Source organism: Perissodus microlepis, chromosome 20 (genome assembly GCF_051167445.1).
Source record: "Perissodus microlepis isolate ML-2025 ecotype Zambia chromosome 20, ASM5116744v1, whole genome shotgun sequence".
NCBI lineage: Eukaryota > Metazoa > Chordata > Actinopteri > Cichliformes > Cichlidae > Perissodus > Perissodus microlepis.
Window position 1 is genome coordinate 27946181 of NC_140480.1, and position 64326 is coordinate 28010506.

The 64326-nt window shown below is 41.0% G+C and overlaps 4 protein-coding genes across 4 annotated transcripts; all 4 read left to right on the plus strand.

The window, feature by feature from the left end:
- Positions 1-1872: 1872 nt before the first annotated feature.
- LOC146364766 (PAN2-PAN3 deadenylation complex catalytic subunit PAN2-like) lies at positions 1873-8407 on the plus strand. Its single transcript, XM_084918285.1, has 22 exons — positions 1873-2310; positions 2404-2573; positions 2662-2779; positions 2901-2978; positions 3056-3311; positions 3453-3741; positions 3951-4047; positions 4174-4284; positions 4416-4535; positions 4629-4757; positions 4876-5075; positions 5201-5343; positions 5520-5626; positions 5723-5821; positions 5927-6055; positions 6312-6449; positions 6538-6597; positions 6688-6936; positions 7072-7215; positions 7314-7493; positions 7601-7694; positions 8025-8407. The coding sequence occupies exons 1-22, from the start codon at positions 2044-2046 to the stop codon at positions 8216-8218; spliced, it is 3372 nt and encodes a 1123-aa protein (XP_084774411.1). The 5' UTR covers positions 1873-2043; the 3' UTR covers positions 8219-8407.
- Positions 8408-16629: 8222 nt separating this feature from the next.
- On the plus strand, positions 16630-25899 carry LOC146364767 (PAN2-PAN3 deadenylation complex catalytic subunit PAN2-like). Its single transcript, XM_084917730.1, has 23 exons — positions 16630-16755; positions 19783-20010; positions 20104-20273; positions 20362-20479; positions 20601-20678; positions 20756-21011; positions 21153-21441; positions 21651-21747; positions 21874-21984; positions 22116-22235; positions 22329-22457; positions 22572-22771; positions 22897-23039; positions 23202-23308; positions 23405-23503; positions 23609-23737; positions 23994-24131; positions 24220-24279; positions 24370-24618; positions 24754-24897; positions 24996-25175; positions 25282-25375; positions 25706-25899. The coding sequence occupies exons 1-23, from the start codon at positions 16630-16632 to the stop codon at positions 25897-25899; spliced, it is 3459 nt and encodes a 1152-aa protein (XP_084773856.1).
- Positions 25900-29643: 3744 nt separating this feature from the next.
- LOC146364768 (PAN2-PAN3 deadenylation complex catalytic subunit PAN2-like) lies at positions 29644-44791 on the plus strand. The gene is made up of 24 exons (XM_084917731.1): positions 29644-29665; positions 35380-35495; positions 38675-38902; positions 38996-39165; positions 39254-39371; positions 39493-39570; positions 39648-39903; positions 40045-40333; positions 40543-40639; positions 40766-40876; positions 41008-41127; positions 41221-41349; positions 41464-41663; positions 41789-41931; positions 42094-42200; positions 42297-42395; positions 42501-42629; positions 42886-43023; positions 43112-43171; positions 43262-43510; positions 43646-43789; positions 43888-44067; positions 44174-44267; positions 44598-44791. Exons 1-24 carry the CDS (start codon positions 29644-29646, stop codon positions 44789-44791), a joined length of 3471 nt encoding a protein of 1156 aa, XP_084773857.1.
- An 8964-nt stretch (positions 44792-53755) lies between these two features.
- Positions 53756-64138, plus strand: LOC146364769 (PAN2-PAN3 deadenylation complex catalytic subunit PAN2-like). Its single transcript, XM_084917732.1, has 23 exons — positions 53756-53881; positions 56843-57283; positions 57377-57546; positions 57635-57752; positions 57874-57951; positions 58029-58284; positions 58426-58714; positions 58924-59020; positions 59147-59257; positions 59389-59508; positions 59602-59730; positions 59845-60044; positions 60170-60312; positions 60489-60595; positions 60692-60790; positions 60896-61024; positions 61281-61418; positions 61507-61566; positions 61658-61906; positions 62042-62185; positions 62284-62463; positions 62570-62663; positions 62994-64138. The coding sequence occupies exons 1-23, from the start codon at positions 53756-53758 to the stop codon at positions 63185-63187; spliced, it is 3672 nt and encodes a 1223-aa protein (XP_084773858.1). The 3' UTR covers positions 63188-64138.
- The last annotated feature ends 188 nt before the right edge of the window (positions 64139-64326 follow it).

The window sequence follows — 64326 nt, forward strand, 5'->3', positions numbered from 1 at the left end:
GTAATTGATAAATATAAGTTATTAGCCAGTAAATGACTTGGCAATGTTCGTGTAATACAAATATATGTATTTTATTTTTCCTGGAGGGCAGTCATTTTTAAAAACAAGATGGCAGCTGCAGTGTAAGTCAGACTGTGAAATAAAAGATCAAAGAAGACTTAAACAGTATTTAAATATTCAGGCTTTTTCAACATTTAGACAAATTGTGTTTGAAATTCAAACTAATCTGCTGCACACTTTCTCTAACTCTGCTGCCACAAGGACAGATACAGGAAGTCGCTCAAACCACATGAAACTAATCTTTATAGTATTTGTTTTATTTTACTCCAGGAGCAAAAGATGTTTTCCAAAAATGGGACAAACTGTTGTTTAATTTTATGGTTGGTGTGGTCCTGAGAGTCGTTGAGCTTGTCTTTGTTTTTAGGGTCACAGGTTTCAAGCTGGTAATCAAGGTGTGAATCAGAAGGGTTAAATGAGCCCCGCCTGATCTCCAACAAGCCTGCCCCATAAAGGACTTTTTCTTTTGTTTCGGCCCAATTCATGTCTGTGGATCTTTTCTTTGTTAGTAACACTAAACATGTTAAAAGCTGAATTAAGGCTACACAGGGTTTATTTTCCTGAGTTAAATTCTTTGCTAAAAAAGTTAAAAAGCTTAAATTTTCATGTTCTATTGCTGTGACACGGGTGAGTGGGTCAAACGTGAAACAGGAAGTTGACCCAGAAAAGCACAGGCTGAGGAAAATGACTTAAGTGTCTTTATTGTAAGATCATAAACTTGTTATAGCTAGTTTGTTGAATAAACCACTGATGGAAACAGGAACATGATGAAATCAATAAAAGTGCTCATTTTTGTGTTTTTGAATGTTGGTTGTCATTTATTTTATTCACACAAATGCAGTTTGGACAAGTGCTGATGGTCCTTTGTTAATTAAAACCAAACAATCACCATTCCAAGGTTAATCAATACCACTGAAACAGATAACAGACAATAGCTGAAAATATCTTTAATCAACAGTCAACTATCAGCTTCAATTGAACTGACTCAACCAATGAGGGCATCAAATTTGGATTATATGGTTTCAGCTAGGGCTGAACCAAAAGTTGTATTTTTCATTAATTGGATGAGAAAATAAAACCTGTAAAGTTTAAAACTTTAATTTTATTTAATCAATGTTGAACTCTGAGATTAATCCAGTCAATTTTTATTTTAATTGTTACTGAAATGTTGAATTCACCGCTGATGATAATGTTTTTCATCTATATGGATCCATTTCCACAACTTTTTGATCACCACTTCAGAACAACAACTACCTGGATACAGAGGATGAAGACTGAACTCTGACATTAATCCAGTGAATTTTAACAACAGTCACGCTAAAGGACCATTTGATTGATTAAATCATGGTTAGTTTGTTACAATATGTGTAACATAACTGTCGTCCAACATGCAGCAAATTTGTTGGAGAAGCTCAGAAGAATCAAACTCAACATCTGGTGCATCTCGGACACCAAGGAATTTGGTGCTTTTGACGACCTGTTGACGACGGCTGTTAATCAAGGTGTGGATTAAGCGTGCTAAACGAGGTCCTCCCAGTCTGATCAAACTCATTATCTTGGTGCAATTCAGAAACAACACGCTCAGGCAAAAACTGGGTCAACCCCCCTCTGACACCTTAATGCGGGCTTAATGATGACACGATGCCCACGTCTCCCAAAGAATTCACACCTGTATTCATGTAAACTCAGCCACACCCACCTTGATTCAGACCCTGAAACCTGTGAGCCTAACGTTTAATGCAGGGACAGTCAACGACTCTTAGGACCGCCTTGAATCGCAGTGGAGGTTAAATACGTGGCTCTCTCCATCAGACTTTAGATCTGGACTCCAGTTTTCTTCATTTCAAGAGATCAGGATTAAACCTGCAAGTACTACTATTTACAGAAGTTCCAGTTCCTCTGCAGGCTGATTTAGCTGAACTCAAGAAGATTTTTGAAGCTCTCAACAAAAGATTAGGTGAATACTGGGCCAACCATCACAGGACTATGAACTCTCTTCACTGGACTCCTCACTGGTCTCCTCAGTGGACTCCTGGGGGACTGGAGCCCACCATGAACTCATATCTGAATCCAAACCTCCACCAAGACGTGAGAATGTACACACAGGAGCTGGCTGTGACCGTTCCTAAACCTGTGCACGTAAGGAAGGGGATTTTTTCTGAGCTGCACAGTAAAGTTTCAGAAGCTGGCATCCCCGTCACTGCAACACATTTTGACCTGCAGCGGGAAATGCTCTGGATGGGAAACTACACGGTAAGAGCCAAAATGATGCTTCAGCAGAGTTTGTTTCTTCTACATTCACCTTAAACTTTGCACTGTTTAATAATATTTGTGCTCTTCTCTTAGGGTCATGTAAAATCCTTCCTTGGACCTACGATGGCACGCTACTCTTCTTTCCAAGTGCATGCAACTGATGCCATCAGACACATGCAGAGTTTGGACACAGGCGTGCTGTTCCTTTCTGAGTGCAACCTCAGATGTTACACTCGTGGAGGCCTCGTCATGTTTGATTATCGGTAAGTGTTACATTGACTGTTGATGACCTGAAGCTGTGAAATTATTCCTTATGTTATTGAATTAATGGCAATTTTTGGTGCTTTGCAGGATGGAAGAAGGAGCTGATATGCACAGTCTCCTCATGACTGATAACATGCTGCTCATGGGGGGATTACAAAACTATGTGGTTGAAGTTGACATGAACACACTTCAAGAAACTCAAAAAGTAAGACACCAGGCTTATGTTTATCAAAATCCACAACTATCTATGCTTACACCACTGGCACATCATACAACTGACTTCACAGCGAGTGTCTGACTGTCTGCTGTCTCGATTGTCCTTCCAGTTCACAGTGGAGGCACCTGGAGTGACAATAATGCGTCAGACCAATCGTTTCTTCGTCTTTGGGCACCCTTCTGGCAAAGTAAGTATCCCCTGATTGCATCAGTTTGACGAGGTTTGGTTTATATCTCTCTAACACTGACCCTCTGCTGATAACAGGTGACCCTTCGAGACTTGCGCACATTTAGGACACAAAAGTTTGACGCATTTCCTGGCGGCCTGTCAGACTTTGATGTTCACGGAAACCTTTTGGCTGTGAATGGGTTCTCCAGCCGAGGGCTGAATGAACGTTTCCTCATGGTGTATGACCTCCGCATGATGCGAGCTGCAACCCCCCTTTGGGTGCATGTGGATCCCTTCTTCGTGCGCTTCATTCCTACCTACACGTCACGGCTCGCAATCATCTCACAGACAGGTATGAAGCTGGCTACAGGATTCTTTAGTCCAGTTTTCTGTAGCATAGTCTTACTATGTTTGGCCAAAAAATGTGACACACAATTTCTTTGTGTGATTTGTGGCTTTGCTATAACTGCCTGCATTCTGTGTCTTTTTCCAGGTGAGTGTCAGTTCTGTGAGCCCACTGGCCTCGCCAACGTGGCGGATATTTTCCACGTCAACACAAACGGCCACTTTCTCACAAGTTTTGAGGTCTCATCCAGCAAACAAGCCTTAGCCTTTGGAGATTCGGGGGGATGTGTGCGTCTCTGGTCCGATACTCGGGACGTTATGTTTAACGTCTACTCCAGAGAGCCCTGCGTTGTGGATGCACAGCCTCAGCTGACCTGGAATCATAACCTGCAGCCCTGCTCTCCCATCCCCACTGCCCAGGCTACACCCAGCTCAAGGTAACACAATCACTAACGAGACTGAAGAGTTTGCATTAGAGCGTTCATAAATATTGTTGTCAGATTCAATAAAAGTTTGTAAGATAATGTCGAGTCTTCCCCAGTTGATATAAATGGTTTGCTCAATATTTTAAAAGCAGTTCTCAAAATTAGAGTCTCATGTAGTTCCCATTAAAGGTTTCCATCTAAAACATGTTTCTTTTCAACAGATGGGCTCCTGGGATGGACCCAGAAATCCCACAAACTATTGAAACTGTTGGCTTCAACAGTTATGTGGAAAATCCTTACGCCTGCCCCTGTAACCAGGTATGTAAAAAACTTGTTGCTCTTTTAAACTGTCATTTTTACAATATTGTAATAAATTTACAAAAAAAGTTAAACCCATCTCCACATGGTGTATTTTAAGTTTTTTCCCCTGTTTGTTGTTTGCAGGTCCCTGCAAATAAAGAAGGGACACCTGGTTATTACAACCACGTCCCTGAATCTCCAGCAGAGAGTGATGAAGAGCCGCTCCTTCACACTGTTCCCGAAAAGTACAGAAAGGTTGGACTTGCTATGTTTCACCCTGGTGTTCATAGAGATACAGTTAATTATGATATGTAACAATTTCTAGAGTGTTGCTACAAGCTTTGATTTCCCAAACATGTGACAAAGATGTGTTTGTTGTGCTTCAGGTGACAATTAAATACTCTAAACGTGGACGGGAAGATTTTGACTTCAAACATTACAACAGGACGTTGTTTGCTGGCCTGGAGCCGCAGATTCCCAACGCCTACTGTAACTGCATGATCCAGGTAAGAAGCTGAAGATTCACAATGTGTACATTTAATTTTTAATATGAGACAATTTGTCAAATGTTCCATGGGTCTTTTATGTTTGCATCTTAGGTGTTATACTTCCTGGAGCCAGTTCGCTGCCTTGTTCAGAATCATTTGTGCCACAAGGAGTTTTGTTTGGCTTGTGAACTCGGCTTCCTCTTCCACATGTTGGATTTGTCACAAGGAGATCCATGTCAGGTAAGTTTCTTTCTTTCTTTCTTTTTTTTTCAATCTGTTGGGGATTGCAAGGCTCTTACTTTGAAATCTCATTTTGTTGTGACTGCCCAAAGTAACCTCTAATGTCTTCTTCCTTAAGGCCAGCAACTTCCTCAGAGCACTTCGAAACGTCCCTGAAGCCAAAGAGATGGGCCTGATCCTCTCAAACTGTGAGGAGACGACAGGAACAGTCGAGCTAGGTCGCTTAATACAGAGATGGAATCACTTCATCCTCTACCAGCTCTTCCAGGAGACACAGGAGCAGGAGGATCCACGGGCCTACAGGACGACCAGGAGCAGGTAAAACACATCGTTGTTGACCTGCATTCTTACTGGACACTGTCCCAGTCTTATCATTATGTTTGTTTATAAATGCAGAGTTTTCCTTCTGGTTTCTGAAACTGTGATTTGTGTTTGTGTTGCAGTTCTCTGGGCTCCTCTGGCGACTCTGTCATTAGAGAGCTGTTTTGTTCTGACGTTGAGAACCGCAGCCTGTGTCTCTGTGGCATAGAAACAGTCCACTCCTCCCTCATGTCGCTGTTCAACATGCATTACCCCGACTCTCAAGGTGAGTCTGAGAGCACTGAGAGCATGGATATCTGTGACTGTGAATTACTCTGTCTTTGAAGCTTGAACTATTAATGATTACATAATGGTTTGAATTAATTTAGTTTTTGAATGAGCAGAGGGAAATATCTGCTTGATTTGATGTACACTGATATTCATTGTACTTTGACACTTCAGGAAAAAGAATAAAGGAGCACGACTTTGCTGAGATCCTGAAGAAAAGCATCTGCCTGCAGCAGAGATCTCACACATGGTGTGGAAACTGTGACAAGTATCAGCCCACAGTGAGTTACAGCTTTCATTCACTCATAATGACAAATCATTTATGGTTGATTGTTACCTTTTGTGCAGGGTAATCATTTCTTTGTGTTACACTGTAGGTGCAGACACGCAACATTCGACATCTCCCAGATGTTTTGGTGATAAACTGTGAGGTGAACAGCAGCAAAGAGGCCGAATTCTGGAAGGTTCAGGCCAAGGTAAGCGACTGATTCACCGTGTTTAGATACAGTTAAAAGAAACAGAGAAACTAATGATTTATGTGTTCATTATTTACATGATTGTCCATGTTTTTGTTTTTATAGTACGCCTTCAACAAATCCATGCAGAAGACAGATCAGGATCAGCGTCACGTGTGGATCCCCGCCACTCTCAAGATGTCCCTCAGCAAAAGTCAGAGACTGGAGATCAGCAGCTGGCCTGAGGGCGAGGAGGTGAGGACTTTAGATTTTCAGCTGATCTTTGCACTTGAAGAAATAATTGAGTAACTTTTCATCACCAAGTTAAAATTTGACTTCAAAATTAAAACCATATTTCCAGGAGCAATATTTTTAAAACATTATTACACTAATCTGTAGATATTGAACTATAGGTTGGTTTTAGTGTTTTTGTTTCTGTAACACATGAATTTCTCAACTTTTGTGAAATGAAAAAGTTTATCTTACAATTATTTGCACTTTCTGTTACTAGTTAAGTGCTGCTGAACAGGCGGAGGGAGCTTCTCTGTATGACTTGGTGGTCACGGTGCCGCACATCCTGGACGCTGGCACGGGTGGTAATCTGGTCGCACACATCAAAGTGGGTGAGACCTACCATCAAAGAAAAGAGGTGAGTGACGCTTAGATAAGAAAAGTTTGACATCTGCTGACTACAAAAAGTTTAATTTTTAACATTCAAAATGATTTTATTATTTCAGGGAGTCTCTCGCCAGCAGTGGTACCTCTTCAATGACTTCCTCATTGAGCCGATTGAGAAGGTAAGGATCCTAGATAAGATTCCTGCTTGTTTATTCATGCTAACTTTAATGTGTGCAGTCATTTAAAAATGTTTCTCCTTTTGTTTTCAGACTGAGGCTGCACAGTTTGATGTGAGCTGGAAAGTGCCAGCCATCCTGTGTTACGCCAAGAGAAACTACCACACCAAATACGACCTCCGCAGTGAGTGTCAGCACAATCAGTCTGAAGTCAAATCCGACTTATATCGGACTGAGAAGCAGAGCAAGACAGACGCCACTTTCATCCCACTCACAGTCAGTGAGATGCCGCAGGCTGGTGACCTGGTGGGGCTGGACGCTGAGTTTGTAAAGCTCAGTGAGGTAAGTCTGGCATCGTTAATTATAATATAGGATTAAAAACAATTTTAAATATTCCTAGTACATATTTTCAGTAGTTCAGCTAATCTGACTCAAGTATTTAAAACAAAATTGAGCCCTGAATATGTGCGTTTGCAGGAGGAAGCAGTGCTGCATAGCGGCGGCACCAAATCGACCATCATACCCAGTCAGATGTCTGTGGCCAGGATCACCTGTGTGAGGGGTCAGGGGCCCAACGAGGGGGTCCCCTTTATCGATGACTACATCTCCACTCAGGAGCAGGTGAGAAGCTGCAGAGAGAAAAGACCACGATGACCTAAAAGAATGAATATATAATGTTTCAAGGATCCACCCGCTAACTTGTCAATTTGTTCTTCCAGGTGGTCGACTATTTGACAAAATACTCTGGAATCGAACCTGGAGACCTGGATGCCACAGTATCATCTAAGCACGTGACCACGCTGAAGTCGACCTACCTGAAGCTACGCTTCCTCATCGATGCAGGAGTTCGCTTCGTCGGCCACGGCCTGCAGAATGACTTTCGTGTCATTAATTTAGTGGTACGTTATTTCATCAGTTTTAAATTTCAAATTAGTTCATATAGTTTAGAGATGTGTTTTTTATAGATGTGCTTTGATTTTAATGTTTTTTATTTTTTTTTCTTAAGGTTCCCAAAGATCAAGTTATTGACACCGTCCACCTCTTCCGATTGCCCTACAAGAGGATGATTTCTCTGAAATTCCTTGCTTGGTATTTTCTTGGTAAGTTAGTAGAAACAAAAAAACAAAATCAAATCCAAATAATCCAAATATGAGTCTGTAATCGAATTAAATCACATTATTACTGTGAGAGGGATTAGGATCCAAATATGTAAACTGGATAATCCGCTCATGTTACCGAAGTCAGTATAGTTCATGATGTTTTAGTTGTCATCAAACCCATCTTGGAATTAAATCTGAACAACAAAGTATTTAGAGGCTTTTTTGAGTTCACGCACTAAAGCGTACGTGTTAATTCCTCATATCCACACTGTAATCTGAAGCTGAACACTTTCATTTGAATCATTCCTGACCTTTTTTTCATGTCCACAGGCCTCAACATCCAGGGAGAAACCCACGACAGCACGGAGGACTCATGCACGGCCCTGAAGCTTTACAGGAAGTACCTGGAGCTGTATCAGGAAGGAGGGAATCATTACGTGACGAAGGTGCTCTACGAAGTCTACGACAAAGGCTTCCAGCTGAACTGGAAAGTCCCGGATTCGGATGCAAGATGGTCCGTCTGAGTGGACTGAAAGCACTCTCCTTCCACAGGTGCTGCTGTGCTTCCCTCTGTGATGGGACTGTGAGCAACACCATGACCTGAAGATGCTCGGGCTGCTTATTTTGTATCATATTTTATAGTTATTTGCTTTGAGTCAGTGACTCAGTTATTTTTATCATATCTAAATGTAAGCTTTTTATATCAGAGAGGTTTACAGGGGGGAAAGTGATCATTCAAAATATGAATTTGAAGCATTTTGTTTTTGTTTTTAAAAAAGGAAAAATTGTTGCATATAAATGAAGTCATCCTGAGCACTGTAAAATGTTTGTTGTTTGATACCAGGAAGTGGAGAATGTGCATGAATCCATGAAAATCTTGATTAAAACAGAATCCAACCACAATGAATTTAGTTTGTTTTTTTTCCGCCAGCTTCTGTGAAATCTGTTGCACTGTTCATTTTCCAGCTAACTTTTTGCAGCTTTCTCAGAATTCAGATCAACGTTCAATTTTTCAAAAGCTGTTATTTCTCTTCTATAAATGACACATTTAGCAAGTTTGAAAAAATTCCACAATATTTCACCTCGAGATCTTTAAAATGCCCTAACTGGTAAGGACTGTGCTTCAAGTGCAGCATTTACAGCCACCACCTTTGAAAAGTAGTAACTATACTTTAATAGACATGCTTCATTTAATAAAGCTTTAAGTCACATTTGAACGATTTTTTGATATAATGGTGCCCTCTGCTGGATGATCTGCACACTCTTACCGTTTCCACGCAGTTGTTTTTAAAAGTTTTTGACATTATTTTCATTGTTTTTCGGCTTGTTTTGTTTTGGGAACCATAAAATGAAATTGTTTGAGCTCCTTGTCTGGTCTTACCAACAACTCTACAAGTAAAACTAAACATACAGTTAGTAATGATCCAGGAGATATGTTAAAAATCTACACAACACAGTTATTTCAATGTTCCATGAAAGAATGTGTAAATCTACACAGAGTATAGTAATCCTGTTCAGCTGGATATGTGGAGGTCAGGAATGAATGTGTTGTGTAGTCTCAATAATATTAAAGCAATAGTGTGATCACAATACTGAAAACTGGGAGGCTTAAAAACGAGCTATTACAGTCAGAGAAATATTGTAATATCGATAATAATAATAAAATAAATCAAAACGAATATTTTTGTCAATATGTGGCGAGTAAGACAGTCAAGGCCTTTGAACCAATTCAAGGCTCCGAAATCAACAGATTCTGTGAGAGAGAGGAAGCATTTTTTCAGGGATATAAAAGTCCAAAGAAAGCCGTAACCTTTTCCGTGCCAGAGTATTGTTTAAACTTAAAAGTCACTCAGAAGTCACCAAACACTCAGGACTCTTCAGAAGATCGTGAAGTAGACTTATAACACTACGAATGGCTGGTGTGAAGCTGATATCCAGGTCCAGATTTAGTAAGTAGAAATTTCTTTGGGTGATGTACAGTGCGCTAATTCATGTGATTCATATACAAAGATGTAAACATTTAATTTCAACAATTCCCAGCCAAACGCAGCGCAAAGCAGCGGCGTACACATGAGCACATCCGCATCCACAGCAACAACCAACATAACCACAAGTAACAGTAAATAATAAATATTGAATGTTACTGAGCAGTAGTGATGGGATTTCCGGCTCTTTTTAGAGATCCGGCTCTTTCGGCTCGGCTCACAAAAAAGAGCCGGCTCTTTCGGCTCCGAACCGGCTCTTCGGGTTGTTTTGTTGCTTTAATTAATTTATCATTCTGAGTTTGTACGTGCTTCTGAGGTTTTACGTGTTTTGGAGTTTGTACGTGCTTCTGAGTTTTTACGCGTTTTGGAGTTTGTACATGCTTAGGAGTTTGTACGTGTTTTGGAGTTTGTACGTGCTTTGTCTCTAAGGGCCACCATAAATATACTTTATTTATTCACTCCACATAAAATGTAATAAATAAATCATATAATACAAAAAACAACTATTTACATTTTAAACTTTTAACTATTTAAATTTTCAGCTTTTTCCTTTTAAACAAATTTAACGTGAAACAACACAAAACACTGCAAACCACAACACAATTAAATATAAATTAAAATATTAAAACAAAAAGAAGATGCACATTCTCTGTCATATGGGCCTGCATGATTTCTGAATCCTTTATCATCTGCAACTGAAAATAGTGGATGATTACTATACCTTTCTAATGTGACGTTGTTGTCCCTCGCTCTTTTTCTCTCTGTAGCAAAGTAACTGCGCGAATTGCTCATTATTTTCTGCAGGCTGTGTGAGGCTGTGTCTTACTGAAGTCTGACACCGACAAGGTCACACTAACAGCTCCATTTTGATATTTCAATATCGTGGTTATGTTTTGACTGAGAGAAGAAAAAAAAACAAAGTAGACGAAAATCGCTCCAATTTCAATTATGGGTCAATCTGTGTGAGGATATTAAAAAAGAAAAGTTCATCTCAGTTTTGCTGTTCCATAAAATATCAGTATTATTTCTGAAGAGCAGAAACGGAGAGAAAGAGAGGGAGAACAACATTTTGATCCCAACCCTCATATTTACCTATTAACAAATTTGCTTTTTGGTTGTGCAAACAAACTAAATACAGGTATGTTACTTTTCCTGGAGGGCAGCCATTTTTAAAAACAAGATGGCAGCTGCAGTGTAAGTCAGACTGTGTCAGACCTTCGTCCCGTAATGATTCCCTCCTTCCTGATACAGCTCCAGGAACTTCCTGTAAAGCTTCAGGGCCGTGCATGAGTCCTCCGTGCTGTCATGGGTTTCTCCCTGGATGTTGAGTCCTGTGGACATGAAAAAGAATGATCAGAAATTATTCTCCTTTCTTTCTCTCTCACTCTATCTTTCACAAGCTCTTCTGGAAGCTTTGCTGATTTCAAATAACCCTTATCTTCACCTTACACTCTCTTGTTCGTGAGCATGGAAGAGCCTTTGCCTGCCCTGGATCAATTGTTTGGTCTTTTTCACTTATCTTCCTAACTTAGTAGAGTTGAAATGCCTGCTCAACGAGAGAAAGGCAAGATGACATTTTTCTTGCAGACATACTTGTGGCTCAAGAAAAAATGAGTATCTGTGTTACATCATTTAGACATATAATGCTTATGAAACTACACATTGTGAATTCAAGAGGGAAATTTGTGTCACACGCTGAAGAGTATTTCATGGTTCTCATGGAGTGGTCACTTTTATCATGAAAGGCAAATGAAACTATGTGGAGAGCAGCATCTGATGAAGGCAGTAGATTCCATGTTGGTTGGTGGAGAGAGATCCTGAAAGACGTCCACTGTTAAAAATAAGCATCAGTGGAGAGACCTGAGTATGGTTTTCATCTAAAGCTAGTCCACCTTCCAGAGGTCGTCTAACTTCCAGGATTATTAATGGTAAACCAAATCAACAGTCAAGTATCTGTTGTCATTAAGTGTATTTTAAATGAAATTCAGCTTTCTGTTGGCTAAACAGCATATAGTACAATTCAGCACCTGGAAACACAACACTTACCAAAGAATCAGTACAGTGGTAGCTTAAGTCAAAGTGAGCCTGCTCAGCACATCTGTGAAACATCCAGCAAAAATCAGCAGCACAATCACATTCAGCCAAAGAAATATGTCTAGTATCTAGTGAACATGGTGGCAGAGTCTTTTTGGTGGCTGCCACTAATCTTTAGGATAACCTCCCCGATTAACATAAGAGCTGTCTGATCATTTTAAGACTCTGTTAGAAATCAGTTTACTCTGACTGGCTTTCAGCTTTAGCTGTTTCAGCTGTTTTATTGACTGTTATGTTTTTATTGTGTATTTCTGTGCATGTTTGTTGATATAGTGATCATAAATGTACATTTTTTTATAGCCTGTACAGCAGGTATTTTAAATGAGCTTAAAAAATAACCCTAGTCTTGACTTCTCACTGAGTAACAAAGGCTTCCCCTTAGAGTTATTTTTCCTGAGCAGTAAAACCTGGGCTGTAAAGAAAACATGGCAGGGAAAAAGAAAAGTGTCTGACTGCTGTCAAGTGCTTTGTTTGTTTGATGTTGTTAGAAGTTTCCAGATCCAGATGCTCCTTCAGTCCCCACAGTCAAACCAACTGAGGCACCTCTGAGAGTTAAAAATGGTCTTTCAATGTGCAGCTGTTCTCAGAGGTGTTACAATAAGGACTTCACCAAGTTCAGTGCAGTTAGAAGTTCACATGAATTTAGCAAGTTAGTTTCAACCTAAATATGATAAACCATGTTCTAACTAAAATGTACAGCTCTACCCTCATCATACGACAGGGAGAAGACACCAAAAACCAATATCACTCACTCATGAAAGGGAACAGTCATGGAATTTATCTATCAGGGTCAACTCTATTTAGCATCAGTAGGAATTTGAATAATGGAGGAACCTTCATTTGGTTTTAATGTTATTGAAACACAAAAACTCCCAGGGCTTATGTGGCTGGTAAATTAGCCAACTAAATTAGCTAACTATAAAATTCTGGCTTGCAAAAATGATTGCTAGCTAAACCATGTCCTTATATTCTCTGATGCTAACTTGTGTTTTATGCAGTCACCAACACATTGAAATCTTTATGCTGATAGTGACCTATGCAGTATTTAATCAGGTCTCTGATACATGCAAAAAATATAACAAAACAGTGTTATGTATATTTTCTCACTGTTCACTGTCATATCTGTCAATAAAGTACTTGGTTGTGGTTAATATATACTGTGGTTTCCAATAAACCAGGAACTTCAGTTTCCTAGTGAACCTTAAACCAAAGGTTGTGACTTTAACAAACAAATCTATTTTCTGCCCGTGTGCACCGTGTTCACCTTTGGTTTGCTGCAGTTAAACTGCTCCAACAGGAGGACGTTTTTGAACCAGAGCAGAAAAGTTCTAAAGCTGAACGTCCATCTTTTCTCTCTCATATTTTCTTTTTATGTTTCCTGTGTTAAAAACACTACTTCTCAAAAACAGCAGTTAATATTTCCCAGCCGAATTGAACTCTAATCATTGACTAATTAAGGAATCACTGCAGCTACAATGTATTTTTTGGATTTGAAAACTGATGGAAAAAAAAATGTTATGCAATGTTCTAATTGTGTGAGCTGTATGATAGTCAAGAATACACTTAGTGCCTGGAAATACGCCCAGATTTCAAAAATATTTATCTGCTCATTATGGTAAATGGTCTGTATTTGTATAGTGCTTTTCTAGTCCGTAAGGACCCCAAAGCGCTTTACACAACCAGTCATCCACACACACATTCACACACTGGTGATGGCAGCTACATTGGGGCCACCCTGGGGCGCACTGACAGAGGCGAGGCTGCCGGACACTGGCGCCACCGGGCCCTCTGACCACCACCAGTAGGTAACGGGTGAAGTGTCTTGCCCAAGGACACAACGACCGAGACTGTCCAAGCCGGGGCTCGAACCAGCAACCTTCTGATTACAAGGCGAACTCCCAACTCTTGAGCCACGATCATTTAGGCCAAATCTTTAAAACGGTGTCATTGCACACACATTTCAATCACACAAATGCAGGATTAATTATTTGCAGTATTTTATCTGATTTATTATGAGAATGTCATGCCTGATCATTTGTACCCACAACATCAAAAATGGGGGCAAAAGGGAGGAGATCGCGTTTAATCGATTATAACACGAGGTCAGAAATATAAGTGCTGACATGAGTAGTGTCCAGTGTTGGGTAAGTTACTTTAAATTAGTAACTTAGTTACATTGCTAGTTACTTCTATCAAAAGTAACTCAGTTACTTCAAGTTACTCGTTACTTTCAGAGTAACTTGTTACTAGGGAAAGTAACTTTGATTTTACTCAGAATTCTCTTGTTAATGTGTTGCTTCTGTAACTGGATACCCAGCAAGATTGCCAGTCTTCTAGCTTGCTTACTTGCCACAAGTGCACTGTGCCACCTACCAATAGAAAGGAAAAAATAATGTGCACATTTCCACGAGAGAAATCCCACGCCTGATTCTATCCTAGCCTGCTTTTTACATCCAACACAAAAACTGCAGTCGTGGTGCTTTCGATTGTACTCAGAACTCGGAAATTCTGCCTTCTGAATAGGAAGATGTAGGTAACACCAGACTGAAGATGAGCTGCATACAGAGCTGGACTGGGACAAAAAAATCGTCCCAGGCATTTTGACTAGAGACCGGCCCACCATTATAGCAAAAATCATAAAGCCTTTGAATGAAAATAAACACTGTTGTGACAGTGATGTACACTGTTCTGATGGTATATATGTATCAATCTATCAATTGTTTGTTGCAAGACTCAGATAATTATTTTTTTAAAAGTGAGACATTTTAAATGAGAATAAGAAAGTATTTCCTTGTGCCCCCCTCTCCCTGTTAATGCCCTACCTGCCCCCCTGGCAACACTTTGCTAGACCCGCCCCTGCACAGTTACCAGCTGTCAGCTACTTAGAAAAGGATCCTGGTGTTATTTGTCTCTCAGAAACAGTTCATCACTTCCCTTCAACTCATTCATGTTAACTAAAAGGTAAACCTGTTTCTCCATCACAGCTCTGATGATTCAGTAAGGACATCTCCTGGTTTCGTCTTCATGTTTCCCTCTCATCACATAACCAAACCGATATCATGACCAGCAGGTTTACAGCTGTGGCTCCAGCAAACATCAGCTGATACTAGAAATGAATATTAAATAAATTCTAACAACAGCTGATCAAGCTTAAAAGTGCTGCTGTTGTTTAGCGCGACATCCGCTGGTCTCCTCTTTCTGGCGCAAAGTGGGCGATAAATAAACAAGAGAGAAAAGCCGATCAGCTGATCATTGATCAGTTTCATGACTGAAGTAGAAACAGGAGAGGGAGGGTGAGAGGATGAGAGAAGAAGAGGCAGCTGTGCAGCAAAGACACAGAATAACTCCAGCTTTGTGTCTTTTTCATTGTAGCTGAAGTCCGGGACAAACTGTTCCTTTTCACCTAAATACGAAACGCGTAATATTTTCTCTGAATACGAGACGATTCCGTTTTTTACGGGATGGTTGGCAACTCTAATAATTAACCTTATGAACAAAATAAAGTTCAACATCAGTAACCAAAGCAGACGTGACGCCAGACCACCAACCTCTGACTCTCTCCCCCACCGATGTAGGAGCGGTGCTGAGCAGGATCAATGTCCACAAGGCTGCAGGTCCCGATGGCATCCCCGGGCGTGTTCTCAGAGCGTGTCCTGGGGAGCTTGCAGGAGTGCTCACAGACATATTCAATCTGTCCTTGGCCCACGCTGTGGTACCGGCCTGCTTCAAATCCACCTCCATCGTCCCGATACCCAAAAACTCCAACCCATCTTGCCTCAATGACTACCGCCCAGTAGCACTCACCCCCATCATCACTAAGTGTTTAGAGCAGCTGGTCCTAGCACACTTCAAATCCTGTCTCCCCCCCACCCTGGACCCCCACCAATTCGCATACCGCCAGAACAGGAGCACAGAGGATGCAGTCTCCATCGCACTGCACTCTGTCCTCTCACACCTGGACAACAACACCACCTACGCCAGAATGCTGTTTATAGACTTCAGTTCAGCATTCAATACAACCCTCCCCTCACAACTCATCAGGAAACTGACAGACCTGGGCATCAGTTCCCTCAAATGGTTACTGGACTTCCTGACCAACCGCCCCCAACATGTCCGGCTGGATAACCGCTGCTCATCTACAATCACGATGAACACCGGTGTACCACAAGGCTGTGTGATGAGCCCTTTCCTCTACTCCCTCTTCACCCACGACTGCAGACCTGCTGATGGTTCCAACACCATCATTAAGTTTGCAGATGACACCACGGTGATTGGCCTCATCAGTGACAACGATGGTGAACTTCTATCGTTGCACCATCGAGAGCATCCTGACCAACTGTATAACAGTCTGGTACGGGAACTGCTCTGCCTCGGACCGGAAGGCGTTGCAGAGGGTCGTGAAAACTGCCCAGCGCATCGCCGGAGCACCACTCCCTGCCATAAAGGACATCTACAGGAAGCGGTGTCTGAAAAGGGCTGGGAAAATCATCAAAGACCCCAGTCACCCATCACATGGACTCTTCACCCTCCTGCCCTCTGGGAGGCGCTACAGGAGCCGCCGGACTAAGACCACCAGGTACCGGAACAGCTTCTTCCCCACAGCTGTCAGACTCTTGAACTCTGCCTCCTGACATCTGACCCACGTTAACACATGGACTGGACATACACACACCACAACCACCTACACACACACACAATGGACAACTGTACCCTCAAACACACAATAATAACATGGACTGAACCACCACTCACAACCACTAGCACTTTATATAGCCTCTGTAAGAATTATATCTTGAGCTTGTGAAAGATAGACTGAGAGAGAAAGAAAGCAGAATAATTTCTGATCATTCTTTTTCATGTCCACAGCCCTCAACATCCAGGGAGAAACCCATGACAGCACGGAGGACTCATGCACGGCCCTGAAGCTTTACAGGAAGTTCCTGGAGCTGTTTCAGGAAGGAGGGAATCATTACGGGACGAAGGTCTGACACAGTCTGACTTACACTGCAGCTGCCATCTTGTTTTTAAAAATGGCTGCCCTCCAGGAAAAGTAACATACCTGTATTTAGTTTGTTTGCACAACCAAAAAGCAAAAACTCAGAAGACCTTTAAGACCTTTAAATAATGCATATTTAGGACCTCTGAAATTCAACATCCTCTAGTTTCTCAAAAAATGTTTTCCTTGCTGCTTTAACACAGCCTCACCTGTGATCTGATAAATGTTAAGATTCAGTTCAACCTTTGTCCCATTTATCCACATTATATTTCATAGATATGAACAATAAAACAAATTGTTTTTATTAAACAGACAAATTTTATACATAGTACATACAATTTGCAAATTGACAGAAATCCATGAGAATTAATTGTCAAAGTTGCCATTAAAGTCAAGCATCAATCCTTGCTCATATTTTTGTTATTGTACTTTTATGTTTAGCTGTGACTAACTGCTCTTCAGGAATAATACTGATATTTTATGGAACAGCAAAACTGAGATGAACTTTTCTTTTTTAATATCCTCACACAGATCGACCCATAATTGAAATTGGAGCGATTTTCGTCTACTTCGGTTTTTTTTTTTCTTCTCTCAGTCAAAACATAACCACGATATTCAAATATCAAAATGCAGCTGTTAGTGTGACCTTGTCGGTGTCAGACTTCAGTAAGACACAGCCTCACACAGCCTGCAGAAAATAACGAGCAATTTGCGCAGTTACTTTGCTACACTACTCTCGTGCTCTGGGGGGCCTGTAGATGTCTGGGGCCTTGATCTCCTGCATTCCTGCTTCATGTCCTGGGGGGCAGGGCTCCCCACACCTACTATTAGACAGTTACACGGCTCAGGTTGTGTCAAACCAGCAAGTAAAAACATTTTTGAGACACTAGAGGATGCTACCCTTCAGAGGTCCTAAATGTACTAAATGTAATTGATAAATATAAGTTATTAGCCAGTAAATGACTTGGCAATGTTCGTGTAATACAAATATATGTATTTTATTTTTCCTGGAGGGCAGTCATTTTTAAAAACAAGATGGCAGCTGCAGTGTAAGTCAGACTGTGAAATAAAAGATCAAAGAGTATTAAATATTAAAGTATTTAAATATTCAGGCTTTTTCAACATTTAGACAAATTGTGTTTGAAATTCAAACTAATCTGCTGCACACTTTCTCTAACTCTGCTGCCACAAGGACAGATACAGGAAGTCGCTCAAACCACATGAAACTAATCTTTATAGTATTTGTTTTATTTTACTCCAGGAGCAAAAGATGTTTTCCAAAAATGGGACAAACTGTTGTTTAATTTTATGGTTGGTGTGGTCCTGAGAGTCGTTGAGCTTGTCTTTGTTTTTAGGGTCACGGGTTTCAAGCTGGTAATCAAGGTGTGAATCAGAAGGGTTAAATGAGCCCCGCCTGGTCTCCAACAAGCCTGCCCCATAAAGGACTTTTTCTTTTGTTTCGGCCCAATTCATGTCTGTGGATCTTTTCTTTGTTAGTAACACTAAACATGTTAAAAGCTGAATTAAGGCTACACAGGGTTTATTTTCCTGAGTTAAATTCTTTGCTAAAAAAGTTAAAAAGCTTAAATTTTCATGTTCTATTGCTGTGACACGGGTGAGTGGGTCAAACGTGAAACAGGAAGTTGACCCAGAAAAGCACAGGCTGAGGAAAATGACTTAAGTGTCTTTATTGTAAGATCATAAACTTGTTATAGCTAGTTTGTTGAATAAACCACTGATGGAAACAGGAACATGATGAAATCAATAAAAGTGCTCATTTTTGTGTTTTTGAATGTTGGTTGTCATTTATTTTATTCACACAAATGCAGTTTGGACAAGTGCTGATGGTCCTTTGTTAATTAAAACCAAACAATCACCATTCCAAGGTTAATCAATACCACTGAAACAGATAACAGACAATAGCTGAAAATATCTTTAATCAACAGTCAACTATCAGCTTCAATTGAACTGACTCAACCAATGAGGGCATCAAATTTGGATTATATGGTTTCAGCTAGGGCTGAACCAAAAGTTGTATTTTTCATTAATTGGATGAGAAAATAAAACCTGTAAAGTTTAAAACTTTAATTTTATTTAATCAATGTTGAACTCTGAGATTAATCCAGTCAATTTTTATTTTAATTGTTACTGAAATGTTGAATTCACCGCTGATGATAATGTTTTTCATCTATATGGATCCATTTCCACAACTTTTTGATCACCACTTCAGAACAACAACTACCTGGATACACAGGATGAAGACTGAACTCTGACATTAATCCAGTGAATTTTAACAACAGTCACGCTAAAGGACCATTTGATTGATTAAATCATGGTTAGTTTGTTACAATATGTGTAACATAACTGTCGTCCAACATGCAGCAAATTTGTTGGAGAAGCTCAGAAGAATCAAACTCAACATCTGGTGCATCTCGGACACCAAGGAATTTGGTGCTTTTGACGACCTGTTGACGACGGCTGTTAATCAAGGTGTGGATTAAGCGTGCTAAACGAGGTCCTCCCAGTCTGATCAAACTCATTATCTTGGTGCAATTCAGAAACAACACGCTCAGGCAAAAACTGGGTCAACCCCCCTCTGACACCTTAATGCGGGCTTAATGATGACACGATGCCCACGTCTCCCAAAGAATTCACACCTGTATTCATGTAAACTCAGCCACACCCACCTTGATTCAGACCCTGAAACCTGTGAGCCTAACGTTTAATGCAGGGACAGTCAACGACTCTTAGGACCGCCTTGAATCCCAGTGGAGGTTAAATACGTGGCTCTCTCCATCAGACTTTAGATCTGGACTCCAGTTTTCTTCATTTCAAGAGATCAAGATTAAACCTGCAAGTACTACTATTTACAGAAGTTCCAGTTCCTCTGCAGGCTGATTTAGCTGAACTCAAGAAGATTTTTGAAGCTCTCAACAAAAGATTAGGTGAATACTGGGCCAACCATCACAGGACTATGAACTCTCTTCACTGGACTCCTCACTGGTCTCCTCAGTGGACTCCTGGGGGACTGGAGCCCACCATGAACTCATATCTGAATCCAAACCTCCACCAAGACGTGAGAATGTACACACAGGAGCTGGCTGTGACCGTTCCTAAACCTGTGCACGTAAGGAAGGGGATTTTTTCTGAGCTGCACAGTAAAGTTTCAGAAGCTGGCATCCCCGTCACTGCAACACATTTTGACCTGCAGCGGGAAATGCTCTGGATGGGAAACTACACGGTAAGAGCCAAAATGATGCTTCAGCAGAGTTTGTTTCTTCTACATTCACCTTAAACTTTGCACTGTTTAATAATATTTGTGCTCTTCTCTTAGGGTCATGTAAAATCCTTCCTTGGACCTACGATGGCACGCTACTCTTCTTTCCAAGTGCATGCAACTGATGCCATCAGACACATGCAGAGTTTGGACACAGGCGTGCTGTTCCTTTCTGAGTGCAACCTCAGATGTTACACTCGTGGAGGCCTCGTCATGTTTGATTATCGGTAAGTGTTACATTGACTGTTGATGACCTGAAGCTGTGAAATTATTCCTTATGTTATTGAATTAATGGCAATTTTTGGTGCTTTGCAGGATGGAAGAAGGAGCTGATATGCACAGTCTCCTCATGACTGATAACATGCTGCTCATGGGGGGATTACAAAACTATGTGGTTGAAGTTGACATGAACACACTTCAAGAAACTCAAAAAGTAAGACACCAGGCTTATGTTTATCAAAATCCACAACTATCTATGCTTACACCACTGGCACATCATACAACTGACTTCACAGCGAGTGTCTGACTGTCTGCTGTCTCGATTGTCCTTCCAGTTCACAGTGGAGGCACCTGGAGTGACAATAATGCGTCAGACCAATCGTTTCTTCGTCTTTGGGCACCCTTCTGGCAAAGTAAGTATCCCCTGATTGCATCAGTTTGACGAGGTTTGGTTTATATCTCTCTAAAACTGACCCTCTGCTGATAACAGGTGACCCTTCGAGACTTGCGCACATTCAGGACACAAAAGTTTGACGCATTTCCTGGCGGCCTGTCAGACTTTGATGTTCACGGAAACCTTTTGGCTGTGAATGGGTTCTCCAGCCGAGGGCTGAATGAACGTTTCCTCATGGTGTATGACCTCCGCATGATGCGAGCTGCAACCCCCCTTTGGGTGCATGTGGATCCCTTCTTCGTGCGCTTCATTCCTACCTACACGTCACGGCTCGCAATCATCTCACAGACAGGTATGAAGCTGGCTACAGGATTCTTTAGTCCAGTTTTCTGTAGCATAGTCTTACTATGTTTGGCCAAAAAATGTGACACACAATTTCTTTGTGTGATTTGTGGCTTTGCTATAACTGCCTGCATTCTGTGTCTTTTTCCAGGTGAGTGTCAGTTCTGTGAGCCCACTGGCCTCGCCAACGTGGCGGATATTTTCCACGTCAACACAAACGGCCACTTTCTCACAAGTTTTGAGGTCTCATCCAGCAAACAAGCCTTAGCCTTTGGAGATTCGGGGGGATGTGTGCGTCTCTGGTCCGATACTCGGGACGTTATGTTTAACGTCTACTCCAGAGAGCCCTGCGTTGTGGATGCACAGCCTCAGCTGACCTGGAATCATAACCTGCAGCCCTGCTCTCCCATCCCCACTGCCCAGGCTACACCCAGCTCAAGGTAACACAATCACTAACGAGACTGAAGAGTTTGCATTAGAGCGTTCATAAATATTGTTGTCAGATTCAATAAAAGTTTGTAAGATAATGTCGAGTCTTCCCCAGTTGATATAAATGGTTTGCTCAACATTTTAAAAGCAGTTCTCAAAATTAGAGTCTCATGTAGTTCCCATTAAAGGTTTCCATCTAAAACATGTTTCTTTTCAACAGATGGGCTCCTGGGATGGACCCAGAAATCCCACAAACTATTGAAACTGTTGGCTTCAACAGTTATGTGGAAAATCCTTACGCCTGCCCCTGTAACCAGGTATGTAAAAAACTTGTTGCTCTTTTAAACTGTCATTTTTACAATATTGTAATAAATTTACAAAAAAAGTTAAACCCATCTCCACATGGTGTATTTTAAGTTTTTTCCCCTGTTTGTTGTTTGCAGGTCCCTGCAAATAAAGAAGGGACACCTGGTTATTACAACCACGTCCCTGAATCTCCAGCAGAGAGTGATGAAGAGCCGCTCCTTCACACTGTTCCCGAAAAGTACAGAAAGGTTGGACTTGCTATGTTTCACCCTGGTGTTCATAGAGATACAGTTAATTATGATATGTAACAATTTCTAGAGTGTTGCTACAAGCTTTGATTTCCAAAACATGTGACAAAGATGTGTTTGTTGTGCTTCAGGTGACAATTAAATACTCTAAACGTGGACGGGAAGATTTTGACTTCAAACATTACAACAGGACCTTGTTTGCTGGCCTGGAGCCGCAGATTCCCAACGCCTACTGTAACTGCATGATCCAGGTAAGAAGCTGAAGATTCACAATGTGTACATTTAATTTTTAATATGAGACAATTTGTCAAATGTTCCATGGGTCTTTTATGTTTGCATCTTAGGTGTTATACTTCCTGGAGCCAGTTCGCTGCCTTGTTCAGAATCATTTGTGCCACAAGGAGTTTTGTTTGGCTTGTGAACTCGGCTTCCTCTTCCACATGTTGGATTTGTCACAAGGAGATCCATGTCAGGTAAGTTTCTTTCTTTCTTTTTTTTTCAATCTGTTGGGGATTGCAAGGCTCTTATTTTGAAATCTCATTTTGTTGTGACTGCCCAAAGTAACCTCTAATGTCTTCTTCCTTAAGGCCAGCAACTTCCTCAGAGCACTTCGAAACGTCCCTGAAGCCAAAGAGATGGGCCTGATCCTCTCAAACTGTGAGGAGACGACAGGAACAGTCGAGCTAGGTCGCTTAATCCAGAGATGGAATCACTTCATCCTCTACCAGCTCTTCCAGGAGACACAGGAGCAGGAGGATCCACGGGCCTACAGGACGACCAGGAGCAGGTAAAACACATCGTTGTTGACCTGCATTCTTACTGGACACTGTCCCAGTCTTATCATTATGTTTGTTTATAAATGCAGAGTTTTCCTTCTGGTTTCTGAAACTGTGATTTGTGTTTGTGTTGCAGTTCTCTGGGCTCCTCTGGCGACTCTGTCATTAGAGAGCTGTTTTGTTCTGACGTTGAGAACCGCAGCCTGTGTCTCTGTGGCATAGAAACAGTCCACTCCTCCCTCATGTCGCTGTTCAACATGCATTACCCCGACTCTCAAGGTGAGTCTGAGAGCACTCTGTGACTGTGAATTACTCTGTCTTTGAAGCTTGAACTATTAATGATTACATAATGGTTTGAATTAATTTAGTTTTTGAATGAGCAGAGGGAAATATCTGCTTGATTTGATGTACACTGATATTCATTGTACTTTGACACTTCAGGAAAAAGAATAAAGGAGCACGACTTTGCTGAGATCCTGAAGAAAAGCATCTGCCTGCAGCAGAGATCTCACACATGGTGTGGAAACTGTGACAAGTATCAGCCCACAGTGAGTTACAGCTTTCATTCACTCATAATGACAAATCATTTATGGTTGATTGTTACCTTTTGTGCAGGGTAATCATTTCTTTGTGTTACACTGTAGGTGCAGACACGCAACATTCGACATCTCCCAGATGTTTTGGTGATAAACTGTGAGGTGAACAGCAGCAAAGAGGCCGAATTCTGGAAGGTTCAGGCCGAGGTAAGTGACTGATTCACTGTGTTTAAATACAGTTAAAAGAAACAAAGAAACTAATGATTTATGTGTTCATTATTTACATGATTGCCCATGTTTCTGTTTTTATAGTACGCCTTCAACAAATCCATGCAGAAGACAGATCAGGATCAGCGTCACGTGTGGATCCCCGCCACTCTCAAGATGTCCCTCAGCAAAAGTCAGAGACTGGAGATCAGCAGCTGGCCTGAGGGCGAGGAGGTGAGGACTTTAGATTTTCAGCTGATCTTTGCACTTGAAGAAATAATTGAGTAACTTTTCATCACCAAGTTAAAATTTGACTTCAAAATTAAAACCATATTTCCAGGAGCAATATTTTTAAAACATTATTACACTAATCTGTAGATATTGAACTATAGGTTGGTTTTAGTGTTTTTGTTTCTGTAACACATGAATTTCTCAACTTTTGTGAAATGAAAAAGTTTATCTTACAATTATTTGCACTTTCTGTTACTAGTTAAGTGCTGCTGAACAGGCGGAGGGAGCTTCTCTGTATGACTTGGTGGTCACGGTGCCACACATCCTGGACGCTGGCACGGGTGGTAATCTGGTCGCACACATCAAAGTGGGTGAGACCTACCATCAAAGAAAAGAGGTGAGTGACGCTTAGATAAGAAAAGTTTGACATCTGCTGACTACAAAAAGTTTAATTTTTAACATTCAAAATGATTTTATTATTTCAGGGAGTCTCTCGCCAGCAGTGGTACCTCTTCAATGACTTCCTCATTGAGCCGATTGAGAAGGTAAGGATCCTAGATAAGATTCCTGCTTGTTTATTCATGCTAACTTTAATGTGTGCAGTCATTTAAAAATGTTTCTCCTTTTGTTTTCAGACTGAGGCTGCACAGTTTGATGTGAGCTGGAAAGTGCCAGCCATCCTGTGTTACGCCAAGAGAAACTACCACACCAAATACGACCTCCGCAGTGAGTGTCAGCACAATCAGTCTGAAGTCAAATCCGACTTATATCGGACTGAGAAGCAGAGCAAGACAGACGCCACTTTCATCCCACTCACAGTCAGTGAGATGCCGCAGGCTGGTGACCTGGTGGGGCTGGACGCTGAGTTTGTAAAGCTCAGTGAGGTAAGTCTGGCATCATTAATTATAATATAGGATTAAAAACTATTTTAAATATTCCTAGTACATATTTTCAGTAGTTCAGCTAATCTGACTCAAGTATTTAAAACAAAATTGACCCCTGAATATGTGCGTTTGCAGGAGGAAGCAGTGCTGCATAGCGGCGGCACCAAATCGACCATCATGCCCAGTCAGATGTCTGTGGCCAGGATCACCTGTGTGAGGGGTCAGGGGCCCAACGAGGGGGTCCCCTTTATCGATGACTACATCTCCACTCAGGAGCAGGTGAGAAGCTGCAGAGAGAAAAGACCACGATGACCTAAAAGAATGAATATATAATGTTTCAAGGATCCACCCGCTAACTTGTCAATTTGTTCTTCCAGGTGGTCGACTATTTGACAAAATACTCTGGAATCGAACCTGGAGACCTGGATGCCACAGTATCATCTAAGCACGTGACCACGCTGAAGTCGACCTACCTGAAGCTACGCTTCCTCATCGATGCAGGAGTTCGCTTCGTCGGCCACGGCCTGCAGAATGACTTTCGTGTCATTAATTTAGTGGTACGTTATTTCATCAGTTTTAAATTTCAAATTAGTTCATGTAGTTTAGAGATGTGTTTTTTATAGATGTGCTTTGATTTTAATGTTTTTTATTTTTTTTCTTAAGGTTCCCAAAGATCAAGTTATTGACACCGTCCACCTCTTCCGATTGCCCTACAAGAGGATGATTTCTCTGAAATTCCTTGCTTGGTATTTTCTTGGTAAGTTAGTAGAAACAAAAAAACAAAATCAAATCCAAATAATCCAAATATGAGTCTGTAATCGAATTAAATCACATTATTACTGTGAGAGGGATTAGGATCCAAATATGTAAACTGGATAATCCGCTCATGTTACCGAAGTCAGTATAGTTCATGATGTTTTAGTTGTCATCAAACCCATCTTGGAATTAAATCTGAACAACAAAGTATTTAGAGGCTTTTTTGAGTTCACGCACTAAAGCGTACGTGTTAATTCCTCATATCCACACTGTAATCTGAAGCTGAACACTTTCATTTGAATCATTCCTGACCTTTTTTTCATGTCCACAGGCCTCAACATCCAGGGAGAAACCCACGACAGCACGGAGGACTCATGCACGGCCCTGAAGCTTTACAGGAAGTACCTGGAGCTGTATCAGGAAGGAGGGAATCATTACGTGACGAAGGTGCTCTACGAAGTCTACGACAAAGGCTTCCAGCTGAACTGGAAAGTCCCGGATTCGGATGCAAGATGGTCCGTCTGAGTGGACTGAAAGCACTCTCCTTCCACAGGTGCTGCTGTGCTTCCCTCTGTGATGGGACTGTGAGCAACACCATGACCTGAAGATGCTCGGGCTGCTTATTTTGTATCATATTTTATAGTTATTTGCTTTGAGTCAGTGACTCAGTTATTTTTATCATATCTAAATGTAAGCTTTTTATATCAGAGAGGTTTACAGGGGGGAAAGTGATCATTCAAAATATGAATTTGAAGCATTTTGTTTTTGTTTTTAAAAAAGGAAAAAGTCAAAATTGTTGCATGTAAATGAAGTCATCCTGAGCACTGTAAAATGTTTGTTGTTTGATACCAGGAAGTGGAGAATGTGCATGAATCCATGAAAATCTTGATTAAAACAGAATCCAACCACAATGAATTTAGTTTGTTTTTTTTCCGCCAGCTTCTGTGAAATCTGTTGCACTGTTCATTTTCCAGCTAACTTTTTGCAGCTTTCTCAGAATTCAGATCAACATTCAATTTTTCAAAAGCTGTTATTTCTCTTCTATAAATGACACATTTAGCAAGTTTGAAAAAATTCCACAATATTTCACCTCGAGATCTTTAAAATGCCCTAACTGGTAAGGACTGTGCTTCAAGTGCAGCATTTACAGCCACCACCTTTGAAAAGTAGTAACTATACTTTAATAGACATGCTTCATTTAATAAAGCTTTAAGTCACATTTGAACGATTTTTTGATATAATGGTGCCCTCTGCTGGATGATCTGCACACTCTTACCGTTTCCACATAGTTGTTTTTAAAAGTTTTTGACATTATTTTCATTGTTTTTCGGCTTGTTTTGTTTTGGGAACCATAAAATGAAATTGTTTGAGCTCCTTGTCTGGTCTTACCAACAACTCTACAAGTAAAACTAAACATACAGTTAGTAATGATCCAGGAGATATGTTAAAAATCTACACAACACAGTTATTTCAATGTTCCATGAAAGAATGTGTAAATCTACACAGAGTATAGTAATCCTGTTCAGCTGGATATGTGGAGGTCAGGAATGAATGTGTTGTGTAGTCTCAATAATATTAAAGCAATAGTGTGATCACAATACTGATAACTGGGAGGCTTAAAAACGAGCTATTACAGTCAGAGAAATATTGTAATATCGATAATAATAATAAAAGAAATCAAAACGAATATTTTTGTCAATATGTGGCGAGTAAGACAGTCAAGGCCTTTGAACCAATTCAAGGCTCCGAAATCAACAGATTCTGTGAGAGAGAGGAAGCATTTTTTCAGGGATATAAAAGTCCAAAGAAAGCCGTAACCTTTTCCGTGCCAGAGTATTGTTTAAACTTAAAAGTCACTCAGAAGTCACCAAACACTCAGGACTCTTCAGAAGATCGTGAAGTAGACTTATAACACTACGAATGGCTGGTGTGAAGCTGATATCCAGGTCCAGATTTAGTAAGTAGAAATTTCTTTGGGTGATGTACAGTGCGCTAATTCATGTGATTCATATACAAAGATGTAAACATTTAATTTCAACAATTCCCAGCCAAACGCAGCGCAAAGCAGCGGCGTACACATGAGCACATCCGCATCCACAGCAACAACCAACATAACCACAAGTAACAGTAAATAATAAATATTGAATGTTACTGGGCAGTAGTGATGGGATTTCCGGCTCTTTTTAGAGATCCGGCTCTTTCGGCTCGGCTCACTAAAAAGAGCCGGCTCTTTCGGCTCCGAACCGGCTCTTCAGGTTGTTTTGTTGCTTTAATTAATTTATCATTAACAATAATATAAAATTATGCAGAAAAGGAATTACTAATGTAAAAAAAGTGGTTTTATTTATATATGTTTATATATGGCCCCTAGAGACAAAACACGTACAAACTCTAAAGCACATACAAACTCCAAAAAGCACGTACAAACTCCAAAACACATTTCTAGCGTTAACTGAACTTCCAAAACAGAGCTACCCAGATCACTTAAATTACACAATTGAAAGCATGTGTGTATTGTTTGTGTATTTATAGACAAGCACTCATATTTATTCAAATAATTAAAAAAAAAAGTTCATTTACCTGTTACTACCACACACCAAATCCGGTTGTTGATACTTTCTGGCTTGTGTAGCCACTAGGTAACAAAAGCTCAACACTGCGCCCTAGCATCCTGGAGCACTTCTGTTGTCTTTTGTATGTGATTCTGAGTTTGTACGTGCTTCTGAGTTTGTACGTGTTTTGGAGTTTGTACGTGGCTTTGTCTCTAAGGGCCACCATAAATATACTTTATTTATTCACTCCACATAAAATGTAATAAATAAATCATATAATACAAAAAACAACTATTTACATTTTAAACTTTTAACTATTTAAATTTTCAGCTTTTTCCTTTTAAACAAATTTAACGTGAAACAACACAAAACACTGCAAACCACAACACAATTAAATATAAATTAAAATATTAAAACAAAAAGAAGATGCACATTCTCTGTCATATGGGCCTGCATGATTTCTGAATCCTTTATCATCTGCAACTGAAAATAGTGGATGATTACTATACCTTTCTAATGTGACGTTGTTGTCCCTCGCTCTTTTTCTCTCTGGCTCTGTTCCTGTGCTACTGCGAGTGTAACTAACGCCCCTCCCCCCTCTGCCCAGCGCAAAGTACAGGCCGCGCATGCGGAGTTTAGCGGAAAAAAGGGCGAGAGAGAGGGTGAGAGAAAGAAAAGAAAAACCTCACGGCTCCCAATAAGGAGCCGGCTCACGTCGTTCACTTCAAAGAGTCGGCTCTAAGAGCCATTTAGTTCGCGAACGACCCATCACTACTGAGCAGCACACATGTCCGACAACACACACCTGTGTGCGTGTAGATCCATATATTCACAAGGGTTCTCCGTGTAACTGTCTAATAGTAGGTGTGGACATGAAGCAGGAATGGAGGAGATCAAGGCCCCAGACATCTACAGGCCCCCCAGAGCACGAGAGTAGTGTAGCAAAGTAACTGCGCGAATTGCTCATTATTTTCTGCAGGCTGTGTGAGGCTGTGTCTTACTGAAGTCTGACACCGACAAGGTCACACTAACAGCTCCATTTTGATATTTGAATATCGTGGTTATGTTTTGACTGAGAGAAGAAAAAAAAACAAAGTAGACGAAAATCGCTCCAATTTCAATTATGGGTCGATCTGTGTGAGGATATTAAAAAAGAAAAGTTCATCTCAGTTTTGCTGTTCCATAAAATATCAGTATTATTTCTGAAGAGCAGAAACGGAGAGACAGAGAGGGAGAACAACATTTTGATCCCAACCCTCATATTTACCTATTAACAAATTTGCTTTTTGGTTGTGCAAACAAACTAAATACAGGTATGTTACTTTTCCTGGAGGGCAGCCATTTTTAAAAACAAGATGGCAGCTGCAGTGTAAGTCAGACTATGTCAGACCTTCGTCCCATAATGATTCCCTCCTTCCTGATACAGCTCCAGGAACTTCCTGTAAAGCTTCAGGGCCGTGCATGCGTCCTCCGTGCTGTCATGGGTTTCTCCCTGGATGTTGAGGCCTGTGGACATGAAAAAGAATGATCAGAAATTATTCTCCTTTCTTTCTCTCTCACTCTATCTTTCACAAGCTCTTCTGGAAGCTTTGCTGATTTCAAATAACCCTTATCTTCACCTTACACTCTCTTGTTCGTGAGCATGGAAGAGCCTTTGCCTGCCCTGGATCAATTGTTTGGTCTTTTTCACTTATCTTCCTAACTTAGTAGAGTTGAAATGCCTGCTCAACGAGAGAAAGGTAAGATGACATTTTTCTTGCAGACATGCTTGTGGCTCAAGAAAAAATGAGTATCTGTGTTACATCATTTAGACATATAATGCTTATGAAACTACACATTGTGAATTCAAGAGGGAAATTTGTGTCACACGCTGAAGAGTATTTCATGGTTCTCATGGAGTGGTCACTTTTATCATGAAAGGCAAATGAAACTATGTGGAGAGCAGCATCTGATGAAGGCAGTAGATTCCATGTTGGTTGGTGGAGAGAGATCCTGAAAGATGTCCACTGTTAAAAATAAGCATCAGTGGAGAGACCTGAGTATGGTTTTCATCTAAAGCTAGTCCACCTTCCAGAGGTCGTCTAACTTCCAGGATTATTAATGGTAAACCAAATCAACAGTCAAGTATCTCTTGTCATTAAGTGTATTTTAAATGAAATTCAGCTTTCTGTTGGCTAAACAGCATATAGTACAATTCAGCACCTGGAAACACAACACTTACCAAAGAATCAGTACAGTGGTAGCTTAAGTCAAAGTGAGCCTGCTCAGCACATCTGTGAAACATCCAGCAAAAATCAGCAGCACAATCACATTCAGCCAAAGAAATATGTCTAGTATCTAGTGAACATGGTGGCAGAGTCTTTTTGGTGGCTGCCACTAATCTTTAGGATAACCTCCCCGATTAACATAAGAGCTGTCTGATCATTTTAAGACTCTGTTAGAAATCAGTTTACTCTGACTGGCTTTCAGCTTTAGCTGTTTCAGCTGTTTTATTGACTGTTATGTTTTTATTTTGTATTTCTGTGCATGTTTGTTGATATAGTGATCATAAATGTACTTTTTATTTTTATAGCCTGTACAGCAGGTATTTTAAATGAGCTTAAAAAATAACCCTAGTCTTGACTTCTCACTGAGTAACAAAGGCTTCCCCTTAGAGTTATTTTTCCTGAGCAGTAAAACCTGGGCTGTAAAGAAAACATGGCAGGGAAAAAGAAAAGTGTCTGACTGCTGTCAAGTGCTTTGTTTGTTTGATGTTGTTAGAAGTTTCCAGATCCAGATGCTCCTTCAGTCCCCACAGTCAAACCAACTGAGGCACCTCTGAGAGTTAAAAATGGTCTTTCAATGTGCAGCTGTTCTCAGAGGTGTTACAATAAGGACTTCACCAAGTTCAGTGCAGTTAGAAGTTCACATGAATTTAGCAAGTTAGTTTCAACCTAAATATGATAAACCATGTTCTAACTAAAATGTACAGCTCTACCCTCATCATACGACAGGGAGAAGACACCAAAAACCAATATCACTCACTCATGAAAGGGAACAGTCATGGAATTTATCTATCAGGGTCAACTCTATTTAGCATCAGTAGGAATTTGAATAATGGAGGAACCTTCATTTGGTTTTAATGTTATTGAAACACAAAAACTCCCAGGGCTTATGTGGCTGGTAAATTAGCCAACTAAATTAGCTAACTATAAAATTCTGGCTTGCAAAAATGATTGCTAGCTAAACCATGTCCTTATATTCTCTGATGCTAACTTGTGTTTTATGCAGTCACCAACACATTGAAATCTTTATGCTGATAGTGACCTATGCAGTATTTAATCAGGTCTCTGATACATGCAAAAAATATAACAAAACAGTGTTATGTATATTTTCTCACTGTTCACTGTCATATCTGTCAATAAAGTACTTGGTTGTGGTTAATATATACTGTGGTTTCCAATAAACCAGGAACTTCAGTTTCCTAGTGAACCTTAAACCAAAGGTTGTGACTTTAACAAACAAATCTATTTTCTGCCCGTGTGCACCGTGTTCACCTTTGGTTTGCTGCAGTTAAACTGCTCCAACAGGAGGACGTTTTTGAACCAGAGCAGAAAAGTTCTAAAGCTGAACGTCCATCTTTTCTCTCTCATATTTTCTTTTTATGTTTCCTGTGTTAAAAACACTACTTCTCAAAAACAGCAGTTAATATTTCCCAGCCGAATTGAACTCTAATCATTGACTAATTAAGGAATCACTGCAGCTACAATGTATTTTTTGGATTTGAAAACTGATGGAAAAAAAAATGTTATGCAATGTTCTAATTGTGTGAGCTGTATGATAGTCAAGAATACACTTAGTGCCTGGAAATACGCCCAGATTTCAAAAATATTTATCTGCTCATTATGGTAAATGGTCTGTATTTGTATAGTGCTTTTCTAGTCCGTAAGGACCCCAAAGCGCTTTACACAACCAGTCATCCACACACACATTCACACACTGGTGATGGCAGCTACATTGGGGCCACCCTGGGGCGCACTGACAGAGGCGAGGCTGCCGGACACTGGCGCCACCGGGCCCTCTGACCACCACCAGTAGGTAACGGGTGAAGTGTCTTGCCCAAGGACACAACGACCGAGACTGTCCAAGCCGGGGCTCGAACCAGCAACCTTCTGATTACAAGGCGAACTCCCAACTCTTGAGCCACGATCATTTAGGCCAAATCTTTAAAACGGTGTCATTGCACACACATTTCAATCACACAAATGCAGGATTAATTATTTGCAGTATTTTATCTGATTTATTATGAGAATGTCATGCCTGATCATTTGTACCCACAACATCAAAAATGGGGGCAAAAGGGAGGAGATCGCGTTTAATCGATTATAACACGAGGTCAGAAATATAAGTGCTGACATGAGTAGTGTCCAGTGTTGGGTAAGTTACTTTAAATTAGTAACTTAGTTACATTGCTAGTTACTTCTATCAAAAGTAACTCAGTTACTTCAAGTTACTCGTTACTTTCAGAGTAACTTGTTACTAGGGAAAGTAACTTTGATTTTACTCAGAATTCTCTTGTTAATGTGTTGCTTCTGTAACTGGATACCCAGCAAGATTGCCAGTCTTCTAGCTTGCTTACTTGCCACAAGTGCACTGTGCCACCTACCAATAGAAAGGAAAAAATAATGTGCACATTTCCACGAGAGAAATCCCACGCCTGATTCTATCCTAGCCTGCTTTTTACATCCAACACAAAAACTGCAGTCGTGGTGCTTTCGATTGTACTCAGAACTCGGAAATTCTGCCTTCTGAATAGGAAGATGTAGGTAACACCAGACTGAAGATGAGCTGCATACAGAGCTGGACTGGGACAAAAAAATCGTCCCGGGCATTTTGACTAGAGACCGGCCCACCATTATAGCAAAAATCATAAAGCCTTTGAATGAAAATAAACACTGTTGTGACAGTGATGTACACTGTTCTGATGGTATATATGTATCAATCTATCAATTGTTTGTTGCAAGACTCAGATAATTATTTTTTTAAAAGTGAGACATTTTAAATGAGAATAAGAAAGTATTTCCTTGTGCCCCCCTCTCCCTGTTAATGCCCTACCTGCCCCCCTGGCAACACTTTGCTAGACCCGCCCCTGCACAGTTACCAGCTGTCAGCTACTTAGAAAAGGATCCTGGTGTTATTTGTCTCTCAGAAACAGTTCATCACTTCCCTTCAACTCATTCATGTTAACTAAAAGGTAAACCTGTTTCTCCATCACAGCTCTGATGATTCAGTAAGGACATCTCCTGGTTTCGTCTTCATGTTTCCCTCTCATCACATAACCAAACCGATATCATGACCAGCAGGTTTACAGCTGTGGCTCCAGCAAACATCAGCTGATACTAGAAATGAATATTAAATAAATTCTAACAACAGCTGATCAAGCTTAAAAGTGCTGCTGTTGTTTAGCGCGACATCCGCTGGTCTCCTCTTTCTGGCGCAAAGTGGGCGATAAATAAACAAGAGAGAAAAGCCGATCAGCTGATCATTGATCAGTTTCATGACTGAAGTAGAAACAGGAGAGGGAGGGTGAGAGGATGAGAGAAGAAGAGGCAGCTGTGCAGCAAAGACACAGAATAACTCCAGCTTTGTGTCTTTTTCATTGTAGCTGAAGTCCGGGACAAACTGTTCCTTTTCACCTAAATACGAAACGCGTAATATTTTCTCTGAATACGAGACGATTCCGTTTTTTACGGGATGGTTGGCAACTCTAATAATTAACCTTATGAACAAAATAAAGTTCAACATCAGTAACCAAAGCAGACGTGACGCCAGACCACCAACCTCTGACTCTCTCCCCCACCGATGTAGGAGCGGTGCTGAGCAGGATCAATGTCCACAAGGCTGCAGGTCCCGATGGCATCCCCGGGCGTGTTCTCAGAGCGTGTCCTGGGGAGCTTGCAGGAGTGCTCACAGACATATTCAATCTGTCCTTGGCCCACGCTGTGGTACCGGCCTGCTTCAAATCCACCTCCATCGTCCCGATACCCAAAAACTCCAACCCATCTTGCCTCAATGACTACCGCCCAGTAGCACTCACCCCCATCATCACTAAGTGTTTAGAGCAGCTGGTCCTAGCACACTTCAAATCCTGTCTCCCCCCCACCCTGGACCCCCACCAATTCGCATACCGCCAGAACAGGAGCACAGAGGATGCAGTCTCCATCGCACTGCACTCTGTCCTCTCACACCTGGACAACAACACCACCTACGCCAGAATGCTGTTTATAGACTTCAGTTCAGCATTCAATACAACCCTCCCCTCACAACTCATCAGGAAACTGACAGACCTGGGCATCAGTTCCCTCAAATGGTTACTGGACTTCCTGACCAACCGCCCCCAACATGTCCGGCTGGATAACCGCTGCTCATCTACAATCACGATGAACACCGGTGTACCACAAGGCTGTGTGATGAGCCCTTTCCTCTACTCCCTCTTCACCCACGACTGCAGACCTGCTGATGGTTCCAACACCATCATTAAGTTTGCAGATGACACCACGGTGATTGGCCTCATCAGTGACAATGATGAGGCCGCCTACAGGGAGGAGGTGGATCGTCTGGCTGAGTGGTGCGACAGAAACAACCTGCTGCTTAACACCGAGAAGACCAAGGAGCTCATCGTGGACTACAGGAGGAATGCTGACCCACATCCACCCATCCACATTAAGTGGACGGCTGTGGAGCGTGTGAGCAGCTTCAAGTTCCTGGGAGTCCACATCTCCGAGGATCTCACCTGGACGACAAACTACTCCAAGCTGGTCAAGAAGGCTCACCAGCGCCTCTTCTTCTTGAGGACTCTGAGGAAGAACCACCTGTCCTCAGACATCCTGGTGAACTTCTATCGTTGCACCATCGAGAGCATCCTGACCAACTGTATAACAGTCTGGTACGGGAACTGCTCTGCCTCGGACCGGAAGGCGTTGCAGAGGGTCGTGAAAACTGCCCAGCGCATCGCCGGAGCACCACTCCCTGCCATAAAGGACATCTACAGGAAGCGGTGTCTGAAAAGGGCTGGGAAAATCATCAAAGACCCCAGCCACCCATCACATGGACTCTTCACCCTCCTGCCCTCTGGGAGGCGCTACAGGAGCCGCCGGACTAAGACCACCAGGTACCGGAACAGCTTCTTCCCCACAGCTGTCAGACTCTTGAACTCTGCCTCCTGACATCTGACCCACGTTAACACATGGACTGGACATACACACACCACAACCACCTACACACACACACAATGGACAACTGTACCCTCAAACACACAATAATAACATGGACTGAACCACCACTCACAACCACCACTCACAACCACTAGCACTTTATATAGCCTCTGTAAGAATTATATCTTGAGCTTGTGAAAGATAGACTGAGAGAGAAAGAAAGCAGAATAATTTCTGATCATTCTTTTTCATGTCCACAGCCCTCAACATCCAGGGAGAAACCCATGACAGCACGGAGGACTCATGCACGGCCCTGAAGCTTTACAGGAAGTTCCTGGAGCTGTTTCAGGAAGGAGGGAATCATTACGGGACGAAGGTCTGACACAGTCTGACTTACACTGCAGCTGCCATCTTGTTTTTAAAAATGGCTGCCCTCCAGGAAAAGTAACATACCTGTATTTAGTTTGTTTGCACAACCAAAAAGCAAAAACTCAGAAGACCTTTAAGACCTTTAAATAATGCATATTTAGGACCTCTGAAATTCAACATCCTCTAGTTTCTCAAAAAATGTTTTCCTTGCTGCTTTAACACAGCCTCACCTGTGATCTGATAAATGTTAAGATTCAGTTCAACCTTTGTCCCATTTATCCACATTATATTTCATAGATATGAACAATAAAACAAATTGTTTTTATTAAACAGACAAATTTTATACATAGTACATACAATTTGCAAATTGACAGAAATCCATGAGAATTAATTGTCAAAGTTGCCATTAAAGTCAAGCATCAATCCTTGCTCATATTTTTGTTATTGTACTTTTATGTTTAGCTGTGACTAACTGAACACATTTGTGTCCTGCTTTGAATGAAAGGGTCCATTTCTCATTTTAATCAGCTTTTCAGTCAGGTCCCAATTAGGCATTCTTTAATTGTTAATAGGTAAATATGAGGGTTGGGATCAAAATGTTGTGTTCCCTCTCTGTCTCTCCGTTTCTGCTCTTCAGGAATAATACTGATATTTTATGGAACAGCAAAACTGAGATGAACTTTTCTTTTTTAATATCCTCACACAGATCGACCCATAATTGAAATTGGAGCGATTTTCGTCTACTTCGTTTGTTTTTTTTCTTCTCTCAGTCAAAACATAACCACGATATTCAAATATCAAAATGCAGCTGTTAGTGTGACCTTGTCGGTGTCAGACTTCAGTAAGACACAGCCTCACACAGCCTGCAGAAAATAACGAGCAATTTGCGCAGTTACTTTGCTACACTACTCTCGTGCTCTGGGGGGCCTGTAGATGTCTGGGGCCTTGATCTCCTGCATTCCTGCTTCATGTCCTGGGGGGCAGGGCTCCCCACACCTACTATTAGACAGTTACACGGCTCAGGTTGTGTCAAACCAGCAAGTAAAAACATTTTTGAGACACTAGAGGATGTTACCCTTCAGAGGTCCTAAATGTACTAAATGTAATTGATAAATATAAGTTATTAGCCAGTAAATGACTTGGCAATGTTCATGTAATACAAATATATGTATTTTTAATTTTTCCTGGAGGGCAGTCATTTTTAAAAACAAGATGGCAGCTGCAGTGTAAGTCAGACTGTGAAATAAAAGATCAAAGAAGACTTAAACAGTATTTAAATATTCAGGCTTTTTCAACATTTAGACAAATTGTGTTTGAAATTCAAACTAATCTGCTGCACACTTTCTCTAACTCTGCTGCCACAAGGACAGATACAGGAAGTCGCTCAAACCACATGAAACTAATCTTTATAGTATTTGTTTTATTTTACTCCAGGAGCAAAAGATGTTTTCCAAAAATGGGACAAACTGTTGTGTAATTTTATGGTTGGTGTGGTCCTGAGAGTCGTTGAGCTTGTCTTTGTTTTTAGGGTCACAGGTTTCAAGCTGGTAATCAAGGTGTGAATCAGAAGGGTTAAATGAGCCCCGCCTGGTCTCCAACAAGCCTGCCCCATAAAGGACTTTTTCTTTTGTTTCGGCCCAATTCATGTCTGTGGATCTTTTCTTTGTTAGTAACACTAAACATGTTAAAAGCTGAATTAAGGCTACACAGGGTTTATTTTCCTGAGTTAAATTCTTTGCTAAAAAAGTTAAAAAGCTTAAATTTTCATGTTCTATTGCTGTGACACGGGTGAGTGGGTCAAACGTGAAACAGGAAGTTGACCCAGAAAAGCACAGGCTGAGGAAAATGACTTAAGTGTCTTTATTGTAAGATCATAAACTTGTTATAGCTAGTTTGTTGAATAAACCACTGATGGAAACAGGAACATGATGAAATCAATAAAAGTGCTCATTTTTGTGTTTTTGAATGTTGGTTGTCATTTATTTTATTCACACAAATGCAGTTTGGACAAGTGCTGATGGTCCTTTGTTAATTAAAACCAAACAATCACCATTCCAAGGTTAATCAATACCACTGAAACAGATAACAGACAATAGCTGAAAATATCTTTAATCAACAGTCAACTATCAGCTTCAATTGAACTGACTCAACCAATGAGGGCATCAAATTTGGATTATATGGTTTCAGCTAGGGCTGAACCAAAAGTTGTATTTTTCATTAATTGGATGAGAAAATAAAACCTGTAAAGTTTAAAACTTTAATTTTATTTAATCAATGTTGAACTCTGAGATTAATCCAGTCAATTTTTATTTTAATTGTTACTGAAATGTTGAATTCACCGCTGATGATAATGTTTTTCATCTATATGGATCCATTTCCACAACTTTTTGATCACCACTTCAGAACAACAACTACCTGGATACACAGGATGAAGACTGAACTCTGACATTAATCCAGTGAATTTTAACAACAGTCACGCTAAAGGACCATTTGATTGATTAAATCATGGTTAGTTTGTTACAATATGTGTAACATAACTGTCGTCCAACATGCAGCAAATTTGTTGGAGAAGCTCAGAAGACTCAAACTCAACATCTGGTGCATCTCGGACACAAAGGAATTTAGTGCTTTTGACGACCTGTTGACGACGGCTGTTAATCAAGGTGTGGATTAAGCGTGCTAAACGAGGTCCTCCCAGTCTGATCAAACTCATTATCTTGGTGCAATTCAGAAACAACACGCTCAGGCAAAAACTGGGTCAACCCCCCTCTGACACCTTAATGCGGGCTTAATGATGACACGATGCCCACGTCTCCCAAAGAATTCACACCTGTATTCATGTAAACTCAGCCACACCCACCTTGATTCAGACCCTGAAACCTGTGAGCCTAACGTTTAATGCAGGGACAGTCAACGACTCTTAGGACCGCCTTGAATCCCAGTGGAGGTTAAATACGTGGCTCTCTCCATCAGACTTTAGATCTGGACTCCAGTTTTCTTCATTTCAAGAGATCAAGATTAAACCTGCAAGTACTACTATTTACAGAAGTTCCAGTTCCTCTGCAGGCTGATTTAGCTGAACTCAAGAAGATTTTTGAAGCTCTCAACAAAAGATTAGGTGAATACTGGGCCAACCATCACAGGACTATGAACTCTCTTCACTGGACTCCTCACTGGTCTCCTCAGTGGACTCCTGGGGGACTGGAGCCCACCATGAACTCATATCTGAATCCAAACCTCCACCAAGACGTGAGAATGTACACACAGGAGCTGGCTGTGACCGTTCCTAAACCTGTGCACGTAAGGAAGGGGATTTTTTCTGAGCTGCACAGTAAAGTTTCAGAAGCTGGCATCCCCGTCACTGCAACACATTTTGACCTGCAGCGGGAAATGCTCTGGATGGGAAACTACACGGTAAGAGCCAAAATGATGCTTCAGCAGAGTTTGTTTCTTCTACATTCACCTTAAACTTTGCACTGTTTAATAATATTTGTGCTCTTCTCTTAGGGTCATGTAAAATCCTTCCTTGGACCTACGATGGCACGCTACTCTTCTTTCCAAGTGCATGCAACTGATGCCATCAGACACATGCAGAGTTTGGACACAGGCGTGCTGTTCCTTTCTGAGTGCAACCTCAGATGTTACACTCGTGGAGGCCTCGTCATGTTTGATTATCGGTAAGTGTTACATTGACTGTTGATGACCTGAAGCTGTGAAATTATTCCTTATGTTATTGAATTAATGGCAATTTTTGGTGCTTTGCAGGATGGAAGAAGGAGCTGATATGCACAGTCTCCTCATGACTGATAACATGCTGCTCATGGGGGGATTACAAAACTATGTGGTTGAAGTTGACATGAACACACTTCAAGAAACTCAAAAAGTAAGACACCAGGCTTATGTTTATCAAAATCCACAACTATCTATGCTTACACCACTGGCACATCATACAACTGACTTCACAGCGAGTGTCTGACTGTCTGCTGTCTCGATTGTCCTTCCAGTTCACAGTGGAGGCACCTGGAGTGACAATAATGCGTCAGACCAATCGTTTCTTCGTCTTTGGGCACCCTTCTGGCAAAGTAAGTATCCCCTGATTGCATCAGTTTGACGAGGTTTGGTTTATATCTCTCTAACACTGACCCTCTGCTGATAACAGGTGACCCTTCGAGACTTGCGCACATTTAGGACACAAAAGTTTGACGCATTTCCTGGCGGCCTGTCAGACTTTGATGTTCACGGAAACCTTTTGGCTGTGAATGGGTTCTCCAGCCGAGGGCTGAATGAACGTTTCCTCATGGTGTATGACCTCCGCATGATGCGAGCTGCAACCCCCCTTTGGGTGCATGTGGATCCCTTCTTCGTGCGCTTCATTCCTACCTACACGTCACGGCTCGCAATCATCTCACAGACAGGTATGAAGCTGGCTACAGGATTCTTTAGTCCAGTTTTCTGTAGCATAGTCTTACTATGTTTGGCCAAAAAATGTGACACACAATTTCTTTGTGTGATTTGTGGCTTTGCTATAACTGCCTGCATTCTGTGTCTTTTTCCAGGTGAGTGTCAGTTCTGTGAGCCCACTGGCCTCGCCAACGTGGCGGATATTTTCCACGTCAACACAAACGGCCACTTTCTCACAAGTTTTGAGGTCTCATCCAGCAAACAAGCCTTAGCCTTTGGAGATTCGGGGGGATGTGTGCGTCTCTGGTCCGATACTCGGGACGTTATGTTTAACGTCTACTCCAGAGAGCCCTGCGTTGTGGATGCACAGCCTCAGCTGACCTGGAATCATAACCTGCAGCCCTGCTCTCCCATCCCCACTGCCCAGGCTACACCCAGCTCAAGGTAACACAATCACTAACGAGACTGAAGAGTTTGCATTAGAGCGTTCATAAATATTGTTGTCAGATTCAATAAAAGTTTGTAAGATAATGTCGAGTCTTCCCCAGTTGATATAAATGGTTTGCTCAATATTTTAAAAGCAGTTCTCAAAATTAGAGTCTCATGTAGTTCCCATTAAAGGTTTCCATCTAAAACATGTTTCTTTTCAACAGATGGGCTCCTGGGATGGACCCAGAAATCCCACAAACTATTGAAACTGTTGGCTTCAACAGTTATGTGGAAAATCCTTACGCCTGCCCCTGTAACCAGGTATGTAAAAAACTTGTTGCTCTTTTAAACTGTCATTTTTACAATATTGTAATAAATTTACAAAAAAAGTTAAACCCATCTCCACGTGGTGTATTTTAAGTTTTTTCCCCTGTTTGTTGTTTGCAGGTCCCTGCAAATAAAGAAGGGACACCTGGTTATTACAACCACGTCCCTGAATCTCCAGCAGAGAGTGATGAAGAGCCGCTCCTTCACACTGTTCCCGAAAAGTACAGAAAGGTTGGACTTGCTATGTTTCACCCTGGTGTTCATAGAGATACAGTTAATTATGATATGTAACAATTTCTAGAGTGTTGCTACAAGCTTTGATTTCCAAAACATGTGACAAAGATGTGTTTGTTGTGCTTCAGGTGACAATTAAATACTCTAAACGTGGACGGGAAGATTTTGACTTCAAACATTACAACAGGACCTTGTTTGCTGGCCTGGAGCCGCAGATTCCCAACGCCTACTGTAACTGCATGATCCAGGTAAGAAGCTGAAGATTCACAATGTGTACATTTAATTTTTAATATGAGACAATTTGTCAAATGTTCCATGGGTCTTTTATGTTTGCATCTTAGGTGTTATACTTCCTGGAGCCAGTTCGCTGCCTTGTTCAGAATCATTTGTGCCACAAGGAGTTTTGTTTGGCTTGTGAACTCGGCTTCCTCTTCCACATGTTGGATTTGTCACAAGGAGATCCATGTCAGGTAAGTTTCTTTCTTTCTTTTTTTTTCAATCTGTTGGGGATTGCAAGGCTCTTACTTTGAAATCTCATTTTGTTGTGACTGCCCAAAGTAACCTCTAATGTCTTCTTCCTTAAGGCCAGCAACTTCCTCAGAGCACTTCGAAACGTCCCTGAAGCCAAAGAGATGGGCCTGATCCTCTCAAACTGTGAGGAGACGACAGGAACAGTCGAGCTAGGTCGCTTAATCCAGAGATGGAATCACTTCATCCTCTACCAGCTCTTCCAGGAGACACAGGAGCAGGAGGATCCACGGGCCTACAGGACGACCAGGAGCAGGTAAAACACATCGTTGTTGACCTGCATTCTTACTGGACACTGTCCCAGTCTTATCATTATGTTTGTTTATAAATGCAGAGTTTTCCTTCTGGTTTCTGAAACTGTGATTTGTGTTTGTGTTGCAGTTCTCTGGGCTCCTCTGGCGACTCTGTCATTAGAGAGCTGTTTTGTTCTGACGTTGAGAACCGCAGCCTGTGTCTCTGTGGCATAGAAACAGTCCACTCCTCCCTCATGTCGCTGTTCAACATGCATTACCCCGACTCTCAAGGTGAGTCTGAGAGCACTCTGTGACTGTGAATTACTCTGTCTTTGAAGCTTGAACTATTAATGATTACATAATGGTTTGAATTAATTTAGTTTTTGAATGAGCAGAGGGAAATATCTGCTTGATTTGATGTACACTGATATTCATTGTACTTTGACACTTCAGGAAAAAGAATAAAGGAGCACGACTTTGCTGAGATCCTGAAGAAAAGCATCTGCCTGCAGCAGAGATCTCACACATGGTGTGGAAACTGTGACAAGTATCAGCCCACAGTGAGTTACAGCTTTCATTCACTCATAATGACAAATCATTTATGGTTGATTGTTACCTTTTGTGCAGGGTAATCATTTCTTTGTGTTACACTGTAGGTGCAGACACGCAACATTCGACGTCTCCCAGATGTTTTGGTGATAAACTGTGAGGTGAACAGCAGCAAAGAGGCCGAATTCTGGAAGGTTCAGGCCGAGGTAAGCGACTGATTCACCGTGTTTAAATACAGTTAAAAGAAACAAAGAAACTAATGATTTATGTGTTCATTATTTACATGATTGCCCATGTTTCTGTTTTTATAGTACGCCTTCAACAAATCCATGCAGAAGACAGATCAGGATCAGCGTCACGTGTGGATCCCCGCCACTCTCAAGATGTCCCTCAGCAAAAGTCAGAGACTGGAGATCAGCAGCTGGCCTGAGGGCGAGGAGGTGAGGACTTTAGATTTTCAGCTGATCTTTGCACTTGAAGAAATAATTGAGTAACTTTTCATCACCAAGTTAAAATTTGACTTCAAAATTAAAACCATATTTCCAGGAGCAATATTTTTAAAACATTATTACACTAATCTGTAGATATTGAACTATAGGTTGGTTTTAGTGTTTTTGTTTCTGTAACACATGAATTTCTCAACTTTTGTGCAATGAAAAAGTTTATCTTACAATTATTTGCACTTTCTGTTACTAGTTAAGTGCTGCTGAACAGGCGGAGGGAGCTTCTCTGTATGACTTGGTGGTCACGGTGCCGCACATCCTGGACGCTGGCACGGGTGGTAATCTGGTCGCACACATCAAAGTGGGTGAGACCTACCATCAAAGAAAAGAGGTGAGTGACGCTTAGATAAGAAAAGTTTGACATCTGCTGACTACAAAAAGTTTAATTTTTAACATTCAAAATGATTTTATTATTTCAGGGAGTCTCTCGCCAGCAGTGGTACCTCTTCAATGACTTCCTCATTGAGCCGATTGAGAAGGTAAGGATCCTAGATAAGATTCCTGCTTGTTTATTCATGCTAACTTTAATGTGTGCAGTCATTTAAAAATGTTTCTCCTTTTCTTTTCAGACTGAGGCTGCACAGTTTGATGTGAGCTGGAAAGTGCCAGCCATCCTGTGTTACGCCAAGAGAAACTACCACACCAAATACGACCTCCGCAGTGAGTGTCAGCACAATCAGTCTGAAGTCAAATCCGACTTATATCGGACTGAGAAGCAGAGCAAGACAGACGCCACTTTCATCCCACTCACAGTCAGTGAGATGCCGCAGGCTGGTGACCTGGTGGGGCTGGACGCTGAGTTTGTAAAGCTCAGTGAGGTAAGTCTGGCATCATTAATTATAATATAGGATTAAAAACTATTTTAAATATTCCTAGTACATATTTTCAGTAGTTCAGCTAATCTGACTCAAGTATTTAAAACAAAATTGAGCCCTGAATATGTGCGTTTGCAGGAGGAAGCAGTGCTGCATAGCGGCGGCACCAAATCGACCATCATGCCCAGTCAGATGTCTGTGGCCAGGATCACCTGTGTGAGGGGTCAGGGGCCCAACGAGGGGGTCCCCTTTATCGATGACTACATCTCCACTCAGGAGCAGGTGAGAAGCTGCAGAGAGAAAAGACCACGATGACCTAAAAGAATGAATATATAATGTTTCAAGGATCCACCCGCTAACTTGTCAATTTGTTCTTCCAGGTGGTCGACTATTTGACAAAATACTCTGGAATCGAACCTGGAGACCTGGATGCCACAGTATCATCTAAGCACGTGACCACGCTGAAGTCGACCTACCTGAAGCTACGCTTCCTCATCGATGCAGGAGTTCGCTTCGTCGGCCACGGCCTGCAGAATGACTTTCGTGTCATTAATTTAGTGGTACGTTATTTCATCAGTTTTAAATTTCAAATTAGTTCATGTAGTTTAGAGATGTGTTTTTTATAGATGTGCTTTGATTTTAATGTTTTTTATTTTTTTTCTTAAGGTTCCCAAAGATCAAGTTATTGACACCGTCCACCTCTTCCGATTGCCCTACAAGAGGATGATTTCTCTGAAATTCCTTGCTTGGTATTTTCTTGGTAAGTTAGTAGAAACAAAAAAACAAAATCAAATCCAAATAATCCAAATATGAGTCTGTAATCGAATTAAATCACATTATTACTGTGAGAGGGATTAGGATCCAAATATGTAAACTGGATAATCCGCTCATGTTACTGAAGTCAGTATAGTTCATGATGTTTTAGTTGTCATCAAACCCATCTTGGAATTAAATCTGAACAACAAAGTATTTAGAGGCTTTTTTGAGTTCATGCACTAAAGCATACGTGTTAATTCCTCATATCCACACTGTAATCTGAAGCTGAACACTTTCATTTGAATCATTCCTGACCTTTTTTTCATGTCCACAGGCCTCAACATCCAGGGAGAAACCCACGACAGCACGGAGGACTCATGCACGGCCCTGAAGCTTTACAGGAAGTACCTGGAGCTGTATCAGGAAGGAGGGAATCATTACGTGACGAAGGTGCTCTACGAAGTCTACGACAAAGGCTTCCAGCTGAACTGGAAAGTCCCGGATTCGGATGCAAGATGGTCCGTCTGAGTGGACTGAAAGCACTCTCCTTCCACAGGTGCTGCTGTGCTTCCCTCTGTGATGGGACTGTGAGCAACACCATGACCTGAAGATGCTCGGGCTGCTTATTTTGTATCATATTTTATAGTTATTTGCTTTGAGTCAGTGACTCAGTTATTTTTATCATATCTAAATGTAAGCTTTTTATATCAGAGAGGTTTACAGGGGGGAAAGTGATCATTCAAAATATGAATTTGAAGAATTTTGTTTTTGTTTTTAAAAAAGGAAAAAGTCAAAATTGTTGCATGTAAATGAAGTCATCCTGAGCACTGTAAAATGTTTGTTGTTTGATACCAGGAAGTGGAGAATGTGCATGAATCCATGAAAATCTTGATTAAAACAGAATCCAACCACAATGAATTTAGTTTGTTTTTTTTCCGCCAGCTTCTGTGAAATCTGTTGCACTGTTCATTTTCCAGCTAACTTTTTGCAGCTTTCTCAGAATTCAGATCAACGTTCAATTTTTCAAAAGCTGTTATTTCTCTTCTATAAATGACACATTTAGCAAGTTTGAAAAAATTCCACAATATTTCACCTCGAGATCTTTAAAATGCCCTAACTGGTAAGGACTGTGCTTCAAGTGCAGCATTTACAGCCACCACCTTTGAAAAGTAGTAACTATACTTTAATAGACATGCTTCATTTAATAAAGCTTTAAGTCACATTTGAACGATTTTTTGATATAATGGTGCCCTCTGCTGGATGATCTGCACACTCTTACCGTTTCCACACAGTTGTTTTTAAAAGTTTTTGACATTATTTTCATTGTTTTTCGGCTTGTTTTGTTTTGGGAACCATAAAATGAAATTGTTTGAGCTCCTTGTCTGGTCTTACCAACAACTCTACAAGTAAAACTAAACATACAGTTAGTAATGATCCAGGAGATATGTTAAAAATCTACACAACACAGTTATTTCAATGTTCCATGAAAGAATGTGTAAATCTACACAGAGTATAGTAATCCTGTTCAGCTGGATATGTGGAGGTCAGGAATGAATGTGTTGTGTAGTCTCAATAATATTAAAGCAATAGTGTGATCACAATACTGATAACTGGGAGGCTTAAAAACGAGCTATTACAGTCAGAGAAATATTGTAATATCGATAATAATAATAAAAGAAATCAAAACGAATATTTTTGTCAATATGTGGCGAGTAAGACAGTCAAGGCCTTTGAACCAATTCAAGGCTCTGAAATCAACAGATTCTGTGAGAGAGAGGAAGCATTTTTTCAGGGATATAAAAGTCCAAAGAAAGCCGTAACCTTTTCCGTGCCAGAGTATTGTTTAAACTTAAAAGTCACTCAGAAGTCACCAAACACTCAGGACTCTTCAGAAGATCGTGAAGTAGACTTATAACACTACGAATGGCTGGTGTGAAGCTGATATCCAGGTCCAGATTTAGTAAGTAGAAATTTCTTTGGGTGATGTACAGTGCGCTAATTCATGTGATTCATATACAAAGATGTAAACATTTAATTTCAACAATTCCCAGCCAAACGCAGCGCAAAGCAGCGGCGTACACATGAGCACATCCGCATCCACAGCAACAACCAACATAACCACAAGTAACAGTAAATAATAAATATTGAATGTTACTGAGCAGTAGTGATGGGATTTCCGGCTCTTTTTAGAGAGCCGGCTCTTTCGGCTCGGCTCACTAAAAAGAGCCGGCTCTTTCGGCTCCGAACCGGCTCTTCGGGTTGTTTTGTTGCTTTAATTAATTTATCATTAACAATAATATAAAATTATGCAGAAAAGGAATTACTAATGTAAAAAAAGTGGTTTTATTTATATATGTTTATATATGGCCCCTAGAGACAAAACACGTACAAACTCTAAAGCACATACAAACTCCAAAAAGCATGTACAAACTCCAAAACACATTTCTAGCGTTAACTGAACTTCCAAAACAGAGCTACCCAGATCACTTAAATTACACAATTGAAAGCATGTGTGTATTGTTTGTGTATTTATAGACAAGCACTCATATTTATTCAAATAATTTAAAAAAAAAGTTCATTTACCTGTTACTACCACACACCAAATCCGGTTGTTGATACTTTCTGGCTTGTGTAGCCACTAGGTAACAAAAGCTCAACACTGCGCCCTAGCATCCTGGAGCACTTCTGTTGTCTTTTGTACGTGATTCTGAGTTTGTACGTGCTTCTGAGGTTTTACGTGTTTTGGAGTTTGTACGTGCTTCTGAGTTTTTACGTGTTTTGGAGTTTGTACATGCTTCGGGGTTTGTAAGTGCGTCTGAGTTTTTACGCGTTTTGGAGTTTTTACGTGTTTTGGAGTTTGTACATGCTTCGGGGTTTGTAAGTGCGTCTGAGTTTTTACGCGTTTTGGAGTTTGTACGTGTTTTGGAGTTTGTACGTGCTTTGTCTCTAAGGGCCACCATAAATATACTTTATTTATTCACTCCACATAAAATGTAATAAATAAATCATATAATACAAAAAACAACTATTTACATTTTAAACTTTTAACTATTTAAATTTTCAGCTTTTTCCTTTTAAACAAATTTAACGTGAAACAACACAAAACACTGCAAACCACAACACAATTAAATATAAATTAAAATATTAAAACAAAAAGAAGATGCACATTCTCTGTCATATGGGCCTGCATGATTTCTGAATCCTTTATCATCTGCAACTGAAAATAGTGGATGATTACTATACCTTTCTAATGTGACGTTGTTGTCCCTCGCTCTTTTTCTCTCTGTAGCAAAGTAACTGCGCGATTTGCTCATTATTTTCTGCAGGCTGTGTGAGGCTGTGTCTTACTGAAGTCTGACACCGACAAGGTCACACTAACAGCTCCATTTTGATATTTGAATATCGTGGTTATGTTTTGACTGAGAGAAGAAAAAAAAACAAAGTAGACGAAAATCGCTCCAATTTCAATTATGGGTCGATCTGTGTGAGGATATTAAAAAAGAAAAGTTCATCTCAGTTTTGCTGTTCCATAAAATATCAGTATTATTTCTGAAGAGCAGAAACGGAGAGACAGAGAGGGAGAACAACATTTTGATCCCAACCTTCATATTTACCTATTAACAAATTTGCTTTTTGGTTGTGCAAACAAACTAAATACAGGTATGTTACTTTTCCTGGAGGGCAGCCATTTTTAAAAACAAGATGGCAGCTGCAGTGTAAGTCAGACTGTGTCAGACCTTCGTCCCATAATGATTCCCTCCTTCCTGATACAGCTCCAGGAACTTCCTGTAAAGCTTCAGGGCCGTGCATGAGTCCTCCGTGCTGTCATGGGTTTCTCCCTGGATGTTGAGGCCTGTGGACATGAAAAAGAATGATCAGAAATTATTCTCCTTTCTTTCTCTCTCACTCTATCTTTCACAAGCTCTTCTGGAAGCTTTGCTGATTTCAAATAACCCTTATCTTCACTTTACACTCTCTTGTTCGTGAGCATGGAAGAGCCTTTGCCTGCCCTGGATCAATTGTTTGGTCTTTTTCACTTATCTTCCTAACTTAGTAGAGTTGAAATGCCTGCTCAACGAGAGAAAGGCAAGATGACATTTTTCTTGCCGACATGCTTGTGGCTCAAGAAAAAATGAGTATCTGTGTTACATCATTTAGACATATAATGCTTATGAAACTACACATTGTGAATTCAAGAGGGAAATTTGTGTCACACGCTGAAGAGTATTTCATGGTTCTCATGGAGTGGTCACTTTTATCATGAAAGGCAAATGAAACTATGTGGAGAGCAGCATCTGATGAAGGCAGTAGATTCCATGTTGGTTGGTGGAGAGAGATCCTGAAAGACGTCCACTGTTAAAAATAAGCATCAGTGGAGAGACCTGAGTATGGTTTTCATCTAAAGCTAGTCCACCTTCCAGAGGTTGTCTAACTTCCAGGATTATTAATGGTAAACCAAATCAACAGTCAAGTATCTCTTGTCATTAAGTGTATTTTAAATGAAATTCAGCTTTCTGTTGGCTAAACAGCATATAGTACAATTCAGCACCTGGAAACACAACACTTACCAAAGAATCAGTACAGTGGTAGCTTAAGTCAAAGTGAGCCTGCTCAGCACATCTGTGAAACATCCAGCAAAAATCAGCAGCACAATCACATTCAGCCAAAGAAATATGTCTAGTATCTAGTGAACATGGTGGCAGAGTCTTTTTGGTGGCTGCCACTAATCTTTAGGATAACCTCCCCGATTAACATAAGAGCTGTCTGATCATTTTAAGACTCTGTTAGAAATCAGTTTACTCTGACTGGCTTTCAGCTTTAGCTGTTTCAGCTGTTTTATTGACTGTTATGTTTTTATTGTGTATTTCTGTGCATGTTTGTTGATATAGTGATCATAAATGTACATTTTTTTATAGCCTGTACAGCAGGTATTTTAAATGAGCTTAAAAAATAACCCTAGTCTTGACTTCTCACTGAGTAACAAAGGCTTCCCCTTAGAGTTATTTTTCCTGAGCAGTAAAACCTGGGCTGTAAAGAAAACATGGCAGGGAAAAAGAAAAGTGTCTGACTGCTGTCAAGTGCTTTGTTTGTTTGATGTTGTTAGAAGTTTCCAGATCCAGATGCTCCTTCAGTCCCCACAGTCAAACCAACTGAGGCACCTCTGAGAGTTAAAAATGGTCTTTCAATGTGCAGCTGTTCTCAGAGGTGTTACAATAAGGACTTCACCAAGTTCAGTGCAGTTAGAAGTTCACATGAATTTAGCAAGTTAGTTTCAACCTAAATATGATAAACCATGTTCTAACTAAAATGTACAGCTCTACCCTCATCATACGACAGGGAGAAGACACCAAAAACCAATATCACTCACTCATGAAAGGGAACAGTCCATGGAATTTATCTATCAGGGTCAACTCTATTTAGCATCAGTAGGAATTTGAATAATGGAGGAACCTTCATTTGGTTTTAATGTTATTGAAACACAAAAACTCCCAGGGCTTATGTGGCTGGTAAATTAGCCAACTAAATTAGCTAACTATAAAATTCTGGCTTGCAAAAATGATTGCTAGCTAAACCATGTCCTTATATTCTCTGATGCTAACTTGTGTTTTATGCAGTCACCAACACATTGAAATCTTTATGCTGATAGTGACCTATGCAGTATTTAATCAGGTCTCTGATACATGCAAAAAATATAACAAAACAGTGTTATGTATATTTTCTCACTGTTCACTGTCATATCTGTCAATAAAGTACTTGGTTGTGGTTAATATATACTGTGGTTTCCAATAAACCAGGAACTTCAGTTTCCTAGTGAACCTTAAACCAAAGGTTGTGACTTTAACAAACAAATCTATTTTCTGCCCGTGTGCACCGTGTTCACCTTTGGTTTGCTGCAGTTAAACTGCTCCAACAGGAGGACGTTTTTGAACCAGAGCAGAAAAGTTCTAAAGCTGAACGTCCATCTTTTCTCTCTCATATTTTCTTTTTATGTTTCCTGTGTTAAAAACACTACTTCTCAAAAACAGCAGTTAATATTTCCCAGCCGAATTGAACTCTAATCATTGACTAATTAAGGAATCACTGCAGCTACAATGTATTTTTTGGATTTGAAAACTGATGGAAAAAAAAATGTTATGCAATGTTCTAATTGTGTGAGCTGTATGATAGTCAAGAATACACTTAGTGCCTGGAAATACGCCCAGATTTCAAAAATATTTATCTGCTCATTATGGTAAATGGTCTGTATTTGTATAGTGCTTTTCTAGTCCGTAAGGACCCCAAAGCGCTTTACACAACCAGTCATCCACACACACATTCACACACTGGTGATGGCAGCTACATTGTAGCCACAGCCACCCTGGGGCGCACTGACAGAGGCGAGGCTGCCGGACACTGGCGCCACCGGGCCCTCTGACCACCACCAGTAGGTAACGGGTGAAGTGTCTTGCCCAAGGACACAACGACCGAGACTGTCCAAGCCGGGGCTCGAACCAGCAACCTTCTGATTACAAGGCGAACTCCCAACTCTTGAGCCACGATCATTTAGGCCAAATCTTTAAAACGGTGTCATTGCACACACATTTCAATCACACAAATGCAGGATTAATTATTTGCAGTATTTTATCTGATTTATTATGAGAATGTCATGCCTGATCATTTGTACCCACAACATCAAAAATGGGGGCAAAAGGGAGGAGATCGCGTTTAATCGATTATAACACGAGGTCAGAAATATAAGTGCTGACATGAGTAGTGTCCAGTGTTGGGTAAGTTACTTTAAATTAGTAACTTAGTTACATTACTAGTTACTTCTATCAAAAGTAACTCAGTTACTTCAAGTTACTCGTTACTTTCAGAGTAACTTGTTACTAGGGAAAGTAACTTTGGTTTTACTCAGAATTCTCTTGTTAATGTGTTGCTTCTGTAACTGGATACCCAGCAAGATTGCCAGTCTTCTAGCTTGCTTACTTGCCACAAGTGCACTGTGCCACCTACCAATAGAAAGGAAAAAATAATGTGCACATTTCCACGAGAGAAATCCCACGCCTGATTCTATCCTAGCCTGCTTTTTACATCCAACACAAAAACTGCAGTCGTGGTGCTTTCGATTGTACTCAGAACTCGGAAATTCTGCCTTCTGAATAGGAAGATGTAGGTAACACCAGACTGAAGATGAGCTGCATACAGAGCTGGACTGGGACAAAAAAATCGTCCCGGGCATTTTGACTAGAGACCAGCCCACCATTATAGCAAAAATCATAAAGCCTTTGAATGAAAATAAACACTGTTGTGACAGTGATGTACACTGTTCTGATGGTATATATGTATCAATCTATCAATTGTTTGTTGCAAGACTCAGATAATTATTTTTTTAAAAGTGAGACATTTTAAATGAGAATAAGAAAGTATTTCCTTGTGCCCCCCTTTCCCTGTTAATGCCCTACCTGCCCCCCTGGCAACACTTTGCTAGACCCGCCCCTGCACAGTTACCAGCTGTCAGCTACTTAGAAAAGGATCCTGGTGTTATTTGTCTCTCAGAAACAGTTCATCACTTCCCTTCAACTCATTCATGTTAACTAAAAGGTAAACCTGTTTCTCCATCACAGCTCTGATGATTCAGTAAGGACATCTCCTGGTTTCGTCTTCATGTTTCCCTCTCATCACATAACCAAACCGATATCATGACCAGCAGGTTTACAGCTGTGGCTCCAGCAAACATCAGCTGATACTAGAAATGAATATTAAATAAATTCTAACAACAGCTGATCAAGCTTAAAAGTGCTGCTGTTGTTTAGCGCGACATCCGCTGGTCTCCTCTTTCTGGCGCAAAGTGGGCGATAAATAAACAAGAGAGAAAAGCCGATCAGCTGATCATTGATCAGTTTCATGACTGAAGTAGAAACAGGAGAGGGAGGGTGAGAGGATGAGAGAAGAAGAGGCAGCTGTGCAGCAAAGACACAGAATAACTCCAGCTTTGTGTCTTTTTCATTGTAGCTGAAGTCCGGGACAAACTGTTCCTTTTCACCTAAATACGAAACGCGTAATATTTTCTCTGAATACGAGACGATTCCGTTTTTTACGGGATGGTTGGCAACTCTAATAATTAACCTTATGAACAAAATAAAGTTCAACATCAGTAACCAAAGCAGACGTGACGCCAGACCACCAACCTCTGACTCTCTCCCCCACCGATGTAGGAGCGGTGCTGAGCAGGATCAATGTCCACAAGGCTGCAGGTCCCGATGGCATCCCCGGGCGTGTTCTCAGAGCGTGTCCTGGGGAGCTTGCAGGAGTGCTCACAGACATATTCAATCTGTCCTTGGCCCACGCTGTGGTACCGGCCTGCTTCAAATCCACCTCCATCGTCCCGATACCCAAAAACTCCAACCCATCTTGCCTCAATGACTACCGCCCAGTAGCACTCACCCCCATCATCACTAAGTGTTTAGAGCAGCTGGTCCTAGCACACTTCAAATCCTGTCTCCCCCCCACCCTGGACCCCCACCAATTCGCATACCGCCAGAACAGGAGCACAGAGGATGCAGTCTCCATCGCACTGCACTCTGTCCTCTCACACCTGGACAACAACACCACCTACGCCAGAATGCTGTTTATAGACTTCAGTTCAGCATTCAATACAACCCTCCCCTCACAACTCATCAGGAAACTGACAGACCTGGGCATCAGTTCCCTCAAATGGTTACTGGACTTCCTGACCAACCGCCCCCAACATGTCCGGCTGGATAACCGCTGCTCATCTACAATCACGATGAACACCGGTGTACCACAAGGCTGTGTGATGAGCCCTTTCCTCTACTCCCTCTTCACCCACGACTGCAGACCTGCTGATGGTTCCAACACCATCATTAAGTTTGCAGATGACACCACGGTGATTGGCCTCATCAGTGACAACGATGGTGAACTTCTATCGTTGCACCATCGAGAGCATCCTGACCAACTGTATAACAGTCTGGTACGGGAACTGCTGTGCCTCGGACCGGAAGGCGTTGCAGAGGGTCGTGAAAACTGCCCAGCGCATCGCCGGAGCACCACTCCCTGCCATAAAGGACATCTACAGGAAGCGGTGTCTGAAAAGGGCTGGGAAAATCATCAAAGACCCCAGTCACCCATCACATGGACTCTTCACCCTCCTGCCCTCTGGGAGGCGCTACAGGAGCCGCCGGACTAAGACCACCAGGTACCGGAACAGCTTCTTCCCCACAGCTGTCAGACTCTTGAACTCTGCCTCCTGACATCTGACCCACGTTAACACATGGACTGGACATACACACACCACAACCACCTACACACACACACAATGGACAACTGTACCCTCAAACACACAATAATAACATGGACTGAACCACCACTCACAACCACCACTCACAACCACTAGCACTTTATATAGCCTCTGTAAGAATTATATCTTGAGCTTGTGAAAGATAGACTGAGAGAGAAAGAAAGCAGAATAATTTCTGATCATTCTTTTTCATGTCCACAGCCCTCAACATCCAGGGAGAAACCCATGACAGCACGGAGGACTCATGCACGGCCCTGAAGCTTTACAGGAAGTTCCTGGAGCTGTTTCAGGAAGGAGGGAATCATTACGGGACGAAGGTCTGACACAGTCTGACTTACACTGCAGCTGCCATCTTGTTTTTAAAAATGGCTGCCCTCCAGGAAAAGTAACATACCTGTATTTAGTTTGTTTGCACAACCAAAAAGCAAAAACTCAGAAGACCTTTAAGACCTTTAAATAATGCATATTTAGGACCTCTGAAATTCAACATCCTCTAGTTTCTCAAAAAATGTTTTCCTTGCTGCTTCAACACAGCCTCACCTGTGATCTGATAAATGTTAAGATTCAGTTCAACCTTTGTCCCATTTATCCACATTATATTTCATAGATATGAACAATAAAACAAATTGTTTTTATTAAACAGACAAATTTTATACATAGTACATACAATTTGCAAATTGACAGAAATCCATGAGAATTAATTGTCAAAGTTGCCATTAAAGTCAAGCATCAATCCTTGCTCATATTTTTGTTATTGTACTTTTATGTTTAGCTGTGACTAACTGAACACATTTGTGTCCTGCTTTGAATGAAAGGGTCCATTTCTCATTTTAATCAGCTTTTCAGTCAGGTCCCAATTAGGCATTCTTTAATTGTTAATAGGTAAATATGAGGGTTGGGATCAAAATGTTGTGTTCCCTCTCTGTCTCTCCGTTTCTGCTCTTCAGGAATAATACTGATATTTTATGGAACAGCAAAACTGAGATGAACTTTTCTTTTTTAATATCCTCACACAGATCGACCCATAATTGAAATTGGAGCGATTTTCGTCTACTTCGTTTTTTTTCTTTTCTTCTCTCAGTCAAATCATAACCACGATATTCAAATATCAAAATGCAGCTGTTAGTGTGACCTTGTCGGTGTCAGACTTCAGTAAGACACAGCCTCACACAGCCTGCAGAAAATAACGAGCAATTTGCGCAGTTACTTTGCTACACTACTCTCATGCTCTGGGGGGCCTGTAGATGTCTGGGGCCTTGATCTCCTGCATTCCTGCTTCATGTCCTGGGGGGCAGGGCTCCCCACACCTACTATTAGACAGTTACACGGCTCAGGTTGTGTCAAACCAGCAAGTAAAAACATTTTTGAGACACTAGAGGATGTTACCCTTCAGAGGTCCTAAATGTACTAAATGTAATTGATAAATATAAGTTATTTGCCAGTAAATGACTTGGCAATGTTCATGTAATACAAATATATGTATTTTATTTTTCCTGGAGGGCAGTCATTTTTAAAAACAAGATGGCAGCTGCAGTGTAAGTCAGACTGTGAAATAAAAGATCAAAGAAGACTTAAACAGTATTTAAATATTCAGGCTTTTTCAACATTTAGACAAATTGTGTTTGAAATTCAAACTAATCTGCTGCACACTTTCTCTAACTCTGCTGCCAAAAGGACAGATACAGGAAGTCGCTCAAACCACATGAAACTAATCTTTATAGTATTTGTTTTATTTTACTCCAGGAGCAAAAGATGTTTTCCAAAAATGGGACAAACTGTTGTTTAATTTTATGGTTGGTGTGGTCCTGAGAGTCGTTGAGCTTGTCTTTGTTTTTAGGGTCACAGGTTTCAAGCTGGTAATCAAGGTGTGAATCAGAAGGGTTAAATGAGCCCCGCCTGGTCTCCAACAAGCCTGCCCCATAAAGGACTTTTTCTTTTGTTTCGGCCCAATTCATGTCTGTGGATCTTTTCTTTGTTAGTAACACTAAACATGTTAAAAGCTGAATTAAGGCTACACAGGGTTTATTTTCTTGAGTTAAATTCTTTGCTAAAAAAGTTAAAAAGCTTAAATTTTTATGTTCTATTGCTGTGACACGGGTGAGTGGGTCAAACGTGAAACAGGAAGTTGACCCAGAAAAGCACAGGCTGAGGAAAATGACTTAAGTGTCTTTATTGTAAGATCATAAACTTGTTATAGCTAGTTTGTTGAATAAACCACTGATGGAAACAGGAACATGATGAAATCAATAAAAGTGCTCATTTTTGTGTTTTTGAATGTTGGTTGTCATTTATTTTATTCACACAAATGCAGTTTGGACAAGTGCTGATGGTCCTTTGTTAATTAAAACCAAACAATCACCATTCCAAGGTTAATCAATACCACTGAAACAGATAACAGACAATAGCTGAAAATATCTTTAATCAACAGTCAACTATCAGCTTCAATTGAACTGACTCAACCAATGAGGGCATCAAATTTGGATTATATGGTTTCAGCTGGGGCTGAACCAAAAGTTGTATTTTTCATTAATTGGATGAGAAAATAAAACCTGTAAAGTTTAAAACTTTAATTTTATTTAATCAATGTTGAACTAATTAATCCAGTCAATTTTTATTTTAATTGTTACTGAAATGTTGAATTCACCGCTGATGATAATGTTTTTCATCTATATGGATCCATTTCCACAACTTTTTGATCACCACTTCAGAACAACAACTACCTGGATACACAGGATGAAGACTGAACTCTGACATTAATCCAGTGAATTTTAACAACAGTCACGCTAAAGGACCATTTGATTGATTAAATCATGGTTAGTTTGTTACAATATGTGTAACATAACTGTCGTCCAACATGCAGCAAATTTGTTGGAGAAGCTCAGAAGAATCAAACTCAACATCTGGTGCATCTCGGACACCAAGGAATTTGGTGCTTTTGACGACCTGTTGACGACGGCTGTTAATCGAGGTGTGGATTAAGCGTGCTAAACGAGGTCCTCCCAGTCTGATCAAACTCATTATCTTGGTGCAATTCAGAAACAACACGCTCAGGCAAAAACTGGGTCAACCCCCCTCTGACACCTTAATGCGGGCTTAATGATGACACGATGCCCACGTCTCCCAAAGAATTCACACCTGTATTCATGTAAACTCAGCCACACCCACCTTGATTCAGACCCTGAAACCTGTGAGCCTAACGTTTAATGCAGGGACAGTCAACGACTCTTAGGACCGCCTTGAATCCCAGTGGAGGTTAAATACGTGGCTCTCTCCATCAGACTTTAGATCTGGACTCCAGTTTTCTTCATTTCAAGAGATCAGGATTAAACCTGCAAGTACTACTATTTACAGAAGTTCCAGTTCCTCTGCAGGCTGATTTAGCTGAACTCAAGAAGATTTTTGAAGCTCTCAACAAAAGATTAGGTGAATACTGGGCCAACCATCACAGGACTATGAACTCTCTTCACTGGACTCCTCACTGGTCTCCTCAGTGGACTCCTGGGGGACTGGAGCCCACCATGAACTCATATCTGAATCCAAACCTCCACCAAGACGTGCGAATGTACACACAGGAGCTGGCTGTGACCGTTCCTAAACCTGTGCACGTAAGGAAGGGGATTTTTTCTGAGCTGCACAGTAAAGTTTCAGAAGCTGGCATCCCCGTCACTGCAACACATTTTGACCTGCAGCGGGAAATGCTCTGGATGGGAAACTACACGGTAAGAGCCAAAATGATGCTTCAGCAGAGTTTGTTTCTTCTACATTCACCTTAAACTTTGCACTGTTTAATAATATTTGTGCTCTTCTCTTAGGGTCATGTAAAATCCTTCCTTGGACCTACGATGGCACGCTACTCTTCTTTCCAAGTGCACGCAACTGATGCCATCAGACACATGCAGAGTTTGGACACAGGCATGCTGTTCCTTTCTGAGTGCAACCTCAGATGTTACACTCGTGGAGGCCTCGTCATGTTTGATTATCGGTAAGTGTTACATTGACTGTTGATGACCTGAAGCTGTGAAATTATTCCTTATGTTATTGAATTAATGGCAATTTTTGGTGCTTTGCAGGATGGAAGAAGGAGCTGATATGCACAGTCTCCTCATGACTGATAACATGCTGCTCATGGGGGGATTACAAAACTATGTGGTTGAAGTTGACATGAACACACTTCAAGAAACTCAAAAAGTAAGACACCAGGCTTATGTTTATCAAAATCCACAACTATCTATGCTTACACCACTGGCACATCATACAACTGACTTCACAGCGAGTGTCTGACTGTCTGCTGTCTCGATTGTCCTTCCAGTTCACAGTGGAGGCACCTGGAGTGACAATAATGCGTCAGACCAATCGTTTCTTCGTCTTTGGGCACCCTTCTGGCAAAGTAAGTATCCCCTGATTGCATCAGTTTGACGAGGTTTGGTTTATATCTCTCTAACACTGACCCTCTGCTGATAACAGGTGACCCTTCGAGACTTGCGCACATTTAGGACACAAAAGTTTGACGCATTTCCTGGCGGCCTGTCAGACTTTGATGTTCACGGAAACCTTTTGGCTGTGAATGGGTTCTCCAGCCGAGGGCTGAATGAACGTTTCCTCATGGTGTATGACCTCCGCATGATGCGAGCTGCAACCCCCCTTTGGGTGCATGTGGATCCCTTCTTCGTGCGCTTCATTCCTACCTACACGTCACGGCTCGCAATCATCTCACAGACAGGTATGAAGCTGGCTACAGGATTCTTTAGTCCAGTTTTCTGTAGCATAGTCTTACTATGTTTGGCCAAAAAATGTGACACACAATTTCTTTGTATGATTTGTGGCTTTGCTATAACTGCCTGCATTCTGTGTCTTTTTCCAGGTGAGTGTCAGTTCTGTGAGCCCACTGGCCTCGCCAACGTGGCGGATATTTTCCACGTCAACACAAACGGCCACTTTCTCACAAGTTTTGAGGTCTCATCCAGCAAACAAGCCTTAGCCTTTGGAGATTCGGGGGGATGTGTGCGTCTCTGGTCCGATACTCGGGACGTTATGTTTAACGTCTACTCCAGAGAGCCCTGCGTTGTGGATGCACAGCCTCAGCTGACCTGGAATCATAACCTGCAGCCCTGCTCTCCCATCCCCACTGCCCAGGCTACACCCAGCTCAAGGTAACACAATCACTAACGAGACTGAAGAGTTTGCATTAGAGCGTTCATAAATATTGTTGTCAGATTCAATAAAAGTTTGTAAGATAATGTCGAGTCTTCCCCAGTTGATATAAATGGTTTGCTCAATATTTTAAAAGCAGTTCTCAAAATTAGAGTCTCATGTAGTTCCCATTAAAGGTTTCCATCTAAAACATGTTTCTTTTCAACAGATGGGCTCCTGGGATGGACCCAGAAATCCCACAAACTATTGAAACTGTTGGCTTCAACAGTTATGTGGAAAATCCTTACGCCTGCCCCTGTAACCAGGTATGTAAAAAACTTGTTGCTCTTTTAAACTGTCATTTTTACAATATTGTAATAAATTTACAAAAAAAGTTAAACCCATCTCCACGTGGTGTATTTTAAGTTTTTTCCCCTGTTTGTTGTTTGCAGGTCCCTGCAAATAAAGAAGGGACACCTGGTTATTACAACCACGTCCCTGAATCTCCAGCAGAGAGTGATGAAGAGCCGCTCCTTCACACTGTTCCCGAAAAGTACAGAAAGGTTGGACTTGCTATGTTTCACCCTGGTGTTCATAGAGATACAGTTAATTATGATATGTAACAATTTCTAGAGTGTTGCTACAAGCTTTGATTTCCAAAACATGTGACAAAGATGTGTTTGTTGTGCTTCAGGTGACAATTAAATACTCTAAACGTGGACGGGAAGATTTTGACTTCAAACATTACAACAGGACCTTGTTTGCTGGCCTGGAGCCGCAGATTCCCAACGCCTACTGTAACTGCATGATCCAGGTAAGAAGCTGAAGATTCACAATGTGTACATTTAATTTTTAATATGAGACAATTTGTCAAATGTTCCATGGGTCTTTTATGTTTGCATCTTAGGTGTTATACTTCCTGGAGCCAGTTCGCTGCCTTGTTCAGAATCATTTGTGCCACAAGGAGTTTTGTTTGGCTTGTGAACTCGGCTTCCTCTTCCACATGTTGGATTTGTCACAAGGAGATCCATGTCAGGTAAGTTTCTTTCTTTCTTTTTTTTTCAATCTGTTGGGGATTGCAAGGCTCTTACTTTGAAATCTCATTTTGTTGTGACTGCCCAAAGTAACCTCTAATGTCTTCTTCCTTAAGGCCAGCAACTTCCTCAGAGCACTTCGAAACGTCCCTGAAGCCAAAGAGATGGGCCTGATCCTCTCAAACTGTGAGGAGACGACAGGAACAGTCGAGCTAGGTCGCTTAATACAGAGATGGAATCACTTCATCCTCTACCAGCTCTTCCAGGAGACACAGGAGCAGGAGGATCCACGGGCCTACAGGACGACCAGGAGCAGGTAAAACACATCGTTGTTGACCTGCATTCTTACTGGACACTGTCCCAGTCTTATCATTATGTTTGTTTATAAATGCAGAGTTTTCCTTCTGGTTTCTGAAACTGTGATTTGTGTTTGTGTTGCAGTTCTCTGGGCTCCTCTGGCGACTCTGTCATTAGAGAGCTGTTTTGTTCTGACGTTGAGAACCGCAGCCTGTGTCTCTGTGGCATAGAAACAGTCCACTCCTCCCTCATGTCGCTGTTCAACATGCATTACCCCGACTCTCAAGGTGAGTCTGAGAGCACTGAGAGCATGGATATCTGTGACTGTGAATTACTCTGTCTTTGAAGCTTGAACTATTAATGATTACATAATGGTTTGAATTAATTTAGTTTTTGAATGAGCAGAGGGAAATATCTGCTTGATTTGATGTACACTGATATTCATTGTACTTTGACACTTCAGGAAAAAGAATAAAGGAGCACGACTTTGCTGAGATCCTGAAGAAAAGCATCTGCCTGCAGCAGAGATCTCACACATGGTGTGGAAACTGTGACAAGTATCAGCCCACAGTGAGTTACAGCTTTCATTCACTCATAATGACAAATCATTTATGGTTGATTGTTACCTTTTGTGCAGGGTAATCATTTCTTTGTGTTACACTGTAGGTGCAGACACGCAACATTCGACATCTCCCAGATGTTTTGGTGATAAACTGTGAGGTGAACAGCAGCAAAGAGGCCGAATTCTGGAAGGTTCAGGCCGAGGTAAGCGACTGATTCACCGTGTTTAAATACAGTTAAAAGAAACAAAGAAACTAATGATTTATGTGTTCATTATTTACATGATTGCCCATGTTTCTGTTTTTATAGTACGCCTTCAACAAATCCATGCAGAAGACAGATCAGGATCAGCGTCACGTGTGGATCCCCGCCACTCTCAAGATGTCCCTCAGCAAAAGTCAGAGACTGGAGATCAGCAGCTGGCCTGAGGGCGAGGAGGTGAGGACTTTAGATTTTCAGCTGATCTTTGCACTTGAAGAAATAATTGAGTAACTTTTCATCACCAAGTTAAAATTTCACTTCAAAATTAAAACCATATTTCCAGGAGCAATATTTTTAAAACATTATTACACTAATCTGTAGATATTGAACTATAGGTTGGTTTTAGTGTTTTTGTTTCTGTAACACATGAATTTCTCAACTTTTGTGAAATGAAAAAGTTTATCTTACAATTATTTGCACTTTCTGTTACTAGTTAAGTGCTGCTGAACAGGCGGAGGGAGCTTCTCTGTATGACTTGGTGGTCACGGTGCCGCACATCCTGGACGCTGGCACGGGTGGTAATCTGGTCACACACATCAAAGTGGGTGAGACCTACCATCAAAGAAAAGAGGTGAGTGACGCTTAGATAAGAAAAGTTTGACATCTGCTGACTACAAAAAGTTTAATTTTTAACATTCAAAATGATTTTATTATTTCAGGGAGTCTCTCGCCAGCAGTGGTTCCTCTTCAATGACTTCCTCATTGAGCCGATTGAGAAGGTAAGGATCCTAGATAAGATTCCTGCTTGTTTATTCATGCTAACTTTAATGTGTGCAGTCATTTAAAAGATGTTTCTCCTTTTGTTTTCAGACTGAGGCTGCACAGTTTGATGTGAGCTGGAAAGTGCCAGCCATCCTGTGTTACGCCAAGAGAAACTACCACACCAAATACGACCTCCGCAGTGAGTGTCAGCACAATCAGTCTGAAGTCAAATCCGACTTATATCGGACTGAGAAGCAGAGCAAGACAGACGCCACTTTCATCCCACTCACAGTCAGTGAGATGCCGCAGGCTGGTGACCTGGTGGGGTTGGACGCTGAGTTTGTAAAGCTCAGTGAGGTAAGTCTGGCATCATTAATTATAATATAGGATTAAAAACAATTTTAAATATTCCTAGTACATATTTTCAGTAGTTCAGCTAATCTGACTCAAGTATTTAAAACAAAATTGAGCCCTGAATATGTGCGTTTGCAGGAGGAAGCAGTGCTGCATAGCGGCGGCACCAAATCGACCATCATGCCCAGTCAGATGTCTGTGGCCAGGATCACCTGTGTGAGGGGTCAGGGGCCCAACGAGGGGGTCCCCTTTATCGATGACTACATCTCCACTCAGGAGCAGGTGAGAAGCTGCAGAGAGAAAAGACCACGATGACCTAAAAGAATGAATATATAATGTTTCAAGGATCCACCCGCTAACTTGTCAATTTGTTCTTCCAGGTGGTCGACTATTTGACAAAATACTCTGGAATCGAACCTGGAGACCTGGATGCCACAGTATCATCTAAGCACGTGACCACGCTGAAGTCGACCTACCTGAAGCTACGCTTCCTCATCGATGCAGGAGTTCGCTTCGTCGGCCACGGCCTGCAGAATGACTTTCGTGTCATTAATTTAGTGGTACGTTATTTCATCAGTTTTAAATTTCAAATTAGTTCATGTAGTTTAGAGATGTGTTTTTTATAGATGTGCTTTGATTTTAATGTTTTTTATTTTTTTTCTTAAGGTTCCCAAAGATCAAGTTATTGACACCGTCCACCTCTTCCGATTGCCCTACAAGAGGATGATTTCTCTGAAATTCCTTGCTTGGTATTTTCTTGGTAAGTTAGTAGAAACAAAAAAACAAAATCAAATCCAAATAATCCAAATATGAGTCTGTAATCGAATTAAATCACATTATTACTGTGAGAGGGATTAGGATCCAAATATGTAAACTGGATAATCCGCTCATGTTACTGAAGTCAGTATAGTTCATGATGTTTTAGTTGTCATCAAATCCATCTTGGAATTAAATCTGAACAACAAAGTATTTAGAGGCTTTTTTGAGTTCATGCACTAAAGCGTACGTGTTAATTCCTCATATCCACACTGTAATCTGAAGCTGAACACTTTCATTTGAATCATTCCTGACCTTTTTTTCATGTCCACAGGCCTCAACATCCAGGGAGAAACCCACGACAGCACGGAGGACTCATGCACGGCCCTGAAGCTTTACAGGAAGTACCTGGAGCTGTATCAGGAAGGAGGGAATCATTACGTGACGAAGGTGCTCTACGAAGTCTACGACAAAGGCTTCCAGCTGAACTGGAAAGTCCCGGATTCGGATGCAAGATGGTCCGTCTGAGTGGACTGAAAGCACTCTCCTTCCACAGGTGCTGCTGTGCTTCCCTCTGTGATGGGACTGTGAGCAACACCATGACCTGAAGATGCTCGGGCTGCTTATTTTGTATCATATTTTATAGTTATTTGCTTTGAGTCAGTGACTCAGTTATTTTTATCATATCTAAATGTAAGCTTTTTATATCAGAGAGGTTTACAGGGGGGAAAGTGATCATTCAAAATATGAATTTGAAGCATTTTGTTTTTGTTTTTAAAAAAGGAAAAAGTCAAAATTGTTGCATGTAAATGAAGTCATCCTGAGCACTGTAAAATGTTTGTTGTTTGATACCAGGAAGTGGAGAATGTGCATGAATCCATGAAAATCTTGATTAAAACAGAATCCAACCACAATGAATTTAGTTTGTTTTTTTTCCGCCAGCTTCTGTGAAATCTGTTGCACTGTTCATTTTCCAGCTAACTTTTTGCAGCTTTCTCAGAATTCAGATCAACGTTCAATTTTTCAAAAGCTGTTATTTCTCTTCTATAAATGACACATTTAGCAAGTTTGAAAAAATTCCACAATATTTCACCTCGAGATCTTTAAAATGCCCTAACTGGTAAGGACTGTGCTTCAAGTGCAGCATTTACAGCCACCACCTTTGAAAAGTAGTAACTATACTTTAATAGACATGCTTCATTTAATAAAGCTTTAAGTCACATTTGAACGATTTTTTGATATAATGGTGCCCTCTGCTGGATGATCTGCACACTCTTACCGTTTCCACATAGTTGTTTTTAAAAGTTTTTGACATTATTTTCATTGTTTTTCGGCTTGTTTTGTTTTGGGAACCATAAAATGAAATTGTTTGAGCTCCTTGTCTGGTCTTACCAACAACTCTACAAGTAAAACTAAACATACAGTTAGTAATGATCCAGGAGATATGTTAAAAATCTACACAACACAGTTATTTCAATGTTCCATGAAAGAATGTGTAAATCTACACAGAGTATAGTAATCCTGTTCAGCTGGATATGTGGAGGTCAGGAATGAATGTGTTGTGTAGTCTCAATAATATTAAAGCAATAGTGTGATCACAATACTGATAACTGGGAGGCTTAAAAACGAGCTATTACAGTCAGAGAAATATTGTAATATCGATAATA

What these genes read in the sequence shown, in the direction of transcription:
- LOC146364766 (XM_084918285.1), top strand. Translation starts at nt 2,044, where the DNA reads ATGAACTCTCTTCACTGGACTCCTCACTGGTCTCCTCAGTGGACTCCT. An exon ending in CGCAATCATCTCACAGACAG is followed by an intron (nt 3,312 to 3,452) that starts GTATGAAGCTGG and finishes GTCTTTTTCCAG; the next exon opens with GTGAGTGTCAGTTCTGTGAG. An exon ending in GTGACAAGTATCAGCCCACA is followed by an intron (nt 5,627 to 5,722) that starts GTGAGTTACAGC and finishes GTTACACTGTAG; the next exon opens with GTGCAGACACGCAACATTCG.
- LOC146364767 (XM_084917730.1), top strand. Translation starts at nt 16,630, where the DNA reads ATGTCCACAGCCCTCAACATCCAGGGAGAAACCCATGACAGCACGGAG. An exon ending in GTGACAAGTATCAGCCCACA is followed by an intron (nt 23,309 to 23,404) that starts GTGAGTTACAGC and finishes GTTACACTGTAG; the next exon opens with GTGCAGACACGCAACATTCG. An exon ending in TCATTGAGCCGATTGAGAAG is followed by an intron (nt 24,280 to 24,369) that starts GTAAGGATCCTA and finishes TTTTGTTTTCAG; the next exon opens with ACTGAGGCTGCACAGTTTGA.
- LOC146364768 (XM_084917731.1), top strand. Translation starts at nt 29,644, where the DNA reads ATGCCTGCTCAACGAGAGAAAG. An exon ending in TCTGGATGGGAAACTACACG is followed by an intron (nt 38,903 to 38,995) that starts GTAAGAGCCAAA and finishes CTCTTCTCTTAG; the next exon opens with GGTCATGTAAAATCCTTCCT. An exon ending in CGCAATCATCTCACAGACAG is followed by an intron (nt 39,904 to 40,044) that starts GTATGAAGCTGG and finishes GTCTTTTTCCAG; the next exon opens with GTGAGTGTCAGTTCTGTGAG.
- LOC146364769 (XM_084917732.1), top strand. Translation starts at nt 53,756, where the DNA reads ATGTCCACAGCCCTCAACATCCAGGGAGAAACCCATGACAGCACGGAG. An exon ending in GGAATCATTACGGGACGAAG is followed by an intron (nt 53,882 to 56,842) that starts GTCTGACACAGT and finishes TCTCTCCATCAG; the next exon opens with ACTTTAGATCTGGACTCCAG. An exon ending in CACAAGGAGATCCATGTCAG is followed by an intron (nt 59,731 to 59,844) that starts GTAAGTTTCTTT and finishes TTCTTCCTTAAG; the next exon opens with GCCAGCAACTTCCTCAGAGC.